Raw genomic sequence first — 72,089 nt, 5'->3', positions numbered from 1 at the left:
AACCTCTCGCGACGTCTTTGTCGGCGGAACTCCGGACTCGTCTCCGGCCATAAGTTCCGAACCACGTGTGCCCGTGGATGTCGAGCTTGATCGCTTACCGATCTTCGAATTCAGCGCCGCAGACATCTTCCATAACTCGCCTTTGCGCGATGTACTAAACTCATTAAAGAACCTGTCCTTGGCGGAGGACTCACAACCGAACTATATCCGGTTTGAACTAGGGGCCGACGGTGGAGAATTTTGCTTCCCACCTGCCACCCACTTCATAGCCACGGTCGAGGATTTGACCGACGAACTTGATTACGACTCCGAGGACATCGACGGTATGGACGATGATGCCGGAGAAGAAGAGGCCCAGAACCCGCCGTTCACCGGACGTTCGACGGCCACTTCCTCGTATGATGTATACATGCTGGATGCACCAAAGGAGAACAGCGGCAATGACAAGGAAGATCCAGCCGAGGATAAACCTTCTGAAATACAATCCAAGCACCCGCGTTAATGGAGCCGCTCTAAGTCACGCCGCAGTAAGGACAGCAACACCGGCACAGGAGAAGATAACACTCCGGAGGGTGCCGAAGACAATGAAGACCCCGTTGATACAGATGAACAAGAAGATGGGCAGGCTAGCCCTGGTAAACAGGCCACGCACGAAGATTCAGAGGACGATAATTACCTTCCGCTCTCCAAGGATGAGGTGAGCCTCGGCACTCAGGATTTCATCATTCCTGGGGAACCTCTTGAGCAGGAGCGCTTTAAGCGCCAGCTAATTGCCACTGCAAGGAGCCTGAAAAACAAGCAGCAGCAGCTTCAAGCCAACCAAGATCTGCTCAATGATAAATGGACTGATGTCCTAGCTGCCGAAGAATACGGCCTCAAGCGCCCAACCAAAATCTACCCAAAGCGCAAATTGCTACCTCAGTTCGACGAGGAGGCACCGGAATACATACCTCCATTGTACAAAGCAGCTGACCGACCACCACATGGTCGGGACAAAATGGCAACTCACGCCGAACACCAGTCAGACCCGCCTCATCGCACAGGTAGAGGTAAATTAGCACACGGTCATACATATGACGTCCGGCAAAGCCTGAACAATAAAGCAGGACATACTAGATCAATCTACGGATCACGAGGACGTGCCTCGACACGCGATGATGGCCACCTATTCGGACGTGACAAATTTAGTCATGCGCGGGATGAAAACCGCAGACGGACTCCATCAGAGCTATGTCGCGATACGACCCGATATAGAGGCGCCGCACGCCCTCATTGCTTCACCGATGAGGTCCTGGATCATGAATTCCCAGAAGGATCCAAACCCGTTAATATAGAATCATACGATGGAACCACGGACCCCACGGTGTTGGTCAAACATTTTATTCTCCACATTCATATGGCCAGCAGCGATGACCTCCACGCCATCAAATACCTCCCTTTAAAACTCAAGGGGCCAGCTCGGCACTGGCTCAATAGTCTGCCTGCAAATTCTATTGGCAGTTGGGAGGACTTGGAAGAGTCCTTCCTCGATAACTTCCAAGGTACATATGACCTCCGGACGCTGATGACTTAAGCCATATAGTTCAAGTGCCCGGAGAGTCCGCCAGGAAATTCTAGACTAGGTTCTTAACTAAAAAGAACCAAATCGTTGATTGTCCGGATGCCGAAGCCCTAGCAGCCTTCAAACACAGCATCCACGACGAATGGCTCACTCGCCACCTCGGCCAAGAAAAGCCAAAATCCATGGCAGCCCTCACGGCACTCATGACCCTCTTTTGTGCGGGCGAGGACAGTTGGTTGGACCGTAGCAAAAGCGTTGCAAGCGAGTCCGGCACACCTGAACCTAAAACTAGCAAAGACAAGTCTCGATGCAGCAGATACAAACGTTGAAACAACAGTGATAACACCAAGGACACGATAGTCAATGCCGGATTCAGGGGCTCTATGTCCGGTCAGCGGAAGAAGCCGTTCCAAAAGAACAATTCAGGCCCATCCGGCTTGGACCGCATACTTGATCGTCTGTTCCAGATTCATGGCACCCCAGACAAACCACCCAATCATACAAATAGAGATTGCTGGGTTTTTAAACAGGCTAGCAAATTAAACGCCGAGAACAGGGAAAAGGGATCACAAAGCGAGGACGATGACAAAGAGCCCCAGCAACCAAACACAGGGGGACATAAGAAGTTTCCCCCTCAGGTCAAAATGGTGAACATGATATACACTACCCACATCCCCAAGAGGGAGCGCAAGCGTGCTCTCAGGGACGTCTACGTGATAGAGCCAGTCGCCCCAAAATTTAATCCATGGTCGTCATGCCCGATCACCTTTTATCGCCGAGATCATCCGACCAGTATCCGTCACAGTGGCTCAGCCGCACTTGTCCTAGACCCAATAATTGATGGGTTCCACTTGACTCGCGTCCTTATGGATGGAGGTAACAGCCTCAATCTACTCTATCAGGATACAGTGCGAAAAATGGGCATTAACCCATCTCGAATCAAGCCCACTAGGACTACCTTCAAAGGAGTGATACGAGGTGTAGAGGCCCGCTGTACGGGCTCAATCACACTAGAGGTTGTCTTCGGATCTCCGGACAACTTCCGAAGCTAGGAGTTAATCTTCGATATCGTCCCATTCCGCAGCGGCTATCACACACTGCTAGGACGGACCGCGTTCGCTCGATTCAACGCATTACCACACTATGCTTATCTCAAGCTCAAGATGCCCTGTCCACGCGGTGTCATAATAGTCAATGGAAATATGGAACGCTCCCTCCGTACAGAAGAGCACACAGCTGCCTTAGCAGCCAAAGTACAGAGCGGCCTTCTCAAGCAGAACCTTAATTCGGCTGCCGAGCCCACAGACACCGTTAAGAGGGTCTGAACTACTCTGCTGCAGGAGAGCTCGGCTCATCAGGAGCTCGACTAGCAATCCGGCCTCCGTCGCGGTTCCGATCAAGTGGTGGCATTCGTGCCGCGCGTACATAACTACGCACTCAAAATCCCATGCGCATCGACAGAGGCATCGCTAGCTTGTGGTCCGTAGTACAGCTCAATCGACAACGGATAAACACATACTTTCACTTTTTACTTGTTTACTTTTCAGGTCTCAATCCCACAGGCACCATCTGGTGGTCCAGTCATTGGTCCTTTTGGAGGATAAACATACCAAGATGGCGAGAAACGCAGACATATGGGGAACTTTTTAGGTGACTCCGTTAACGATAACTCTACCCGTTTTTAGGACCCACATGCAGCTCTCTCTTGGTTTCAGCATGTAAAATAGCCTGCTACTTATCACACTACCTGTATCAATGCACCTTGATGTACTAATTAAATTACAGTGAGAACAGTTTGCAGCTGGAGCTGTAGGACTCCAGCTTTTTACCTTCGTATCTTTTCTGTTTTCTTTCTTTTTCCTTTCTTTTAGTTCCCCTGTGGATAATCCTACCAGGTAGCACCCGTACACTTTGGTACGTTTTCATGTTCACCAGGGGCTGCATAGCACCCCACACTATGGCAACAAAAGTCCGAACACTTTTTACAAGTATAGTTCGGCACCCTGAATTTAGCATTATATGCATTGGCTCCAAATCATGTCTTTGGTCAATAGTTGGGTTTCCTGACTCCTGTGCTTGCTACCTTACATTCCGCTATATCGTCTAAGGTAGTAAAGGGAGAACTACTACGATTGTGCCTTGGTTTATCCAAAGGAGCACCTCAGTAGAGAAAGCCGAAAACTGACTGTCATGATGCGGCGAGAGCCGGTCAGCTGTTCGGAGGTTGCAAATCGTTGGATATTTCTTCCACATTACGCGAAGGATTGGTACTTCCCGATCAGACGCCTATAGCACTCTAGTTCAGATACTGGGGGCTGCGCCATGTTTTTAGTGTCGCACTCCTATGGCTAAGTGAGGGTGTTACAGCCGCATACTCTGGTTGCCTGGTTCGTTGCGCTAAACAACTCCTTCAAGGACCATCTAATTGGATCAAGATTGTTTAGATTCCATCCTGAACACCCCCGTATTGCCTATGTGGGGGCAAAAGCCGATGACTGGTTAACCCTCAGATTTCATACAACACGGCCGCACAGGAAGTAAAAAATTAAAAACATAACAAGCATTATATTGCGTAAACAACTTGTTTTATACAAGGCAGAGGGAGCTCGAGTACATTCATTCAAAGATAATGTCTTTCGCACAGTGATCCGCAACAATGCGAGACCCCTCCAGGACACCATCAAAATACAACTCGGGCCGGTGGTGCTCCTTGCCCTCAAGTGGCCCATCGGTCATTACCTTCTTGGCATCCATCTTCGCCCAGTGTGTTTTGACGCGGGCAAAGTCCATCCGTGCACCTTCGATACAGACCGACCGCTTTATAACCTCAAGCCGGAGGCAGGCATCAACAAGCCGCTTCACAAGTCCGAAATAGCTGCTAGGTATCGGCGCAGCAGGCCATAGTCGGACTATCAGCTCCTTCACGGCTAGCTCGGCCACCTTGTGAAGCTCGACCAGTTGTTTCAGTTGGTCGCTGAAGGACACTGGATGTTTGGGTCAAAGATATTGGGACCAGAACAGCTTCTCCGTCGAACTCCCTTCCTCGGCTCGATAGAACTTGGCAGTGTCTGATACGCTGTGTGGCAAATCCGTAAACGCCCAGGGAGAGCTCCAAATTCGGGTAAGTAAAAGGAATGCTTCCTTCACAAACTTGCTTTGCATAATGAAAGCCTTACCCGCCGCGATCTTCCGGGCCGCCTGGATTTCCTGAAGGGTGCTCTGGGCTTTGGCTCGAGCCTCTTGCACGCTCGGGAGGGCCTTCGCAAGTTCGGACGCTTGCGTCTTAGAATCACGCTCCAAGGACTCTCACTTCTTGACGGTGTCCTGGAGCTCTTGCTGAACCTCGCCGACCCTGGCCTCGTGCTTCTTGCGCGTGGTGCACTACTTGGCCGATCTGTCCTCGGCGTTCTTTAATGCCTTCTTGAGGGCCACCTCCTTGATCGTGGCCCCTAATAAAGTTCACGACACTTTAGTCAGCATGAACCATTCGTCCTTCCTAAACATACACGCAGGTTACTGCATACCTTTGATGTCATCTAGCTGCTTCTTCACGAGGACGAGCTCTTTCTCGGCCCGCTCCAGGTTCTGCTTCAGTCCGGAGACTTCCGCAATGTGAGCGGTAGCAGCCAGTAGCGACGCCTTCTTATTCACAAAGACATATTATGTTAGACTCCTGCGGCAACTATTTTGATCCCCTGTTCGGCTTTTCCTTTCCAAACACCGAACAGAGCATCAGGGGCTACTGTCCATATTGTGATATTTTTTCTACAATTATTACCTCAAAGCATGTTAAAAGGCTAGTGCAGGCCTCGGTCAGTCCGCTTTTGGTGGACTGAACCTTTTCGATCACCGTACCATAAGGACACGATGCTCATCCACAATGGAGGCGCCTCACAGCACCTCCAGTAGATTATCCGGTGCCTCTAGTTGGACAGAGGTCACAGGTGGAACTGGCACACCTCCTCCTTTCGGGGAAGGCCATTCGCTAGATTCCGGAGCCGTATAGGTCTCTGGCTGAGGGCCGATGGGAACTTGGTCTCCATTGCTAGTCTCCATGGGGGCTTTCTCCCCCATGTGTCCGGCAGCCGAGGAGTCATCCTGGGGCGCCGCCTTAACAATTTCTGGAACCTCCCCCTTGTCTGGGAAGGTCCTCTAGGATGCCGCCTCATCATCACCCTTGGGTGAGGCAGAGTAAGCGGGCGGTGGAGACATGCTAGCCATCTCCTTTGAGTCTAGCGAACCGTCTGTCGAGGATCACGGGGAACTGTCGTGGGGCGGACAGTAATGGCACAGTTTAAGCATATTAATATTATAAACAGGAAAGGCCAGGTATTGGGAGGTGCATAGGGTTTTTGGTACTTACGAGGCAGCCCGAGGCTTGGTCCGGGGCATTCACTCCGTACTTCTTTCGACATCCCATGCGGAGTTATCCGCAAGGGAGCCCTTCCCCCTCTTGGGCGCCTTCGCCTCCAAATTCATGGAGGCCTCTCTTTTCTTCTTTCCCCCCTCCGGGGGGAAGCCGTCTTCTTCTTCCTCCTCATCGTCGTCTTCGGCGACCGAAGAGTCAGTCTCGTCTTCGGATGACATGTATGAAGCGCCCTTTCGGCGAAGGCCACTCCTGCTCCCTTTGGCCGTCTTCTTGGCTTTCTTCTCCGGCAGATCATAAGGCGCCGGAAATAGCATCTTTGTTAGGAGTGGGGTTTCCTCATCTTCGGGAAGTGGAGCTGGACAATTAATCCGCCCCGCTTTGTCGATCCAGGCCTGAAAATTGATAGGAAGGCTTAGACTCCTCCCCAAAATATGCCAGTAAAGGTTGTACCTTGAATACATGAAAGAACTTACCAGATTGGCCTGGCGCTTTAAGCTGAGCCCACGATCTTCGGTCATGGGCGGTGGCGTCTTGCCGGCCTTAAAGAGCACTTTCGAGATATCTTCGTGCGTTCTGCGGAAGAACTCTAGTAGCGTCTGGTGCTTGGCCGGATCGAACTCCCACAAATAGCAAGTCCGGCGTTGGCACGGAAGGATCCGGCGAATGAGCATAACCTGGATCACGTTGACAAGTTTGATCCACTTGGTTATCATGTTCTGAACGCACGTCTGGAGCCCAGTCAGCTCGCTCGAAGAGCCCCAGGCGAGGCCCTTCTCTTGCCAGGAGGTGAGCCGCAGCGGAGCTCTAGATCGAAATTCGAGGGCCGCCGCCCAGTTGCTGTCGCGCCGCTCGGTGATGTAGAACCACCCCGACAGCCATCCCTTCACTGTCTCCACAAAGGAGCCTTCGGGCCATGTAATGTTGGGCATCTTGCCCACCATGGCACCTCCGCACTCTGCATGTTGGCCTCTCACCACCTTCAGCTTTACATTAAAAGTCTTTAGCCATAGGCCGATGTGAGGCGGGATACGGAGGAAGGCCTCGCAAACGACTATAAATGCCGAGATGTTGAGGACAAAGTTGGGGGCTAGATAATGGAACTCTAGCCCGTAAGGAAACATTAATCCGCGGACAAACGGGTGGAGAGGGAATCCCAGCCCGCGGACGAAGTGTGCAAGGAATACAACCCTCTCGTTGGGCTCTGGGGTAGGGACGATCTGTCCTTCGGCCGGGAGACAGTGAGCGATCTCCTTGGCCAGGTATCCAGCCCCTCGAAGCTCCTTGATGTCTTTCTTCTTGACAGAAGAAGCCATCCACTTGCCACCAGCTCCAGATCCGGACATGATTGAGTGCTTTCTCGAGTGGGGAACTGATGAGAATTTGGGCGCTGAAGCTCAAGAGTGGAAAGGCAAGAAGAAGGCGTAGGGAAGAAGGGGGAATCTTATGTCCTTATAAGGGTAGTGAATATAAAACGCCACCCCATTTCCTCAAAATTCGCCTGCTCCCAAGGGCTGTGTAAAACGGCACGGTTGGGTTACCCACGCCCGTATTGATGAGAATCCTGTAATAAGGGGACACAATCTCTGCTTTGACAAGACATGCCAATGACAACCGCGTCTCGAAACGTGGAGCGGCAGGCAAAAAACAGTTCAAAATTATGACCGGATGGACGTGATGTCATGTTGTAAAAGTTCTCAGCAGATTAGACTCATGTGTTATTATATTCTCTCTACGGATGTGTGTGGTGTGTGTTACAGGTCCGGACACGATCAATTCATCCGAAGACTATTTTGGAGTTCAGAAGGAGGAACCCGCCTTGCAATGCCGAAGACAGCACTGTGTGTCGAACACCTCATCATTAAAGCCAGGTTCAAGGGCTACTGAGGGAGTCCTGGACTAAGGGGTCCTTGGGCGTCCGGCCTGTTAGCCATGGGCCGGACTGATGGGCTATGATGATACGAAGACCGAAGACTATACCCGTGTCCAGATGGGACTCTCCTTGGCGTGGAAGGTAAGCTTGGCGACCTAATATGTAGATTCCTTTCTTTGTAACCGACCTTGTGTAACCCTAGATCCTCCCGGTGTCTATATAAACCGGAGGACTTAGTCCGCATAGGGGAGACTCATTATCAAAGCCATACACGCTAGACCTCTAGGGTTTAGCCATTACGATCTCGAGGTAGATCAACTCTTGTAATACTCATATTCATCAATATAAATCAAGCAAGACGTAGGCTATTACCTCCATAGAGAGGGACCGAACCTGGGTAAACAGCATGTCCCTTGTCTCCTTTACCATCGACCTTAGACGCACAGTTCGAGACCCTTGCCCGAGATCCGCCGGTTTTGACACCGACAGCCGCACCCCCCATCCTCTCTACGCACACACAATCCTCTCTCTCCGCTTGCATCCTGGATGCCGCTCTCAGTCCTCAAAGCCGTTGGTGTATGAGGATGCCGCCGAAGCGCCTCATCGGAGGGAGTGGTGAAATTTGAGAAGAGAAGAGTCAAAACTCTATGTCAGGATGCCTTACCAGAGCGATGAAGGGACTGGGGAGTAAAAATAAGTCCTAACTCTCTAATATATATAATCCTAAAAGACTCAAAACATTTTTTCTAGACTCAACAACGCCAGCTATTCGATCAAGTAGGGGGGGCTCCTAAGGTCGGGGAAGGCTCTGATTACCAACTTGTAACGCCCTCGATGCGGCTATATCTCCTATGTGTCGAAGCATGACTTAGAGGCATAACCGCATTGAAAGCAATGTCGCAAGTAAGGTAATCTTCACAACAACCCATGTAAATAGATAAAAGGGGTAAAGGTACATAGTTGGCTTACACTCGCCATGTCACACAAATACATGAATAACATTACAATCATCCAATACACTCATGGTCCGACTACAGTACCAAAATAAAAGATCAACCCCAACATGTGACACGGTCCCCGATCGCCCCAACTGGGCACCACTACTGATCATCTGGGAAAGACACATAGTAATGCGAGAGTCTTCATCGAACTCCCACTTGATCTCAAGCGCATCGTCTGGAACAGTATCATCGGTCCCTACATCTGGTTTGGAAGTAAACTGTGAGTCACGAGGACTCAGCAATCTCACACCCTCGCGATCAAGACTATTTAAGCTTATAGGTAAGGCAAAGTAATATGTGGAGCTGCAGCAAGCGACTAGCATATATGGTGGCTAACCTGTTCGCAAAAGAGAGCGAGAAGAGAAGGCAAAGCACGAACGAAGAACTATGATCAAGAAGTGATCCTAGAACAACCTACGTCAAGAATTACTCCAACACCATGTTCACTTCTAGGACTCCGCCGAGAAGAGACCATCACGATTACACACGCGGTTGATTCATTTTAATTAGGTTAAGTTTCAAGTTATCTACAACCGGACATTAACAAATTCCCATCTGCCCATAACCGCGGGCACGGCTTTTGAAAGTTCAAATCCCTGCAGCGGTGTCCCAACTTAGCCCATCACAAGCTCTCACGAGGATATTCCTTCTCCCGAGACATTCCGATCAGAGTCGGAAGCCCGGTTCTACAAGACATCCTCGACAATGGTAAAACAAGTCCAGCAACACCGCCCGAATGTGCCGACAGATCCCGATAGGAGCCGCACATATCTCGTTCTCAGGGCACACTCAGATTGTCCAAACTTGCGGTAGGCCAGCCCAGAGTTGCCCCTGGTGGCCACCGGCGGCTGACGAGGTGGACCATCACTCAGAGGAGCACTGGACCGGGGGGGGTTTAAATAAAGATGACCCTTGGGCTTAGGAAACCCAAGGGAAAAAGAGGCTAGGTGGAAAATGGTAAAACCAAGGTTGGGCATTGCTGGAGGAGTTTTATTCAAGGCGAACTTTCAAGGGGTTCCCATTATCACCCAACCGCGTAAGGAACGCAAAATCCGGGAACATAACACCGATATGACGGAAACTAGGGCGGCAAGGGTGGAACAAAACACTAGGCAAAAGGCCGAGCCTTCCACCCTTTACCAAGTATATAGATGCATTAAGATAACAAGATAATATGGTGATATCCCAACAATAAAAAATGTTCCAACAAGGAACGATCTCCAATCTTCACCTGCAACTAGCAACGCTATAAGAGGGGCTGAGCAAAGCAGTAACATAGCCAATCAACGGTTTGCTAGGACATGGTGGGTTAGAGGTCTGACATGGCAATTTGGGAGGCATGAAAAGCAAGTGGTAGGCATCGTAGCATAGGCATAGCAAAAGAGCGAGCATCTAGCAAGCAAAGATAGAAAGTGATTTTGAGGGTATGATCATCTTGCCTGCAAAGTTGTCAGAGTTGACTTGATACTCGTAAGCAAACTCAACGGGAGCCTCGTTAGCGAACTCGTCTCCCGGCTCTACCCAAACAATACAAACAAGCAAAAGGAAAACAATCAACCATGTGCAATGCTCAAACAAACATGATGCAAACATGGTATGCTATGCGGGATGCGATATGTGATGCATATTCAAGATTTGACAAGGAATGATTGAACCTGTCCTCAACTTGGAAATCCAAGAGTGCCACTGGAAAGGTGAGGTGATTTCAGTTGAAATCGATATAAAGATCATCGGAATCGGATGCACGGTTTGGAAATGGAAGCAAAACAAATATGGCACCAGTCTGCGATAATCAGCAAGTAGCCATCTAAAAGCATCAAGATAATTATGCTACAACACTCAAACCTGACAACAAAATACATGGCAGGGATCCACTCATGATGCTTGACAAAAGATGAACACTGAGCTACGGCCAATTCATCCATTAACAGGTTCAAACAAGCATGGCAAAAGTGCAAATGATAACAGGTTTTAGGCTGTGAAATTAACACAAGTCTGGAATTTAACATCAGGAAGCACACTTTGGAGCATAAAAACTACATGCTACAGGAACTTAACATGGCAAAGCAAGGAATGGCATGAAGCTACTCAAAGCACTTAACAAAAGTCCCTTAGTGACCTTGAGCCAACAGGAATCAGAAAATACAATTGCAAGCATGTGAACATGGCAAAAACATAATCAGATTACAGAATTAGTGAAAAACTGGAACATGCAAATCAGTTAGCGAGTAGGCATGTTTACGAGCTCGATGCACTCACTACAGAGCATGGCATGACAAACTAAGCATACACCCATCAAGAATACATGGCATAGAATTTAGACATGGCAAGAACAACAACATAGAATGCACGGATCAATAGCAACATCCTCGGCAAAATCGCTAACAAGTCAACAATCTGCCAGGATTCACGAAATAGCAAAAGTAGAGCTTGATTGACTCAAGCTAGGTTGCTCCATAAATGCAAACAAAGACATGGATGGATAGAGCACCACAATGGTAACAAATCATCCTTACTGGTCATCCTCAAAAGAGGCATGGATCACTAGGAATCAACATGAACATATGGAATAATGACAAAATCAGGACAAGGACTTAGAGAAATTCTAAGTCCCTGAAATCAGCATTACCGATTGCCCTACTTTGCAAGCTTGTTCTAGTCACCACACATATCACAAAAATACATGGTAAGCACCTCTATAAAGATGGCATGGTATATGACAAAACTCATGTAGAGCTCAGGATCATATCATGCACACATTAAACATGGCAAAAATGACAAATATCTATTTGATGAAACAGATCTGGCAATTTTATCACATAGCCCTCTTCCAACAGCATTTCGGGCATCAAAATGAGCTCAAATGAAAATGATGCAATGAGATGAAATGATTTGCTCTATGAGACGAATATTTTGATATGCTACACGCGCAAATTGGAGCTATGGATGCGGAGATACGACATGCCAAAGTTTGCAAAAAGATTAGGGTTCGGGGAAGAAGTCAACCGCTAGGGTTTTAGATCTAAGATCCAGATCCGAGCGCACTGTAGCTGCATGGATGCTGAGGTTCACCGGGGAAGTAGAACGCGGTGGCCGGAGTTGCCAAGGTCGCCGGAGGAAGATGGCGTCGCCGGCGACGAGGTTGTGCCGGGCGGTGGAGTTGGCCGGCGTGGAGCACGGCGGACGGCGCGGGAGGAGGCGGCGGCGCGCGCGCGGAGCACGGCGTCAGCAGGGTGGCGCGGTTGGCGGGGAGGATCGCCGCAGGGAGCTCGCCGGCGATGAGGTCGAGCGGCGGCGCGGCGGTGTACTCGGGCGGCGCGGAGAGGAAGGAGGGCGGCGGCAGGCGCGGGCTCTCGGGGGCCCTCACTGGGCCGGGCGGGCCGGTGCGGTGGGAGCCCCGGCAGGACACGTGGCGCTTCAGGAGTGGACGGCGGGGTGAGCGGACATGTCCGGCCGACCGGATCTCGTCCGGCGGCGCGAGTAGAAGATTTTTTTAGGGTTTCGTGGGAAAAGATCCGGGATTGGGAATGGGGGTCTATTTATAGACGTAGAGGGAGCTAGGAAGCTCCAAATGGAGTGCGGTTTTCAGCCACGCGATCATGATCGAACGCTCTAGATGATGGAGAGGGTTTAGGTGGGTTTTGGGCCAGTTTGGAGAGGTGTTGGGCTGCAACACACACGAGGCCTTCTCGGTCCCTCGGTTAACCGTTGGAGTATCAAACGAAGTCCAAATGGCACTAAACATGACAGGCGGTCTACCGGTAGTAAGCCAAGGCCGCTTGGCAAGTCTCCGTCCAATCCGGAAATGTTTAACCCCCACACACGAAAAGAGGTAGAAAGGACCACCGGAGGAGATAGGAGCGCCGGAATGCAAAACGGACAACGGGGAAAATGCTCGGATGCATGAGACGAACACGTATGCAAATGCAATGCACAAGATGACATGATATGAGATGCATGACAAAGGAAACAACACACGGAGACAAAAAACCCGAACCCGAGGAAAATAAAATAACTTAGCGCCAGAAACGGCAAGAGTTGGGATACATCTAAGGTAAATTACATCCGGGGTGTTACAGACGGACAGCTGGTTAGTCATATATACCCATTTATGTGTCAAATAGATCATAGGGTTTCTCTGGTTACTCCTGCCTCCCCCATTTCGGAATAGAAATCCTATGGTTATGTTCTCCCAATCCATGAAATCTGAGTAAGTTTCGCTAGATCCGTGCAGTGTATTGATTGTTTGAATGGTTCAGGTGATAAGTGATTAGTTGTTTCCTATGTGCAAATGATTTCTGCTAGTAATCTGACTAGGGTTAGTGTTCGTGCTAATAATGCCTAGCCAGGGCTTGAAAATTGATTTTCAATGACCTACATATGTTTGTGCCATTATTTTCTTCAAGATTGGTCTGTAGATAGACAACTGCGCTTAAAAATCAAACCATAATCTCTGGATATGTATAAGTAAATAGCCATAAATTCCTAATCCTACTTCACGGCATGTAATCATTGACCCTGACGATGTGGACAACGAGGATGAAGATGTCCAGAGGAGCTACAACAGGCAAATCCCGAGGGAGCTTTATGCTGGAATGCATAACAGGCGTATTAGGACCTGGAACGACGGCTATGAATGCCCACTTTGCAACTAGAAGCTTCATAACGTGTATCTAAGTGTTCTGGCGCATGCAAGAGGACGGGCCGTTGGCTCCTTCAAGCAGAAGTATTCTCGCAGGGTGGCGCGCGGCGCATATGCCGAGTACCTGGAGAAGCTTCTGGATAGTGCTGACCTGTGAGATGAGATGTGGGATGGATGGAACTATATATGTACACTTGAGGAATCTTAATACTGTTGAACTATGTACTACTTATGGTTGAACTATGCTTATCTACATGTACGCTTATTATATATGTCTGAGTATGTTAAATATTTCACAAAATTTTGGTAAAAATTACAACGGGGGACCAATAAACCAGGATGGAGGTAGTACATCAATCACACACGGTTCCCAAAATTGTGACCGTGTGCAATGACTTTCATTTTGCCTGCTACATCAATCACACATGGTTCGCTCTAGCAAACCATCTCCCCCAAAATTCTTTGTGGGACATGTCGGATCACGGGTTCCGACAAACCCTTGAGGTTCAAACTCTGGGGTGCGCACGAAGTTCTTTCCCTCCTACCGATCTACACCCTAGCTCGCTAAGGTCTCGCGAACGAACTCAACGCACTCACAACACAAAGACACAAGGTTTATACTGGTTCGGGCCACCAATGTGGTGTAATACCCTACTCAAGTGCGGTGGTGGTGGATTGGCTCTTTGGCTGATGATGAACAGTAAAAGGGGAAGAATAGCCTCCTGAGGTTGAGGTGTTCTTGTGCTTGGTGTGGCTAAGGGTTGGCCTTTGATCCGATCCAGTCTCCCCCCTTTTCATCAGATCGGCCCTCTCCCCTTTGGTGGTGGCTAGTCCTACTTATATGGGCCCTGGTCCTCTCCCCAAATATTGAGCGGGAAGGGAGCCAACAATGGCATCCAATTTGAAAGGGGACAGCTAGTACAAGCTATCCTGACAAAAGGTGGTCTTCGCCTGTCAAAGGTTCTGGTGGTGACGCCGTCCTGGGCTCCATGGTGACCTCCGTCCTATCGTCCTTCTGGTCTTGGTCTTGTTGCACCGATATGGAAACCTTTGCATGATGCCTGGGTACTTCGCGCCTGCGCTTGCCTCCTTAGCACCAAAGAGGAAACAAGGACGCTGCGCGCGCTGGCGCCCGCCAGGCACCCGCCTGGTGTCGATCGTCATGGCTCACGCCACGAGAGCCTCGCGAGGTTCGTCCCACCTTGATATCTTTGCTCCTCGCGAGGCATCCTGGTGAGGCCGCTCCTGAGGAGGTCTTGTGTCGTCTGCCTCGCGAGGTTTGGCCCCTCGCGAGGGTCTTGAATGCCTTGTTGACGATGATGGGCCGTACAGACCTGCCAGCACAGCCACGCCATGGGCCGCAGGCAGGCTAGTCTAGGGACCCCCGTTCCCGGAACACCGACAGTAGCCCCTGGGCCCAAGGCGCGCTCGGGCTTGGCCTCGAGGCGAAGCCAAAGGATCAAGCGCGAAGTGCCGTGGTCCCAAAAGCATGCGGCCTCGGTTGACGCGTGGCTGTTGATTGGTCATGGGCGTCTCCGCTTCCCCATGCCACCTCGGCAACTGCCCGACTTGACAAGTCCCCGCCGGTCGTGCCTTGTCTGGCTATGGTGGCTCCTCCCTTGGCGATAGTTCCAGAAGCGGCGGCCTTGATCAGCCACCACGCCGTCGGGCCCACTTCGAAGGTGGTAGTGGGTCGTCTCGTCGCAGCGCACCGGTGAAGCGCGAGGAGGGGTCCGACTAGACCCGGGACGTCGCCAAGGCCCTGCCCCCGTCGGCTGCTGCAGGGGTGAGCGCCGCTTTTGTTATGTTCCCCTTTCCCTTCTTAGCCTGGTGCATTCGGGGCGCCCTCCTCCTCACCAGGTGTTTACTTCCTCGTGTCCATCTTGACCTTGTGGTCTGCGATTGCTCAGGAAGTGCGAAAAAATACATTAGGGAGTTTTGCCAGGATATTTGCTGTTCACCCAGCCTTGACCCGGTGCCTTGTATCGCGGTACCCATGGGGCACGGATTAGGAGAGATGCGCCAGCTTTCGGGCTCGAATGAGGGTGGCTCGCGAGGAGGCAGAGAGAAGAAAAACGCTCACGAGGGCGCCTGCCTAGCCCCCCTCGCGAGGTATGCGAGACAGAGAGAACACGAGCGAACCAGAGCTGGAAAATGTGGTAAGAGGCGAGGGAATCGAATCAGCAAGGAACACCAAAGGCAAACTTCGATTAAGGAAAAGCGAGCCAACTACGGAAAGCAAATGAAAAGCTGCGTCCCGCACCTAATCTAGTCTTCAAGTCTTCTCACCAGCGCGAAGCTAAGTGCTGCCACTAGGTGTGGGAGGGAGCCCCAGGGCTTGAGGCCGGCGCTCCTGAGACTCCGGGGCGTGTACAACCCCACTCATTATTACGTGAGAGTGTCACGGGCGGCGATTCTTCACAGGCACCGGGCCTACTTCACAGGCTCTGGGCCTTTCTTCATAGGCTCTAGGCCTTGCTTCATGGGTAGAACCTCTGGAGGTGCTGGATATTCCAGGCGTTTTGGATAGGTATCCCATCCTGCATCTCCAGGCGCGCGGCGCCAGGCCTGGAGACAAGGATGACCCTGAACGGGCCCTCCCACACGGGTGAAAGCTTATGCAGCCCTTCCCTGGAGAGGACCCGCCTCAGGACGAGGTCGCCCACCTCGAGCGTCCTGGAGCGGATGTTGCGGCAGTGGTATCGGCATACCGCCTGCTGGTACCTTGCCGCCCTTAGTGCAGCTTTGCGACGACATTCCTCCCCCAGCACGGGGTCCATCCCCCGCGTGGCGTCCTGCTGCGTTTCATCGAACGCTAGGACCCATGCGGAGCAATGCCTGACCTCGTGAGGAAGGACTACTTCAGCTCAGTAGACAAGGAAGAATGGGGTCTCGCCCTTTGGTTTGGTGGCGGTGGTGCGGATAGACCATAGCACGGACTGGAGCTCATCGTGCCAGCCCCTGCCATAGGCCTCGAGCTTCTTCTTGAAGGTCCTGGTCTTGAGGCCTCTCAGGACCTCCGCGTTGGCGCGTTCAGCCTGACCATTGCTCCTGGGGTGAGCCACCAAAGCGTAGCAGATCTGCGTTCCAAGGTTAGCACAGTAGGTTTTGAAAAGGTTACTAGTGAACTATGAGCCGTTATCTGTGATGATGTGGTTGGGGACCCCGAAGCGGCTCATGAGGCCCTTGATGAACTTGACAGTGGAGCCAGCTGGGATGGTACGGGCAGCTTCCACTTCCACCCACTTGGTGAACTTGTCGATGGCGACATAGAGGTAACGGTAGCCCCCAGGCACTCTAGGGTACGGGCCCAAGATGTCCAGCCCCCAGATCGCGAACAGCCATGTGAGCGGAATGGTCTGGAGGCCTTGAGCCAGCTGATGAATTTGCTTGGTGTGGAACTGGCAGGCTTCGCAAGACTTCACCAGCTCAGCTACGTCGTTGACCGCAGTGGGCCAGTAGAACCCACTGCGGAATACCTTGCCGACGATGGTCCGTGAGGATGAGTGGTGCCCGCAGTCCCCATTGTGTATGTTAATTAGCAGCTCCTTCCCCTGGTCCCTGGAAATGCAGCGCAGTGATACGTCTCCAACGTATCTATAATTTTTGATTGCTCCATGCTATATTATCTACTGTTTTGGACATTATTGGGCTTTATTATCCACTTTTATATTATTTTTGGGACTAACCTATTAACCGGAGGCCCAGCCTAGAATTACTGTTTTTTACCTATTTTAGGGTTTCGAAGAAAAGGAATATCAAACGGAGTCCAAATGGAATGAAACCTTCGGGAACATGATTTTCTCATCGAACATGATCCAGGACACTTGGACCCTACGACAAGAAACAAAGGAGGATGCCACGAGGTAGGGGGCGCGCCTACCCCCCCCCCACCCTAGGCACGCCCTCAACCCTCGTGGGGCCCCTGTTGCTCCACCGACGTACTCCTTCCTCCTATATATACCTATGTACCCCCAAACAATCAGATACGGAGCCAAAACCCTAATTCCACCGCCGTAACTTTCTGTATCCACGAGGTCCCATCTTGGGGCCTATTCCGGAGCTCCGCCGGAGGGGGTATCCATCACGGAGGGCTTCTACATCAACACCATAGCCTCTCCGATGAAGTGTGAGTAGTTTACCTCGGACCTTCGGGTCCATAGTTATTACCTAGATGGCTTCTTCTCTCTGTTTGGATCTCAATACAAAGTTCTCCCCCTCTCTTGTGGAGATCTATTCGATGTAATCTTCTTTTTGCGGTGTGTTTGTTGAGACCGATGAATTGTGGGTTTATGATCAAGATTATCTATGAATAATATTTGAATCTTCTCTGAATTCTTTTATGTGTGATTGGTTATCTTTGCAAGTCTCTTCGAATTATCAGTTTGGTTTGGCCTACTAGATTGATCTTTCTTGCAATGGGAGAAGTGCTTAGCTTTGGGTCCAATCTTGCGGTGTCCTTTCCCAGTGACAACAGGGGCAGCAAGGCACGTATTTGTTGTTGCCATCGAGGATAACAAGATGGGGGGTTTATCATATTGCATGAATTTATCCCTCTACATCATGTCATCTTGCTTAAGGCGTTACTCTATTTTCATGAACTTAATACTCTAGATGCATGCTGGATAGCGGTCGATGAGTGGAGTAATAGTAGTAGATGCAGGCAGGAGTCGGTCTACTTGTCTCGGACGTGATGCCTATATACATGATCATACCTAGATACTCTCATAACTATGCTCAATTCTGTCAATTGCTCAAAGTAATTCGTTCACCCATCATAAAATACTTATGCTCTTGAGAGAAGCCACTAGTGAAACCTATGGCCCCCGGGTCTATCTTCATCATATTAATCCTCCAATACTTAGTTATTTCCTTTGCTTTTATTTTACTTTGCATCTTTATCACAAAAATACCAAAAATATTATCTTATCATATCTATCAGATCTCACTCTCGTAAGTGACCATGAAGGGATTGAGAACCCCTTAACGCGTTGGTTGCGAGGAGTTATTTGTCTTGTGCAGGTATTAGGGACTTCACGCGCAGCCTCCTACTGGATTGATACCTTGGTTCTCAAAAACTGAGGGAAATACTTATGCTACTTTGCTGCATCATCCTTTCCTATTCAAGGAAATCCAACACAGTGCTCAAGAGGTAGCAAGAAGAATTTCTGGCACCGTTGCCGGGGAGGTTTGTGCAAGTCAAGATTTGACTCCCGACAACGAGCCATTTCTAGCGCTGTTGCCGGGGAGTCTACGCAAAAGTCAACATACCAAGTACCCATCACAACCCTTATCTCCCGCATTACATTATATGCCATTGCCTCTCGTTTTCCTCTCCCCCCAGTTCACCCTTGCCATTTTATTCGCGCTCTCTCTCTATCCTCCCTCTCTTTCTCTATTCACCTCTTTTCCGTTTGCTTGTCATTATGGCAAGCCCTCTATCTTCTCCGTTGACTCCTGAGAATGAAGTTCTAAATTTTAAGCTAAGGGAGGGAGAAAATCTAAAAGACGCTTGGTATAGAATTTGCAATGCTCAAAATAGATCTACCAGGAAGCAATCTACTTCCGTTCTTCTTTGCAATTTTTATGTAGGTGTTACTCCTTGGTACAAATATATCCTTGATACCATTACCGGAGGGAACTTCTTGGATAGCCATACTTTTGACTCTTATAATGCTATGTTAGATTTGTTTGGCTCACCACCTCTTTTGGTTAACGGAAATATGTTAACTTTGGAGCATGTAATGCAAAGACTTGAAATTATTGAAAATAAGGTTGCTACTCTAGAGTTAATTGAAAATTTGGATAAAAGGATCCACAAACGAATCACTCAATATGGATCTAAAGTAGGAGTCACTTTGAAAAATATTAAAGAAAAGGAACCTATAGTTAATGAGAAAATAAATCAGGATTCCACTAGAATCGATAAACTTGAGGGTATTATTACCAACTTGGGACCGCCTTTTCTTCCGTAAAGAATACTCCAAGTCCTACTAAAATTGCCAAGCTTATTTATGTTCCTGAAAATAAGGGTGAATCCTCTAGTAAGGAAACTTCGGATCTCTAATCTATAAGTATTCATCCTAATCTTTTTGCTATCATTAAGGAACCATTTGTTACAAATGAGTTTTTCTATCTTGTGCCTATAAGTTTGATAATCAATAAAAAGAAAGAAATCCCTAAGGATGGTAGATGCCTCATTGAAGAACTGCCTACCAAAGATGGCAATACCTAGATCTATCCTTGCTTTTTATGCCTAGCTAGGGGCGTTAAACGATAGCTCTTGTTGGGAGCCAACCCAATTTTATTTTTATTCCTTGCTTTTTCTTCCTGTTTAGTAATAAATAATTTACCTAGTCTCGTTTTTGGTTGTGTTTTTTGTGTTTAATTAGTGTTTGTGCCAAGTAGAACCGTTGGGAAGACTTGGGGAAAGTCTTGATATCTTGCTGTAAAAAACAGAAACTTTAGCGCTCCCGAGAACTGTTGCCATTTTTATTTGGAAAGTGCTATTGTAACGCCCACGATGTGGCTATATCTCCCACGTGTCGAAGCACGACTTAGAGGCATAACCGCATTGTAAGTAATGTTGCAAGTGGGGTAATCTTCACACAACCCATGTAATGAATAAGGAAAAGAGATACATAGTTGGCTTACACTCGCCACGCCACACAATAGCATAAATATCATTACATTCATCCAGATAGAATCATGGTCCGACTACGGAACCAAAATAAAGAACAACCCCAAATGCAACAAAGTCCTTGATCGCCCCAACTGGGCACCACTACTGATCGTCTGGAAAGGAAACGTAGTATCGTCCTGAGTCCTCATCGAACTCCCACTTGAGCTCAGTCGAATCTCCTGGAGCAGTATCATCGGTCCCTGCATCTGGTTTTGGAAGGAATCTGTGAGCCACGGGGACTCAGCAATCTCACACCCTCGTGATCAAGACTATTTAAGCTTATAGGAAGGGTAGAAGGTATGAGGTGGAGCTGCAACAAGCACTAGCATATATGGTGGCTAACATACGCAAATGAAAGCGAGAAGAGAAGGCAAAGGCACGGTCGAGCAACTATGATCAAGATGTGATCCTAGAGCAACCTACGTTCAAGCATAACACGAGACCATGTTCTCTTCCCGGACTCCACCGAAAAGAGACCATCACGGCCAGACGCTCTGTTGGTTCATTTTAATTAAGTTAAGTTTCAGGTTATCTACAACCGGACATTAACAAATTCCCATCTGTCCATAACCGCGGGCACGGCTTTCGAAAGATCAAATCCATGCAGGGGAGTCCCAACTTAGCCCATCACAAGCTCTCACGGTCAATGAAGGATATTCCTTCTCCCAAGTCAATCCGATCAGACTCAGAATCCCGGTTACAAGACATCTCAACAATGGTAAAACAAGTCTAGCCAAGCCACCCGAATGTGCCGACAAATCCCGATAGGAGCTGCACATATCTCGTTCTCAGGGCACACCTGATAAGCAATCCGTACAACTAAAACTCGCCCTCGAGTTTCCCCGAGGTGGCGCTGCAAGGGGCTCTAGTTTGGACCAACACTCAGAGGAGCACTGGCCCGGGGGGGTTAAATAAAGATGACCCTCGGGCTCCGGAAACCCAAGGGAAAAAAGGCTAGGTGGCAAATGGTAAAACCAATGTTGGGCATTGCTGGAGGAGTTTTATTCAAGGCGAACTATCAAGGGGTTCCCGTTACAACCCAACCATGAAAGGACCGCAAAATCAAGGAACATAACACCGGTATGACGGAAACTAGGGCGGCAAGAGTGGAACAAAACACCAGGCATAAGGTCGAGCCTTCCACCCTTTACCAAGTGTATAGATGCATTAAGATAGACAAGATATAATAATGATATCCCAACAATAAACATGTTCCAACAAGGAACAAACTCCAATCTTCACCTGCAACTAGCAACGCTATAAGAGGGGCTGAGCAAAGCGGTAACATAGCCAAACAACGGTTTGCTAGGACAAGGAGGGTTAGAGGTTTGGCATGGCAATATGGGAGGCATGATAAGCAAGTGGTAGGTATCGTAGCATAGGCAAGCAAATATAGAAGTGATTTCGAGGGTATGGTCATCTTCCCTACAAAGTTCTCCGAGTTGACATTAGCTTGATCCTCGTAAGCGTACTCAACGGGTTCCTCGATCACGTACTCGTCTCCTGGCTCTACCCAAAGCAAGAACACAAGCAAAGGGAGACACATTCAACCACATGCAAGAGGAGTTGATTTCGGTCGAAATTGATACAAAGATCACCGGAATCGGATGCACGGTTTGCAAATGACAAGCAAAAGAAATATGGCACCGATCTGCGATTAACAGCACGAGGCCATCTAAATGCATCAAGAACAATAAGCTGCTGCACTCTAACATAGCAACAAAATACATGGGAGGGATCCACTCAAGATGCTTGACAAAAGATGAACACTGAGCTATGGCTAATTCACTCAATAGCAGGTTCAAACAAGCATGGCAAAATTGCAAAAGATAACAGGTTACAGACTTAGTGAAAATAACATCAAGTCAGGAATTTAACATCAGGAAGCAATGTTTAGGGCAAGATAACAACATGCTATAGGAACATATCATGGCAAAGAAAGACATCTCATGAAGCTACTCAAAGCATACAACAAAAGTCCCTTGCTGACCATAAGCCAAAAGGGATCAGAAAATACAATGGCAACCATGTGAACATAGCAATTATCGTTAACAGATTCAGACTTAGTAGAAAACTGGAACATGGCAAAACAGATATTAAGTAGGCATGTTTACGAGCTCGATGCACTCACCACAAGGCATTGCATGACAAATTAAGCATACACCCAGCAAGTAGACATGGCATAGAAGCTAAAGATGGCAAGAACAACAAGATAGCATGCACGGATCAACTACAACAACATCGGCAAAAATGCTTAACACGTAAACATTCTGCCAGGAACATTTTATAGCAAAAGTAGAGCTCGATTGAGTCAAGCTAGGGTGCTCCATAAGTGCAAACAAAGACATGGATGGATAGAGCACCACAATATCTACAAAATATCCTTACTCGTCATGCTCAAAAGAGGCATGGATCACTCTGTAGCAACATGAATACATGGCCTAAAAATATAATCAGGAAAATGACTTTGAAGATTTCTATCCCTGAAATCAGCAACATTATGAGGGCTACTTTGCATGCTTGTGCTAGTCACCACAGAGATCACAAAAATACATGGAAAAACACCCCTGTAAAAATGACATGGCATACTTTAATACTCATGTAGGGCTCAAGTTCATAGGAGGCACACATCAATCATGGCAAAAATGACAAAAGTCCAATTACTGATAAGAATCTGAAACTATTATAAACTAGCACTCTTGCAGCAACATTTAGGGCATAAAGATGATCTCAAATGGACATGGTGCAATGAGATGAAATGAAGTACTCGTCGAGATGAACAATTAGATATGCTACACGCCCGAAACGGAGCCACGGTTGCAGAGTTATGATGCAATGAGAAATGCACAAAATTACTAGGGTTAGGGCAAAAGTCAACCCTCAGATCCAGATCCAGATCGGCACGCGTTTCGAGGTGCTCGCCGGAGTTTGTTGAGGTCGCCGGAGTATGGCCGGAGCTTGCCGGGGCGGTGAGGAGGCGGTGGTGCGGTGAGGTGGCGCCGGACAACGAGGGACGCGGCAATGGGCGCGGCTGCCGTCGTCTGAGCAAGGCGGCGGGGTCGGGTCGGCGGCGACCGGGCGAGGCTACGATGGCCGACGAGGTGTCCACAGCGGTACGGCGGTGCCGGACAGCGGGAAGAAGGTGCGGCGAGGAGGAAGACGGCGTCGTGGCGCGGGCGGGGCGCGGCCCGGTCGGGCGGCGGGGAGGGCGGGCCGCGGGCTTCGGTGGGCCACGGCGGCGGGCGCCGGTGGGACACATGGCGTGCTCTGGTTCGCCGGGGGAGCGGGGCGGATGTGTCCGGCCCGATCGGACACGTCCGGCGGCGAGGGGAGCGGATTTTTTTAGGGTTTGGGAGGAAGAGATCCGAGATTTCGGGGGAGAGGCTATATTTATAGGTAGAGGGAGCTAGGAGGCTCCAAATTGAGCACGGTTTGCGGCCACGCGATTGTGATCGAACAGCCTAGGTGATGGAGGGGGTTTAGGTGGGTTTTGGGCTGCTTTGGAGAGGTGTTGGGCTGCAACACACACGAGGCCTTTTTGGTTCCTCGGTTAACCGTTGGAGTATCAAACGAAGTCCAAATGGCACGAAACTTGACAGGCGGTCTACCGGTAGTAAACCAAGGCTACTTGGCAAGTCTCGGTCCAATCCGAAAATGTTTAACACCCGCACACGAAAAGAGGTAGGAAGGGACACCGGAGGACATAGGAGCGCCGGAATGCAAAACGGACAACGGGGAAAATGCTCGGATGCATGAGACGAACACGTATGCAAATGCGATGCACATGATGACATGATATGAGATGCATGACAAAGACCAAACAACACAAAGACAAAAACCCAACAACGAGGAAATATCATAACTTAGTGCCGTGAAAATCTCAAAGCCGCTTGCATTCCCAGGTGGCTTCACGGTCGGAATGATGTGACCACTTGACTTTCAGGAATTTGATAGACTTGTTGCGAGTCTTGCACTAAGTTTCTTCAAGAATAGCAACGGGGTGCTCATGATAAGAGAGGTCTTCTTGGAGATCAATCTCTTGAAAGTTGACGGTGCGGTCAGGAGTCTTCAAACACTTGCGGAGTTGAGAGACATGAAACACGTCATGCACATTTGCAAAGTTGGACGGAAGCTCAAGTTGATAAGCGAGATCACCTCTTTTGCTGATGATCTTGAAAGGACCCACGTATCTAGGGGCAAGCTTCCCTTCGATACCGAAGCGACGAGTACCTTTCATTGGAGAGACGCGGAGGTAGACATGGTCTCCGATCTCGAAAGCCAAGTCACGATGCTTGCTATCATGGTAACTCTTCTGGCGCGATTGCGCGGCTTTGAGATTTTCACGAATGACTTTGCACATTTCTTCAGCCTCTGTGATCAAGTCATTGCCAAGAAGTTGACGTTCACCAGTCTCTGACCAGTTAAGAGGAGTACGGCACTTCCTGACATAGAGAATCTCGAATGGGGCCTTGCCCGAACTCGCTTGGTCGCTGTTGTTGTAGGAGAACTCGGCATATGGAAGACAATCTTCCCAGTTCATGGCGGGAATAACCAAGAAACCTTCGGAAATCATATACCTCAACCTTCGAAAAGCATCCATTATACGAGTTATGACAATACTCCCAAACTCCCGCCCTAGTACTGGGTGGCGTCGAGGTTATCTCACCAACAACTGCATAAAAGAGATTTTCGATGTCGACGAAACTCAGGTATTCCAGAACTGTAACGATAAAATTGTGACGACAACACCTCGGAGCTCAACTCCCCGGGACACTGCCAAAACCCCTAAATGTCAGGAGGCACCAAGAACAATGTTCTCATCACAAAACCATCGAAACGATTCCAAGATACCCGCATGATCCTAAATTTTTTTAATGAAATTTGAGAAGAGAAGAGTCAAAACTCTACGTCAAGATGCCTCACCAGAGCGACGAAGGGACTGAGGAGTAAAAAGAATCCTACTCTCCGATATATATAATCCTAAATTAATCAAAACATTTTTCTAGACTCAACAACACCAGCGATTCGATCAAACAGGGGGCTCCTAAGTCGGGGAAGGCTCTGATTACCAACTTTTTACGCCCACGATGCGACTATATCTCCCACGTGTCGAAGCACGACTTAGAGGCATAACCGCATTGTAAGCAATGTCGCAAGTGGGGTAATCTTCACACAACCTATGTAATGAATAAGGAAAAGAGATACATAGTTGGCTTACACTCGCCACGTCACACAATAGCATAAATATCATTACATTCATCCAGATACAATCATGGTCCAACTACGGAACCAAAATAAAGAACAACCCCGAATGCAACAAAGTCCTCGATCGCCCCAACTGGGCACCACTACTGATCGTCTAGAAAGGAAACATAGTATCATCCTGAGTCCTCATCGAACTCCCACTTGAGCTCAGTCGAATCTCCTGGAGCGGTATCATCGGTCCCTGCATCTGGTTTTGGAAGGAATCTGTGAGCCACGGGGACTCAGAAATCTCACACCCTCGCGATCAAGACTATTTAAGCTTATAGGAAAGGGTAGAAGGTATGAGGTGGAGCTGCAGCAAGCACTAGCATATATGGTGGCTAACATACGCAAATGAGATCGAGAAGAGGAGGCAAAGGCACGGTCGAGCAACTATGATCAAGAAGTGATCCTAGAGGAACCTACGTTCAAGCATAACACGAGACCGTGTTCTCTTCCCGGACTCCGCCGAAAAGAGACCATCACGGCCACGCACTCTGTTCATTTATTTTAACTAAGTTAAGTTTCAGGTTTTCTACAACCGGACATTAAAAAATTCCCATCTGCCCATAACCGCGGGCACGGCTTTCGAAAGATTAAATCCCTGCAGGCGAGTCCCAACTTAGCCCATCACAAGCTCTCACGGTCAACAAAGGATATTCCTTCTCCCAAGGCAATCCGACCAGACTCGGAGTCCCGGTTACAAGACATCTCGACAGTGGTAAAACAAGTCCAGCAAAGCCACCCGAATGTGCCGAAAAATCCCGATAGGAGCTGCACATATCTCGTTCTCAGGGCACACCGGATAAGCAATCCGTACAACTAAAACTAGCCCTCGAGTTTCCCCAAGGTGGCGCTGCAAGGGGCTCTAGTTTGGACCAACACTCAGAGGAGCACTGGCCCGGGGGGGGGGGGTGGTTAAACAAAGATGAACCTCAGGCTCCTAAAACCCAAGGGAAAAAAGGCTAGGTGGCAAATGGTAAAACCAATGTTGGGCATTGCTGGAGGAGTTTTATTCAAGGCGAACTGTCAAGGGGTTCCCATTATAACCCAACCGTGTAAGGAACGCAAATTCAAGGAACATAACACTGGTATGACGGAAACTAGGGCGGCAAGAGTGGAACAAAACACCAGGCATAAGGCCGAGCCTTCCACCCTATACCAAGCGTATAGATGCATTAAGATAGACAAGATATAATAATGATATCCCAACTAAAAACATGTTCCAACAAGGAACAAACTCCAATCTTCACCTGCAACTAGCAACGCTATAAGAGAGGCTGAGCATAGAGATAACATAGCCAAACAACGCTTTGCTAGGACAAGGAGGGTTTTAAATGGCAATATGGGAGGCATTATAAGCAAGTGGTAGGTATCATAGCATAGGCATAGAAAAAGAGCGAGCATCTAGCAAGCAAAGATAGAAGTGATTTTGAGGGTATGGTCATCTTACCTGCAAAGTTCTCCGAGTTGACGTTAGCTTGATCCTCGTAAGCGTACTCAACGGGTTCCTCGATCACATACTCGTCTCCCAGCTCTACCCAAAGCAAGAACACAAGCAAAGGGAGACACAATCAACCACGTGCAATGCGCAAGCAATAATGATGCAAAAACAGGGCATGATATGCGGGATGTGATATGCGATGCATATGCATGCTTCGGAAAGGAATGATTGAACCTGGCCTCAACATGTAAAACCAAGAGTGCCACTGGAAAGAGGAGTTGATTTTGGTCGAAATCGATATAAAGATCACCGGAATCGGATGCACGGTTTGCAAATGACAGGCAAAACAAATATGGCACCGATCTGCGATTAACAGCACGAGGCCATCTAAATGCATCAAGAACAACAAGCTACTGCACTCTAACATAGCAACAAAATACATCAAAGGGATCCACTCAAGATGCTTGACAAAAGATGAACATCGAGCTACGGCTAACTCACTCAATAGCAGGTTCAAACAAGCATGGCAAAATTGCAAAAGATAACAGGTTACAGACTTAGTGAAAACAACATCAAGTCAAGAATTTAACATCAGGAAGCAATGTTTAGAGCAAGATAACAATATGCTACAGGAACATATCATGGCAAAGAAAGATATGGAATGAAGCTACTCAAAGCATACAACAAAAGTCCCTTACTGACCATAAGCCAAAAGGGATCAGAAAATACAATGGCAACCATGTGAACATAGCAATTATCGTTAAAAGATTCAGACTTACTAGAAAACTGGAACATGGCAAAACAGATATTAAGTAGGCATGTTTACGAGCTCGATGCACTCACCACAAGGCATTGCATGACAAATTAAGCATACACCCTGCAAGTAGACATGACATAGAAGCTAAACATGGCAAGAACAACAACATAGCATGCACGGATCAACTACAACAACATCGGCAAAAATGCTTAACACGTAAACATTCTGCCAGGAACATTTTATAGAAAAAGTAGAGCTCGATTGAGTTAAGTTAGGGTGCTCCATAAGTGCAAACAAAGACATGGATGGATAGAGCACCACAATATCTACAAAATATCCTTACTCGTCATGCTCAAAAGAGGCATGGATCACCCTGTAGCAACATGAATACATGGCCTAAAAATATAATCAGGAAAATGACTTAGAAGATTTCTGTCTCTGAAATCAGCAACATTATGAGGGCTACTTTGCATGCTTGTGCTAGTCACCACAGAGATCACAAAAATACATGGCAAACACCCCTGTAAATATGGCATGGCATACTTCAATACTCATGTAGGGCTCAAGTTCATAGGAGGCACACATCAATCATGGCAAAAATGACAAAAGTCCAATTAATGATAAGAATCTGAAACTATTATAAACTAACACTCTTGCAACAACATTTAGGGCATCAAGATGAGCTCAAATGGACATGGTGCAATGAGATGAAATGGAAGTACTCGTCAAGACGAACAATTTGATATGCTACACGCCCGAAACGGAGCCATAGTTCTAGAGTTATGATGCGATGAGAAATGCACAAAATTACTAGGGTTAGGGCAAAAGTCAACCCTTAGATCCAGATCTAGATCGGCACGCGTTTCGAGGTGCTCGCCGGAGTTATTCGAGGTCGCAGGAGTCCGGTCGGAGCTTGCCGGGGCGGTGAGGAGGCGGTGGTGCGGCGAGGTGGCGCCGGACAACGAGGGACGCGTCGATGGGCACGGCTGCCGTCGTTGGAGCGAGGCGGTGGGGTCAGGTCGGCGGCGACTGGGCAAGGCAGCGGTGGCCAGCGAGGTGTCCGCGGCGGCGCCGGACGGTGGGAAGAAGGCGTGGCGAGGAGGAAGACGGCGTCGTGGCGAGGGCGGGGCGCGGCCCGGTCGGGCGGCGGGGAGGGCGGGCCGCGGGCTTCGGTGGGCCACGGCGGCGGGCGCCGGTGGGACACGTGGCATGCTCTGGTTCGCCGGGGGGAGCGGGGCGGACGTGTCCGGCCTGGTCGGACACGTCCGGCAGCGAGGGGAGAGGATTTTTTTAGGGTTTGGGAGGAAGAGATCCGAGATTTCGGGGGAGAGGGTATACTTATAGGTAGAGGGAGCTAGGAGGCTCCAAATTGAGCATGGTTTGCGGCCACGCGATCGTGATCAAACGGCCTTGATGATGGAGGGGGTTTAGGTGGGTTTTGGGCCACTTTGGAGAGGTGTTGGGCTGCAACACACACGGCCTTTTCGGTTCCTCGGTTAACCGTTGGAGTACCAAACGAAGTCCAAATGGCATGAAACTTGACAGGCGCTCTACCGGTAGTAAACCAAGGCCGCTTGGCAAGTCTCGGTCCAATCCGAAAACGTTTAACACCCGCACACAAAAAGAGGTAGAAAGGACACCGGACGACATAGGAGCACCGGTATGCAAAACGGACAACAGGGAAAATGCTCGGATGCATGAGACGAACACGTATGCAAATGTGATGCACATGATGACATGATAAGAGATGCATGACAAAGACCAAACAACACAAAGACAAAAACCGACAACAAGGAAATATCATAACTTACTGCCGGAAAAGGCAAGAGTTGGAATACAAATATGCAGGTTACATACGGGGTGTTACAACACTACACCACTACGAAAGGATCTCGTCCCGAGATCTAGGACTGGAAAAAACTCCGGGTACTCAGAACGGAGGTGGTCCTCGCATTCCCAGGTGGCTTCACGGTCGGAATGATGTGACCACTTGACTTTCAGGAATTTGATAGACTTGTTGCGAGTCTTGCGCTGAGTTTCTTCAAGAATAGCAACGGGGTGCTCATGATAAGATAGGTCTTCTTGGAGATCAATCTCTTGAAAGTTGACGGTGCGGTCAGGAGTCTTCAAACACTTGCGGAGTTGAGAGACATGAAACACGTCATGCACATTTGCAAAGTTGGACGGAAGCTCAAGTTGATAAGCGAGATCGCCTTTTTTGCTGATGATCTTGAAAGGACCCATGTATCTAGGGGCAAGCTTCCCCTTGATACCAAAGCGACAAGTACCTTTCATTGGAGAGACGCGGAGGTAGACATGGTCTCCGATCTCAAAAGACAAGTCACGATGCTTGCTATCATAGTAACTCTTCTGGCGCGATTGCGTGGCTTTGAGATTTTCATGAATGACTTTGCACATTTCTTCAGCCTCTGTGATCAAGTCATTGCCAAGAAGTTGACGTTCACCAGTCTCTGACCAGTTAAGAGGAGTACGGCACTTCCTGCCATAGAGAATCTCGAATGGGGCCTTGCCCGAACTCGCTTGGAAGCTGTTGTTGTAGGAGAACTCGGCATATGGAAGACAATCTTCCCACTTCATACCGAAAGAAATGACACATGCCCTGAGCATATCTTCAAGAATCTGATTGACTCGCTCAACTTGGCCACTGGTTTGAGGATGAAAAGCTGTGCTGAAGTGAATGTTGGTGCCCATGGCCTTTTGAAAAGAATCCCAAAACATAGAAGTGAAGATGTTGCCATGATCTGAAGATATCAACTGCGGAATGCTGTGCAGAGAGACAATCCTGGAGGTATATAGCTATGCCAACTGAGCTACTGTGATAGATTCTTTGATAGGAATAAAATGAGCCACTTTAGTGAGCTTGTCGATGACAACAAAGATAGCATCATTGCCACGCTTGGACTTTGGAAATCCAGTCACGTAGTCCATCTCAATATGGTCAAACTTCCATTCTGGGATGGCAAGAGGTTGGAGGAGACCAGCTGATCGTTGGCATTCTGCTCTCACTCTTCTGCAGACATCACATTCATTTACGAATTGAGCAATTTCGCGCTTTATTCGAGTCCACCAATACGACTGCTTGAGGTCCTGGTACATCTTTGTACTTCTAGGGTGAATAGAGAGGAGTGAATTGTGAGCCTCGTTCATAATGACTTTATGAAGGTCACCCTTAGGCACAACAATGCGATCCTCGAAGAATAGAGTATCCTTGTCATCAAGACGATAGCACTTGTACTTGGGTTGACTCTTTGCAATCCCAATCTTCACCTTCTTCACCATAGCATCAAGAAGTTGAGCCTCGCAAATCTGATCTTCCAAAGTAGGAGAGACTTGGAGGTTAGTAAGAAATCCTTGAGGAACAACTTGAAGATTAAGTTTGCGGAAAGCTTCACAAAGCTCTGGTTGGTAAGGCTTGAGAATCAAACTGTTGCAGTAAGCCTTCCTTCTCAATGCGTCAGCAATTACATTGGCCTTTCCTAGAGTATATTCGATACTTGGATTATACTTTTGAATCATTTCGACCCAACTAGTCTGCCTGAGGTTGAGGTTGGGCTGAGTGAAGATGTACTTGAGACTCTTGTGATCAGTGAATATGTCCACTTTCCTTCCCAACAAGAGATGTCTCTATTTTAAAAGAGCATGGACAACTGCCGCCAACTCGAGGTCATGAGTGGGGTAGTTCTTTTCATTGGGCTTCAACTGGCAAGAGGTATAGGCCACAACTTTCTTCTCTTGCATCAATACTGCGCCAAGACCTTGAAGGGAAGCATCACAGAAGACCTCGAATGGTTTGGATTCATCAGGAGGAGTCAGAACTGGAGCAGTGACTAACTTCTCTTTCAGGGTGTTGAAAGTGATGTCACATTCAGGCAACCAGACATACTTCACATGCTTCTGCAGGAGGTTGGAAAGAGGCTTCGTGATCTTAGAGAAATTCTGAACGAACCTTCTACAATAACTTGCAAGCCCAAGGAAGCTGCGGAGTTGCTTGACATTCTGAGGCAGTTCCCAATTCACAATTGTAGACACCTTCTCAGGATTCATAGCTATGCCCTTGGCAGAGATGATATGTCCAAGGTAGAGAACCTCATCAAGCCAAAACTCGCACTTTGAAAACTTCGCATAGAACTGATGTTCTCTGAGTTTGTCCAGCACCAATCTCAAGTGCTTGTCATGATCCTCCTTGTTCTTGGAAAAGACCAAAATGTCATTGAGGTAGACCAAGACAAAGTCATTTGTGTAGGCGTTGAAGATGAAGTTCATCATGCAAGAGAATGTTGGAGGGGCGTTGACGAGGCCGAAAGACATGACAGTGTATTCATATGAACCATAGCTTGTTCTGAATGCTGTCTTGGGGATATCTTCTTCACGAATGTGAATCTGATGATAGCCCATACGGAGATCAAGCTTGGAGAATACTGTAGCACCTTTGAGTTGTTCGAAAAGCTCGTTGATGTTGGGAAGTGGGTACTTGTTCTTTATGGTCTTCTTGTTCAATGGACGGTAGTCGACACAAAGTCGGTCCGTTCCATCCTTCTTCTTGACGAAAAGAACACTACAACCCCATGGAGAAGAACTTGGTCGGATGAGACCCATATGCTCTTGAATATCGAGTTACTTCTTTAGCTCCTTCAACTCTTCAGGTCCAAGCTTGTAAGGACGTTTGCAAACAGGTTCCATGCCAGGCTCAAGATCGATGACGAATTCAACTGGCCGGTGAGGATGCATTCCTGGAAGCTCTTCTGGAAAGACGTCTTGATATTCGCAAACGATTGGATTCTGAGAGATGGCATCCAGCTGCCCTTCTCATTGAGAGAAGACAGTCAGATGGTATCATCATGAGCGGCAAAGACGATTACATCCTCAGACGAATGTGTCAATTGAATCTGCCTGGCAGCACAATCAAGCTGAGCCTTGTGCTTAGAAAGCCAGTCCATTCCGAGAATAAGATCAATATCCGAGTCGCCTAGACCGTTAGGAGAAGACAGGAACTTATAGTCGCCCAACGTGATAGATACATCCGGAACGAAAACTCGAGAAGTCATTTGTCGTGCCGGAGAAACAATAGCCAAAGGTATCGGCAAAACTTGAGTAACCAAATCATGCTTAGATGCAAAAGGTCTCGAGATGAAACAATGTGATGCACCAGTGTCAAAAAGAAGTTTTTCAGGAATATCGTTAACAGGAAGGTTACCCATGATAACTTCTGACGAGTCCTCTGCCTGAGCTGTGTTCACCATGTTGACCTTTGCAAACTTGGGGTTATGCTTGACCACATCAGTACTAGCAGACCTCACAGAAGGAGGAGGAGGAAGACACCTCTGATTGAAGCATTTGTTGGCATAGTGACCCTTCTGCTGACACTTGTTGCACATGACCTCTGAATGCGGACGGTGATACGGAGCACTTGATCTTGGAGCTTGAGACGAAGTCTTGTTCTGAAAGCCTAGGTTGGGTGGGTGGGAATATCCATTGCCACATTTGCTCTTCTGCTGATAAGGCTGACGAAACGGAGGAGGAGGAGGCAACCAATACTTTTGTTGCTTAGTTGCCACTTGAGTTGAGGAAGAAGGAGTTGCATCCCTAACTCGTTTCTTGGAAGCATCGCACTTGAGTTGAGCAGTCTCTTGTTTCAGTGCCATGTTGTAAAACTCATCGTACTTCTGCAGCTCGAAAAGCATGAGAGCTAGTTGGAGATCTTCCCTGAGGCCACCTCTGAACTGATAAATCATGCTCTTCTTGTCAGGGACGTCTTGCTTAGCGAAACGAGCGAGCTTCTGGAACATGATGTTATACTGGTAAACAGACAAGCTGCCTTGCTTCAGGTTGCGGAACTCCTCACGCTTGCTCTCAACAACACTCTGAGGAATGTGGTGAGCTTTGAAGTCTTGACGGAATTCATCCCAGGTAATCACACGACCTCCTCTGGAATCTTTGTATTGCTGAAACCATTCTGCAGCTTGGTCTTTGAGTTGGAATGAGGCAAACTTGACAAAGTCCTCAGGCCTGACGTTGCTGCACTCGAAATGCTTGCAGATATCCACGAGCCAATCATCAGCATCTGTTGCCTCGACACAGTTGCTGAAGGTATTTGGCTGGTTAGCGAGGAACTGGTTGACTGTAGCAAACTGATTCTGATTGTTGCCATGGCCTTGATTCCCTTGGCTACACTCTTGCAAGAGTTGCATGATCAGCTGTGTGTTGGCATTGGTAGCGGCCATCACAGCTTGCCATGCCTCCGGAGGTGGAGGTGGTGGCGGCGGTTCAGGATTCTGACGCGTTGGAGGAGCCATACTAAAGAGGGTGACATCCGTTAGCATCTTGACAGACATATATTCAAGCTAAATCAAATGGATCGAAATTGCAACATATAGTCTTAACATCCGAACAAAATGAACGAATGCATTCCAATTGAAATGGTCACACTTCCATAAATTGAGAAACCACTTAGATAGAGGTAGATGAGTAAAACAACAAGGAACGGACATGAACAAATACTTGGTGAGGATTACCCAATCACAAACCAAATATTTGCGGAAGAAATTCTAGAGCTACATGAATTCCCACATATGAAACTCCCGAAATTTTCCCGGTTATGCAATTAGGTGTTGGGGATATAGGGGAAGCATAATATTTCACCCAAAGCTAGCAAATCCTACATCCAGCTGTATCCATCCTTCAACACATAACCAAGAAACCTTCGGAAATGATCTACCTCAACCTTCGAAAAGCATCCGTTATACGAGTTATGGCAATACTCCCGAACTCCCGCCCTAGTACTAGGTGGTGTCGAGGTTATCTCACCAACAATTGCATAAAAGAGATTTTTGATGTCGGCAAAAATCAGTGTTGGATTTCGGGTTCCGGCAGACCCTTGAGGTTCGAACTCTGGGGTGCGCGCGGAGATTTCGCCTCCTACCTTCCTGCACCCCTCCGCCACGCTAGGATCAAAGCTATGAAAAGAACAACACAAGGGACACAGGGTTTATGCTGGTTTGGGCCACCGTTGTGGTGTAATACCCTACTCCAGTGTGTGGTGTGGTGGATTGCCTCTTGGGCTGATGATGATGAACAGTATAGGGAAGAACAGCCTCGCGAGGGTCTGTTCTTGGCTGGGGTGATGAACTGCTGGGAGGAGTTCAGCCACCTTTCTCTATCTCTCTCTCTCTCTCTGCTTACCACCTCTCTACTTGTCGAGCCCTTGGAGGAGATTGAGCCGAACCCTTTGCTACGTGGGTGGCCGGTCCTATTTATAGTGGCCCTAGTCCTCTCCCCAAATATTGAGCGGGAAGGGAGCCAACAATGGCAGGCTAATTTGAAGGGGGACAGCAAGTATCAACTATCCTAACAAAAATAGTCTTCGCCTGCGCAAAGCTCTGGTGATGACGCCGTCTTGGGCTCCACGGTGACCTCCGTCTTGTAGTCCTCCTGGTCTTGGTCTCGTTGCATCGAAATGGCAACCTTTGCCTGACGCCTCGGTACTCCGCGGCTGCGCTTGCCCCCTTTGCACCAAAGAGGAAAGGAGGATGCTGCGCGGGCTGGCACCCGGTTGGCGCCCTGAGCCATCATGGCTTGCGTCACGGGCACCTCACGAGGTACCCCGCCTTGATCTCTCCGCCTCCTTGTGAGCCAGCCTGACGAGGCCGTGCCTGAGGAAGCTCCGTGTCGTCCGCCCCGTGAGGCTTGGCCCCTCGCGAGGGTCTTGAGTTTGTGTTGGTGAAGATGGGCCGCGCTGGCCCCCCCTTTGAGCCACGCCACAGGCCGCATGCAGGCAAGTCTGGGGACCCCCATTCCCAGAACGCCGACAGTAGCCCCCGGGCCCAAGGCGCGCCTGGACTTGGCGGCGCAGGGAGGCGGAAGGGCAAGAGAGAAGCGCCGCGGGCCCTAACAGCCTACGGCCTTGGGCGCCGCGTGGCGGTTGATTGGATGTGGGCGTCTCCACTTCCCCACGGCGCCTCGGCAACTGCACGGATTGGACAAGTCCCTGCATGCAAAGCGGGTCATAATTACCTGCGATCGTGGGGGCCGTTGGTTGGCCATCGCCAGCCATAAGTATGGACCGGCGCGCATCCTTCCAGTTCACCCCCCATTGCTTCTCCTTTTTCTTCATGGCCCCGTCGAGGAGGTTCTCAGCCGCCGAGAAGGGGAAGGCTTGCTGAGTTGAGCCCGCCTCTCCCCCACCCAAGCGCGGCCGAGGGTGCCCTCGCAAGCATCCTGTGGCCACCACGGTGGCTCCCCGCGGCTGTGGAGGCGATCTTTAGCACAGCGACGGGCGGATTGCTGCAGCCGGGGGGCGTGCTCCGGCTGCGCGTCCCCCAGGCCGCGCGTTCGTGCTGCTGAAGTGCTGCCGGAGTTCATCGTGTGGTCGGCGGAGCCGGCTAGCACCCGGCTTCCGCTTCCTCGCTTCCTCCTCGGCGAGCTCCCGGCCGGCGCCCCGGGCGGCCTCTGGCTCCAGGCCGACGGCTGCTGCAGCCGGGCCTCATGGGTCTCTCTGGAGGTCTCCGCGGCCGGGAGCTTGTCCCTGGCCCGCGGTTGGCAGACGTTTGCCCGCGCGCGTGGCCTGAGCTGTCGGTGCACCCTACACTTCAAGTTCGACGGCGACGCCACCCTCTTTGTGAGGGTGTTTGGGGAAGATGGTTGCCGCGCAGGGTGTTGCCCCGAGGGTGACGACCGCGGCTGGGAACCCAGCTCCGGTGATGATGGAGGGAGCGGCGCTCGCATGGCTGGCGGCGTTCGGGGTTCCCCAAGCTTCTCCGGTTCTTTTTCAGGCGGCGACTCCTCTAGCGGTGGCCGCGATCAGCCTCCACGTCGTCGTATCTGCTTGGGGGGTGGCAGCGTGTCCGCCCGCCGCCGCGCCCTGGTGAAGCACGAGAGGGAGTCCGCTGAGCTCTGGAGGCAGCTTGGGCCTTCCCTGCGGGCCGGTGTGAGGCGAGCCGCGCCGGATTTGTTCTTCCTTTTCACTTTTTCCTGTGTAAAAAAGACAATAGTGCGGAGCCCCACGGGGGCGTGTTTGGGTTATTGCTTGTTAATCATCGTTTTGCTTTCGTTACCGTACCTTCCGGCTATGTGCCCGAGCGTGGATAGTTCCTGGCCCCGGCCGTGGGGGGCGACGGACCCAGGCCCTTTGTTTGTGTCGCGGTGCCCGTGGGGCACGGACTGGAGGGGTGCTCCTGTAAGGGGCCCAGGCCGCGAACTCTTTGAGTGACTAGGATAGGAACACTCGCGAGGGCGCTCGGCTCTCCACCTCGCGAGGACTTGCACAAGAGAAACCGAGGCAAGAGAGCGAAAAGCCGAAGAACCGCAAGCCAAAGACGGCAACAACTTCAATAAAACTCCAAACGAAGAGGAACAAGCCAACTGCGGAAAGCAAATGAAAAGCCGCGTCCCGCACCTAGTATAGTCTTCGACGTCTTCTCACCAGCGCGGAGCTAAGTGCTGCCACTGGGCGTGGGAGGGAGCCCCAGGGCCTGAGGCTGGCGCTCCTGAGACTCCGGGGCGTGTACAGCCCCAACTCATTATTACGTGAGGGTGTCACGGGCGGTGAGCTTCACAGGCGTTGGCCTTCTTCACAGGCTCCGGGCCTTTTCCAAAACGCGATAGCTTCACAGGCACTCGCCTTGCTTCACAGGCTCCTGGCCTTTTCCAAAACGCGATAGCTTCACAGGCACTCGCCTTGCTTCACAGGCTCCGGGCCTTTTCCAAAACGCGATAGCTTCACAGGCACTCGCCTTGCTTCACAGGCTCCGGGCCTTTTCGAAAACGCGATAGCTTCACAGGCACTCGCCTTGCTTCACAGGCTCTGGGCCTTTTCCAAAACGTGATAGCTTCACAGGCACTCGCCTTGCTTCACAGGCTCCGGGCCTTTTCCAAAACACGATAGCTTCACAGGCTCCGGGCCTTTTCCAAAACGCGATAGCTTCACAGGCACTCGCCTTGCTTCACAAGCTCCGGGCCTTTTCCAAAATGCGATAGCTTCACAGGCACTCGCCTTGCTTCACAGGCTCCGGGCCTTTTTAGGGGTAGAACCTCCGGAGGTGCTGGATGTTCCATGCATTCTGGACCGACACTCCCTCTTGAGTCTCCAAGCGCGCAGAGCCGGGCCTGGAAACATGAACAACCTTGAACGGCCCTCCCACATGGGAGAGAGCTTGTGCAATCCCTCCCTGGAGAGAACCTGCCTGAGCACGAGGTCTCCTACCTCAAGAGTCCTATGGCGGATGTTGCGGCAGTGATATCACCGCAGTGCTTGTTGGTACCTCGCCGCTTGCAGCGCGGCTTCCCGGTGACGCTCCTCCCCTAGCACGAGGTCCGTCCCCCGCATGGCGTCCTGCTGTGCCTCGTCGAACGCCAGGACCCGCGCGGAGCAACGTCTGACCTTGTGAGGGAGGACTGCTTCTGCTCCGTAGACCAGGAAGAACGGGGTCTCTCCAGTCGGCTTGGTCGCGGTGGTGCGGATGGACCACACGGACTGCAGTTCGTCGTACCAACCTCTGCCGCAAGCCTCCAGCTTCTTCTTGAACGTCCTAGTCTTGAGGCCCCTCAGGACCTCCGCGTTGGCTCGCTCGGCCTGGCCGTTGCTTCGGGGGTGCGCCACTGAAGCGTAGCATATCTGCGTTCCAAGGTTAGCACAGTATGTTTTGAAGAGGTTACTGGTGAACTGCGAACCGTTGTCCGTGATGATGCGATTCGGCACCCCGAACCGGCTCACGATGCCCTTGATGAACTTGACTGCGGAACCCGCAGGAATGGTGCGGACAGCCTCCACTTCAGCCCACTTGGTGAACTTGTCCATGGCAACATAAAGGTAGCGGTAGCCCCCTGGCGCCCGAGGAAACGGACCCAAGATGTCGAGCCCCCAGACTGCGAATGGCCACGAAAGGGGGATAGTCTGCAAGCCCCCTGCCGGCTGATGGATCTGCTTGGCATGGAACTGGCAGGCCTCACAAGCCTTCACTAGTTCAACGGCATCATTGAGCGCGGTGGACCAGTAAAACCCACTTCGGAACGCCTTGCCAACGAGGGTCCGTGATGATGAATGATGTCCGCAATCTCCACTGTGTATATCTTCCAGTAGTTCCTTCCCTTGCTCCCTGGAGATGCAGCGCAGGCATACATTGTTTGGTCGCTCTGGTAGAGCTTGCCATCTTTGATGCAGTATGCCGTGGCCTGGCGCGCCACTCGCTCTGCTTCCTCCTCCTTCTCCGGCAGGGTCCCTTGCGTTAGGTAGCTCTAGAGCTCCATGATCCAACATCCCTCCTGAGGTTCCATCGTCAGGAGCAGGCGTGCTCCCGAGGCCGGGCCACAAGCCGGAGCTCCTGAGGCAGGTGGCTGAGGGAGCTCCTCCCTGGGCTGAGCCGTGTTTGATAATGACGGTAAGGCTGAAGGCTTGAAGAGCTGCTCCTCGAAAACGCCAGGCTCCTGAGGTAACCGCCTGGACGCGCGTTTGGCGATGTCATCGGCTTCCTGATTGGTGCCACGGGGCACATGCTGCAACTCCAACCCCCAGAACTGCTTCTCCATCCTGCGGACCTCTGCAAGGTAGGCCTCCATGTGCTCATCCTTCGGCTCGTACACCTTGTTGGAGAAATTGACAAGGAGCTGCGAATCGCCCTTGATGGTGAGGCGTTTCACCCCCAGGGCAGCTGCGGCCTTCATGCCCGCTATTACACCTTCATACTCCGCTATGTTGTTGGAGACCTTTTCGCCTTGCTGGAAACAAACCTGCACGGCGTAATAGGGCTTGTCCTGGGTGGGCGATATAAGCACCGCCCCAGCCCCTGCGCCGTGTCTGGAGAACGCCCCATCGAAGTACATGACCCAGCCTTCTGGCGCCTCGCTTCCCGGGGACAGGGACCGATCCTCGTCGGCCTTGAGGCCTGGTGCCTCCGTCCATTCTGCCACAAAATCTGCCAACGCTGCTCCCTTGATGACTCTAGTCGTGCTGAATTCGAGCTGAAACGCTTGCAGCTCTATGTTCCACTTAGCAACCCTCCCAGCTGAATTGGGGATCCTGAGCACCCTCTCTAGGGGGTATGATGAGACGACCTTGATGGGGTGACCCTGAAAATAGTGCCGCAGTTTGCGTGAAGCCACCAGTAGCGCGAGGAGGAGTTTTTGAGGCATGGGGTACCGTGCTCTTGCATCCCGCAGCACTGTGCTGACGAAGTACACTGGGTGCTCAACGAGGTGGAGTGCGTCAGTGCTGGTGGCTCCCTTCGGAGACCGTGGCGCCTCTTGAGGCAATGGGGCCTCCTGAGACTGGCCATCTGGAAGAGGGGCCTCTTCCGCCTCTGGTGCGCCCCTCTGCGGCGGCTGATCCTCCTCAGCCGTGATGGCGGTTTCTGTGGGCCTTCCTTGTCCCTGTTCTGCCTTATCCCGGGCTGCTGCCGTGGTTTTGATCCGGCGCTCCTCTCTGACTGCTACCAAGGCTGCGCTGGCGGAGTAGGGAGTGGCGGCGAGGTAGAGCACCAGGGGCTCCTGAGGGCGCGGGGCCACCATGACCGGTGGGCTGGTCAGGTATCTCTTGAGATCCTGGAACGCCTTGTCGGCCTCTTCAGTCCACTCGAAGGGCCCCTTTTTCTTCATTAGCTGGAAGAAGGGCAGGGCTCGTTCCCCCAACTTGGAGATGAAGCGCCCTAGCGCGGTCACGCGCCCCGTGAGCTTCTGCATTTCTCTGAGGGTCTTTGGCGGGCTCATGTCTTCCACCGCCTTGACCTTCTCCGGGTTAGCCTCGATGCCTCGGTGGGACACGAGGAGACCCAAGAGCTTCCCGAGGGGACTCCGAACACACACTTCTCTGGGTTGAGCCGTAGGTTCACTATGTTGAGGCTCACAAGGGATTCCTCCAGGTCTTGTATCAATGTCCTGGCCTCCCGAGATTTTACCACGATGTCATCGACGTAAGCTTCAACATTCTTCCCGAGCTGCGGGCCCAAGGTGATATGCATCAGCTGCTAAAAGGTCGCCCCTGCGTTACGCAGCCTGAATGGCATGCAGGTGTAGCAGTACACCCCGCACGGGGTTAGGAAGGCCGTCTTCTCGACGTCTTCCACCGCCATCTTGATCTGGTGATACCCAGAGAAGGCATCCAGGAAGCACAACAGGTCGCATTCCGCAGTGGAATCAACGATCTGGTCGATGCGGGGGAGCGGGAACGGATCTTGCGGGCACGCTTTGTTGAGGTTGGTGAAGTCGACACACATGCGTTCCTTCCCTCCCTTCTTCGGCACAACGACAGGGTTGGCCAACCAATCTGGGTATCGGACCTCATGAATGACCCCAGCGGCCTCTAATTTGCGGGTCTCTTGGACGATGAAGGCCTGCTTTTCTGTGGACTGCCGCCTGGCCTTCTGCTTCACAGGGCGCACGTTGGGGCACACGTTGAGGTGATGCTCGATTACGCTCCTGGGGATCCCTGCCAACTGGTCTGGCTCCCAAGCGAATACCTTCTTGTTTGCGCGCAGGAACACGACCAGGGCCTCCTCCTGCTCGGGTTTGAGGTGGGCGCCTATGGTGAAAGTGGCGTTGGTGGACCCGTCCTCATCGACGGGTACCTGCTTGGTTTCTGCCTTGTCTTGGGTGAACAACTGCTTCTTCTTGGCGGGCGCAGCCCCCTTGGGCTCGGGGGCCCCCAAGTCGGTAGGTTGTGCCAACGCTGCTGTCCTGAAGACGAGCTTGAGCACTCGCAGAGCGTCACCGGTATCCCCGTGCATGGTGAGGACACCGCTGCTCCCGGGCATCTTCATGAGGTTGTACACCGGGTGCGTTGCGGCCATGAACTGGGCCGGCGCTGGGTAGCCGAGGATGGCGTTGTAGGGGAGGCCGATGGGGGCGATGTCGAAGTCGACCAGCTCCATGCGGATGTTGTCGTAGGTGCCGAAGGTCACTGGGATCCGGATCTGCCCCAAGGAGCTGGACGACCTGCCCCCAACGCCTGAGAAGGGCCGGCTGGGCTGCAACCGTTCCAGGGGTATGTAGAGGAGGTTGAAGGCCTCGACTGAGAGCACGCTGAGGCCCGCCCCGCCATCGATGAGAGTTCTGGTGACGGCCACCTGGCAGATGGTGGGGGTGCATAGCATGGGGAGCGCGCCCGAGCAGGCCGAGTTGGAGGGGTGGTCCTCCGGGCTGAAGCTTAGGCCGGTCTCGGGCGCCGCCCGATCCAGGGGAGCCCCCTATCGTGTGGAAGCGACGCTGACCCGGCGGATGAACAGCTTGACGTGGTAACTTGTAGGCGGCGCCTGCGAGCCGCCCAAGAGGGCCGCGACGACTGGGGGTGTTGGTGCAGCGCGATAGGCGGGGAAGAGGTTGCGGGGCTCCATGGGTGCGCGAAGCACGCGGGACGAAGAATCAGCTGGGGTAAGCGAGTGAGTTGTGGTGCGGCCGTCTTGCCGCACGGACAAATGCCGGGACGATGCTTGCCGCTCGTCCCCTGCCGGGCTGGTGGCGGCGTTGACGGCATGTGACGGGGAACGGCGAGGGCGCCCGCCGACAGGGGCTGTCTGGGCGACGCGGGAAGCGAGGGCGGCCCGACACTCCGCGCGGGCCCGACGTGCGTCAGACATGGGCGCGATGGTCGGAGGAGAACGGAGCGGTGGAAGACGAATTCCGGCGCCCACCGTACCTGGCGCGCCAATTGTCGGATTTCGGGTTCCGGCGCACCCCTACCTGGCGCGCCAAATGTCGGATTTTGGGTTCTGGTAGACCCTTGAGGTTCGAACTCTGGGGTGCGCGCGGAGATTTCGCCTCCTACCTTCCTGCACCCCTCCGTCACGCTAGGATCAAAGCTATGAAAAGAACAACACAAGGGACACAGGGTTTATACTGGTTCGGGCCACCGTTGTGGTGTAATACCGTACTCTAGTGTGTGGTGTGGTGGATTGCCTCTTGGGCTGATGATGATGAACAGTACAAGGAAGAACAGCCTCGCGAGGGTCTGTTCTTGGCTGGGGCGATGAACTGCTGGGAGGAGTTCAGCCACCTTTCTCTATCTCTCTCTCTCTCTGCTTACCACCTCTCTACTTGTCGAGCCCTTGGAGGAGACTGAGCCGAACCCTTTGCTACGTGGGTGGCCGGTCCTATTTATAGTGGCCCTGGTCCTCTCCCCAAATATTGAGCGGGAAGGGAGCCAACAATGGCGGGCTAATTTGAAGGGGGACAACAAGTATCAACTATCCTGACAAAAGTAGTCTTCGCCTGCGCAAAGCTCTGGTGATAACGCCGTCTTGGGCTCCACGGTGACCTCCATCTCGTAGTCCTCCTGGTCTTGGTCTCCTTGCACCGAAATGGCAACCTTTGCCTGACGCCTCGGTACTCCACGGCTGCGCTTGCCCCCTTTGCACCAAAGAGGAAAGGAGGACGCTGCGCGGGCTGGCACCCGCCTGGCGCCCTGAGTCGTCATGGCTTGCGTCACGGGCACCTCACGAGGTACCCCGCCTTGATCTCTCCGCCTCCTCGTGAGCCAGCCTGATGAGGTCCTGCCTGAGGAAGCTCCGTGTCGTCCACCCCGCGAGGCTTGGCCCCTCGCAAGGGTCTTGAGTTTGTGTTGGTGAAGATGGGCCGCGCTGGCCCCCCCCCCCTTTGAGCCACGCCGCAGGCCGCAGGCAGACAAGTCTAGGAACAAAAATAAAGAACAACCCCAAATGCAACAAAGTCCCCGATCGCCCCAAATGGGCACCACTACTGATCGTCTGGAAAGGAAATGTAGTATCGTCTTGGGTCCTCATCGAACTCCCACTTGACCTCAGTCGAATCTCCTAGACCGGTATCATCGGTCCCTATATCTGGTTTTGGAAGGAATCTGTGAGCCACAGGGACTCAGCAATCTCACACCCTCGCGATCAAGACTATTTAAGCTTATAGGAAGGGTAGAAGGTATGAGGTGGAGCTGCAACAAGCACTAGCATATATGGTGGCTAACATACGCAAATGAGAGCGAGAAGAGAAGGCAAAGGCACGGTCGAGCAACTATGATCAAGAAGTGATCCTAGAGCAACCTACGTTCAAGCATAACATGAGACCATGTTCTCTTCCCAGACTCTGACGAAAAGAGACCATGACGGCCACACACTCTGTTGATTCATTTTAATTAAGTTAAGTTTCAGGTTATCTACAACCAGACATCAACAAATTCCCATCTGCCCATAACCGCGGGCACGACTTTCGAAAGATCAAATCTCTGCAGGGGAGTCCCAACTTAGCCCATCACAAGTTCTCACGATCATCAAAGGATATTCCTTCTCCCAAGACAATCTGATCAGACTCAGAATCCCGGTTACAAGACATCTCGACAATGGTAAAAAGTCCAGCAATGCCACCCGAATGTGCTGACAAATCCCGATAGGACCTGCACATATCTCGTTCTCAGGGTACACCGGATAAGCAATCCATACAACTAAAACCAGCCCTCGAGATTCCCCGAGGTGGCGCTGCAAGGGGCTCTAGTTTGGACCAATACTCAGAGGGGCACTAGCCCCCCAGGGGGGGGGGTTAAATAAAGATGACCCTCGGGCTCCGGAAACCCAAGGGAAAAAAGGCTAGGTGGCAAATGGTAAAACCAATGTTGGGCATTGCTGGAGGAGTTTTATTCAAGGCGAACTGTCAAGGGGTTCCCATTATAACCCAACCGTGTAAGGACCGCAAAATCAAGGAACATAACACCGGCATGACGGAAACTAGGGCGGCAAGAGTGGAACAAAACACCAGGCATAAGGTCGATCCTTCCACCCTTTACCAAGTGTATAGATGCATTAAGATAGACAAGATATAATAATGATATCCCACCAATAAACATGTTCCAACAAGGAACAAACTCCAATCTTCACCTGCAAGTAGCAACGCTATAAGAGGGGCTGAGCAAAGTGGTAACATAGCCAAACAACGGTTTGCTAGGACAAGGAGGGTTAGAGGTTTGACATGGCAATATGGGAGGCATGATAAGCAAGTGGTAGGTATCGTAGCGTAGGCATAGCAAAAGAGCGAGCATCTAGCAAGCAAACATATAAGTGATTTCGAGGGTATGGTCATCTTGCTTGCAAAGTTATCCGAGTTGACGTTAGCTTGATCCTCGTAAGCATACTCAACGGGTTCCTCGATCACGTACTCGTCTCCCGGCTCTACCCAAAGAAAGAACACAAGAAAAGGGAGACACAATCAACCACGTGCAAGAGGAGTTGATTTCGATCGAAATCGATATAAAGATCACCGGAATCGGATGCACGGTTTGCAAATGACAAGCAAAAGAAATATGGCATCGATCTGCGATTAACAACACGAGGCCATCTAAATGCATCAAGAACAACAAGCTACTGCACTCTAACATAGCAAAAAAATACATAGCAGGGATCCACTCAACATGCTTGACAAAAGATGAACACTGAGGTACGGCTAATTCACTCAATAGCAGGTTCAAACAAGCATGGCAAAAGTGCAAAAGATAACAGGTTACAGACTTAGTGAAAATAATATCAAGTCAGGAATTTAACATTAGTAAGCAATGTTTAGAGCAAGAAAACAACAATCTACAGGAACATATCATGGCAAAGCAAGGCATGGTATGAAGCTACTCAAAGCTTACAACAAAAGTTCCTTACTGACCATAAGCCAAAAGGGATCAGAAAATACAATGGCAACCATGTGAACATAGCAATTATCGTTAACAAATTCAGACTTAGTAGAAAACTGGAACATGGCAAAACATATATTAAGTAGGCATGTTTATGAGCTTGATGCACTCACCACAAGGCATTGCATGACAAATTAAGCATACACCCAACAAGTAGACATGGCATAGAAGCTAAGCATGGCAAGAACAACAACATAGCATGCATGGATCAACTACAACAACATCGGCAAAAATGCTTAACACGTAAACATTCTGCCAGGAACATTTTATAGCAAAAGTAGAGCTCGATTGAGTCAAGCTAGGGTGCTCCATAAATGCAAACAAAGACATGAATGGATAGAGCACCACAATATCTACAAAACATCCTTACTGATCATGCTCAAAAGAGGCATCGATCACTCTGTAGCAACATGAATACAGCAACATTATGAGGGCTACTTTGCATGCTTGTGCTAGTCACCACAGAGATCACAGAAATACATGGCAAACACCACTGTAAAAATGGCATGGCATACTTAAAAACTCATGTAGGGCTCAAGTTCATAGGAGGCACACATCAATCATGGCAAAAATGACAAAAGTCCAATTACTGCTAAGAATCTAAAAGTATTATAAACTAGCACTCTTGCAACAACATTTAGGGCATCAAGATGAGCCCAAATGGACATGGTGCAATGAGATGAAATGAAGTACTCGTCGAGACGAACAATTAGATATGCTACACGCCTGAAACGGAGCCACGGTTGCAGAGTTATGATGCAATGAGAAATGCACAAAATTACTAGGGTTAGGGCAAAAGTCAACCCTCAGATCCAGATCCAGATCGGCATGCGTTTCGAGGTGCTCGCCGGAGTTTGTCGAGGTCGCCGGAGTCCGACCGGAGCTTGCCGGGGCGGTGAGGAGGCGGTGGTGCGGTGAGGTGGTGCCGGACGATGAGGGACGCGGCGCTGGGCACGGCTGCCGGCGTCGGAGCGAGGCGGCGGGGTCGGGTCGGCGGCGACAGGGTGAGGCGGCGGTGGCCGGCGAGGTGTCCGCGGTGGCGCAGCAGTGCCGGACGGTGGGAAGAAGGCGCGGCGAGGAGGAAGACGGCGTCGGGGCGCGGGCGGGGCGCGGCCCGGTCGGGCGGCGGGGAGGGCCGGCCGCGGGCTTCGGCGGGTCGCGGTGGCGGCGAGCGCCGGTGGGACACGTGGCATGCTCTGGTTTGCCGGGGGGAGCGGGGCGGACGTGTCCGGCCCGATCGGACACGTCCGGCGGCTAGGGGAGCGGATTTTTTTAGGGTTTGGGAGGAAGAGATCCGAGATTTCAGGGGAGAGGCTATATTTATAGGTAGAGTGAGCTAGGAGGCTCCATATTGAGCATGGTTTGCGGCCACGCGATCGTGATCGAACGACCTAGATGATGGAGGGGGTTTAGGTGGGTTTTGGGCCACTTTGGAGAGGTGTTGGGATGCAACACACACGAGGCCTTTTTGGTTCCTCGGTTAACCATTGGAGTATCAAACAAAGTGCAAATGGCACAAAACTTGACAGGCGGTCTACCGGTAGTAAACCAAGGCCGCTTGGCAAGTCTCGGTCCAATCCGAAAACGTTTAACACCCGCGCACGAAAAGAGGTAGAAAGGGACACCAGAGGACATAGGAGTGCCGGAATGCAAAACGGACATCGGGGAAAATGCTCGGATGCATGAAACGAATACATATGAAAATGCGATGCACATGATGACATGATATGAGATGCATGACCAAGACCAAACAACACAAAGACAAAAACCCAACAACGAGGAAATATCATAACTTAGTGCCGGAAAAGGCAAGAGTTGGAATACAAATATGGAAGGTTACATACGTGGTGTTACAACTATTTAGTTACTTCTTTTTGCAGATGATTAATAGATCAATTCCTCATGTCCAACAATTTATTTTAGAATTTTTGGGGTTCCAGATCTTGCGCTAGCTACATATTACTACAGACTGTTCTGTTTTTGACAGATTCTGTTTTTCGTGTGTTGTTTGCTTATTTTGATGAATCTATGGCTAGTAAAATAGTTTATAAACCATAGAGGAGTTGGAATACAATAGGTTTAACACCAATATCCATAAATAATGAGTTCATTACAGTACCTTGAAGTGGTCTTTTGTTTTCTTTCGCTAACAGAGCTCACGAGATTTTCTACTTTAAGTTTTGTGTTGTGAAGTTTTCAAGTTTTGGGTGAATTTGTTGGATTATGGAACAAGGAGTTGCAAGAGCCTAAGCTTGGGGATGCCCATGGCACCCCCAAGATAATCTAAGGACACCTAAAAGCCAAAGCTTGGGGATGCCCTGGAAGGCATCCCCTCTTTCGTCTACTTCTATCGGTAACTTTACTTGGAGCTATATTTTTATTCACCACATGATATGTGTTTTGCTTGGAGCGTCTTGTATGATTTGAGTCTTTGCTTTTTAGTTTACCACAATCATCCTTGCTGTACACAACTTTTAAGAGAGCCATACATGATTTGGAATTTGTTAGAATACTCTATGTGCTTCACTTATATCTTTTGAGTTATATAGTTTTGCTCTAGTACTTCACTTATATCTTTTAGAGCACGGTGGTGGATTTGTTTTATAGAAAATATTGGTCTCTCATTCTTCACTTACATTATTTTGAGAATCTTAAATAGCATGGTAATTTTCTTAAATAATCCTAATATGCTTGGTATCCAAGAATAGTAAAAACTTTCTTATGAGTGTGTTGAATGCTATGAGAAGTTTGATGCTTGATAATTGTTTTGAGATATGGAGATGGTGATATTAGAGTCATGCTAGTTGAGTAGTTGTGAACTTGAGAAACACTTGTGTTAAAATTTGTGATTCCTGTAGCATGCACGTATGGTGAACCGTTATGTGATGAAGTCGGAGCATGATTTATTTTTTGATAGTCTTCCTTAGGAGTGGCAGTCGGGGATGAGTGATGGTCTTTTCCTACCAATCTATCCCCCCAGGAGCATGCGTGTAATACTTTGTTTTGATAACTTGTAGATTTTTGCAATAAGTATATGAGTTCTTTATGACTAATGTTGAGTCCATGGATCATACGCACTCTCACCCTTCAACCATTGCTAGCCTCTCTAATACCGCGCACCTTTCGTTGATATCATACACCCACCATATACCTTCCTCAAAACAGCCACCATACCTACCTATTATAGCATTTCCATAGCCATTCCGAGATATATTGCCATGCAACTTTCCATCGTTCCATTTATTATGGCGCACTCCATCATTGCCATATTGCTTAGCATGATCTTGTAGTTGACATCGTATTTGTGGCAAAGCCACCATTCATAATTATTTCATACATGTCACTCTTGATTCATTGCGTATCCTGGTACACCACCGGAGGCATTCATATAGAGTCATATCTTGTTCTAAGTATCGAGTTGTAATTCTTGAGTTGTAAGAAAATAAAAGTGTGATGATCATCATTATTAGAGCATTGTCCCAGTGAGGAAAGGATGATGGAGACTATGATTCCCCCACAAGTCGGGATGAGACTCCAGACAAAAAATAAAAAAAGAGAAATAAAAGTGGCCATAAAAAAAGAGAAAAGGCCCAAATAAAAAAATGAGAGAAAAAGAGAAAAGGGACAATGTTACTATCCTTTACCACACTTGTGCTTCAATGTAGCACCATGATATTCATGATAGAGAGTCTCTCATTTTGTCACTTTCATATACTAGTGGGATTTTTTCATTATAGAACTTGGCTTGTATATTCCAATGACGGGCTTCCTCAAAATGTCCTAGGTCTTCATGAGCAAGCAAGTTGGATGCACACCCACTTAGTTTCTTTTGTTGATCTTTCATATACTTATAGCTCTAGTGCATCCGTTGCATGGCAATCCCTACTCACTCACATTGATATTTATTGATGGGCATCTCCATAGCCCGTTGATACGCCTAGTTGATGTGAGACTATCTTCTCCCTTTTTGTCTTCTTCACAACCACCATTCTATTCCACATATAGTGCTATATCCATGGCTCACGCTCATGTATTGCATGAAGATTGAAAAAAATTGAGAATGTCAAAAGTATGGAACAATTGCTTGGTTGTCATCGGGGTTGTGCATGATTTAAATATTTTGTGTGGTGAAGATAGAGCATAGCCAGACTATATGATTTTTTAGGGATAACTATCTTTTGTCATGTTATTTTGAGAAGACATGATTGCTTTGCTAGTATGTTCGAAGTATTATTATTTTTATGTCAATATTAAAATTTTATCTTGAATCTTTTGGATCTGAATATTCATACCACAATTAAGAAGAATTACATTAAAATTATGCCAAGTAGCACTCCGCATCAAAAATTCTGTTTTTATCATTTACCTACTCGAGGACGAGCAGGAATTAAGCTTGGGGATGCTTGATACGTCTCCAACGTATCTATAATTTTTGATTGCTTCATGCTATAATATCTACTGTTTTAGACATTATTGGGCTTTATTATCCACTTTTATATTATTTTTGGGACTAACCTATTAACCAGAGGCCCAGCCCAGAATTGGTGTTTTTTGCCTATTTTAGGGTTTCGAAGAAAAGGAATATCAAACAGAGTCCAAACGGAATGAAACCTTCGGGAACGTGATTTTCTCACCGAACATGATTCAGGAGACTTGGACCCTACGTCAAGAAGCAAAGGAGGTGGCCACGAGGTAGGCGGCGCGCCTACCCCCCCAGGTGCGCACTCCACCCTCATGGGCCCCCTGTTGCTCCACCGTTGTACTCCTTCCTCCTATATATACCTACGTACCCCCAAACGATCAGATACGGAGCCAAAACCCTAATTCCACCGCCGTAACTTTCTGTATCCACGAGATCCCATCTTGGGGCCTGTTCCGAAGCTCCACCGGAGGGGGTATCCATCACGGAGGGCTTCTACATCAACACCATAGCCTCCCCGATGAAGTGTGAGTAGTTTACCTCAGACCTTCGGGTCCATAGTTATTAGCTAGATGGCTTCTTCTGTCTTTTTGGATCTCAATACAAAGTTCTCCCCCTCTCTTGTGGAGATCTATTCAATGTAATCTTCTTTTTGCGGTGTGTTTGTTGAGATCGATGAATTATGGGTTTATGGTCAAGATTATCTATGAATAATATATGAATCTTCTCTGAATTCTTTTATGTATGATTGGTTATCTTTGCAAGTCTCTTCAAATTATCAGTTTGGTTTGGCCTACTAGATTGATCTTTCTTGTAATGGGAGAAGTGCTTAGCTTTGGGTTCAATCTTGCGGTGTCCTTTCCCAGTGACAGCAGGGGCAGCAAGGCACGTATTGTATTTTTGCCATCAAGGATAACAAGATGGGGTTTTTATCATATTGCATGAATTTATCCCTCTACATCATGTCATCTGGCTTAAGGCGTTACTCTATTTTCATGAACTTAATACTCTAGATGCAGGCAGGAGTCGGCCTACTTGTCTCGGACGTGATGCCTATATACATGATCATAGCTAGATACTCTCAAAACTATGATCAATTCTGTCAATTGCTCAACAGTAATTCGTTCACCCACCGTAAATTACTTATGCTCTTGAGAGAAGCCACTAGTGAAACCTATGGCCCCCGGGTCTATCTTCATCATATTAATCTTCCAATACTTAGTTATTTCCTTTGCTTTTATTTTACTTTGCATCTTTATCACAAAAATACCAAAAAATGTTATCTTATCATATCTATCAGATCTCACTCTCGTAAGTGACCGTGAAGGGATAGGCAACCCCTTATCGTGTTGGTTGCGAGGAGTTATTTGTCTTGTGTAGGTACTAGGGACTTCGTGCGCAGCCTCCTACTGGATTGATACCTTGGTTCTCAAAAACTGAGGGAAATACTTATGGTACTTTGCTGCATCATCCTTTCCTCTTCAAGGAAATCCAACATAGTGCTCAAGAGGTAGCACGCAGGGAAACGTCGTTTGGCCGCTTCCTGTACAACTCACCATCTTGGATGCAGTACGCCGTGGCTTGCCGAACCACATGCTCTACATCTCACTCCTTCTCTGACAGCGCCCCTTGCATCAGATATTCTTTGAATTCCTTGGTCCAGCATCCCTCCTGAGGTTCTAGCACCAAGAGCAGGCGAGATCTTGAGGTCGGACCGCAGGCCGGGGCTCCTGAGGCAGGAGGCTGTGGGAGCTCCTCCCGAGGCTGAGCAGTGCTTGAAGGTGGCGGTGTTGCCGATGGCTTGAAGAGCCGTTCCTCAAAGACACCGGGCTCTTGTGGCTGCCGCTTGGATGCTCTCTTGGCGATGTCGTTAGCTTCCTTGTTGATGCTCCGGGGCACGTGTTGCAGCTCCAGACCCAAGAACTTCTTCTCCATCTTGCGCACCTCCGCAAGGTATGCCTCCATATGCTCGTCCTTCGGCTCGTATACTTTGTTGGAGAAGTTGATGAGGAGCTGCGAGTCGCATCTAACGGTAAGGCGCTTCACCCCCAGAGCTGCCGCGGCCTTCAGGCCAGCTATGATGCCTTCGTATTCCGTGATGTTGTTGGAGACCTTCTCGCCCTACTGAAAGCAGAGCTGCATGACGTAGTAGAGCTTATCCTGAGTGGGCGAGATGAGTAGAGATCCAGCTCCGCGCCCTAGTGCGTGAAGGCACCATCGAAGTACAGGACCCAACCATCTGGTGCCTCACTTCCTGGCGAGGTGGACATGTCTTCGCCTACTTCAAGTGTCGGGACGTCCATCCATTCCGCCACAAAATCAGCGAGCGCGGCTTCCTTGATGACCCTGGTAGTGCTGAACTCTAACTGGAATTCTTCCATCTTGATGTTCCACTTGGTGACCCTTCCAGCAAAATTGGGGCTCCTGAGCACCATCTCTAATGGGTAGGCTGAGACAACCTTGATGGGGTGCCCCTGGAAGTAGTGTCGTAGCTTGTGCGAGTCCACCAAGAGTGCGAGAAGAAGCTTTTGAGGCATGGGATATCACGCCCTCGCATCTCGCAACACAGTGCTGATGAAATACACCGGGTGTTCGATGAGGGCTGGTGTGGTGTTTCGGCTCGCGTCTTGTGGAAGTTGAGACGCCTCGTGAGGTGACGGGGCTCCTAACGCCTGATTGTTTGTGGGAATCTTGGCGGCGGCGTCCTGTTGAGCTTGGTCTTCTGCCGACGCTGCCACGGCTCTTGCGGTGCCTTCATGATCTTGTATTGCCTCAGTTGTAGCCCGACACAGCGCGCCCTTGGTTTGGTGCTCCCCCTGAACCGCCACTAGTGCTGTGCTACCGGAGTACGGGGTAGCAGTGAGGTAGAGTACTAGGGGCTCGAGGGTCCGTGGCACCACCATCACCGGAGGGCTGGTCAGGTATCTCTTGAGGTCTTGAAAAGCTCGGTCGGCCTCCAGGGTCCACTCGAATGGGCCCTTCTTCGTCATTAGCTTGAAGAAGGGTAGGGTGCATTCACCTAGCTTGGAGATGAAGCGTCCCAACGCAGTTACCCGGACAGCCAGCTTCTGCATCTTCCTAAGGGTCTGCGGTGGGCTCATGTCCTCGATGGCCTTGATCTTCTCTAGATTCGCCTCGATCCCTCTGTGGGACACGAGGAAGCCCAGCATCTTGTCGGAAGGGACACCGAACACGCACTTCTCCAGGTTAAGCTACAAGTTCACGTGGTGCGGCCTCGCGAAGGTCTCCTCCAGGTCTTGAATCAAGGTGCTCGCCTCCTGAGACTTCAGCAAAATGTCATCGACGTAGGCCTCTATGTTTCTCCCGAGCTGCCACCCTAAGGCGATGTGATTCAGTCGCTGAAAGGTTGCGCCCGCGTTGCACAATCCAAAAGGCATGCAGGTATAGCAGTACACCCCACACGGGGTCAGGAAGGCTCTCTTCTCCACATCTTCTACCGCCATCTTGATCTGGCGGTATCCTAAGAACGCATCCAGGAAGCACAACAGGTTGCACCCGGCGGTGGAGTCGACGATCTGATCGATGCGCGGGAGCGGGAACGGATCTTGGGGGAAGGCCTTGTTAAGGTTGGTGAAGTCAATGCACATCCGCTCCTTCCCGTCTTTCTTCAGCACTACGACGGGGTTCGCCAGGTATTCGGGATACCGAACCTCGTGAATGGCGCCCGCCGCCTCCATCTTGTGGGTCTCTTGGATGATGAAGGCCTGCTTCTCAGTGGACTGCCATCTCGCCCGCTGCTTCATGGGGCGTACATTGGGGCATACCCTTAAGTGATGCTGAATCACTTCCCTCGGACCTCCTACTAGCTGATTGGGCTCCCACGCAAATATATCCTTGTTTACGCGCAAGAACTTCACCAATGCTCCCTCTTGACCTTGATCGAGGCCGGCACCTATGGTAAAGGTGGCCCCTGAGGGACCGTCCTCATTGACCGACACCTGCTTCGTTTCTGCTTTGTCTTGTGTGAACAACTGCTTCTTCTTGGTCGGTACGGCTCCCTTGGGTTCGGAGGTGCCCGCGTTGGCAGGCTGCGCCACTGCGGCGGTTTTGAGGGTGAGCCTGAGCGCCGCCAGAGCCTCCTTGGTGTCCCCTTTGACAGTGAGGACGCCCTTGATCCTAGGCATCTTGATGAGGTTGTAGGCCGGATGAGTCGCTGCCATGAACTGGGCCAGAGCCGGGTACCCGAGAATGGTGTTGTATGGGAGGCCGATGCGGGCGATGTCGAAGTCGACCAGCTCAGTGCGGTAGTTGTCGCGTGTGCCGAAGGTGACGGGAAGGCGGATCTGTCCTAGAGAGCAGACAGTGCCACCACGAACTCCTGAGAAAGGCTTGCTGTGGCTGAGCCACTCGAGTGGCACATGAAGAAGGCTGAAGGCTTCCATGTAGAGCAAATTGAGGCTGGCACTACCGTCGATGAGGGACTTGGTAACAACCACGTTGGAGATGGTGGGCGTGCAGAGCATTGGGAGCATGCCCGAGCTGGCAGTGGAGTCGGGCTGGTCCTCTGAGCGGAAGGTGAGGCCGGCCTCCGGCGCAGCCCAGCCTGGCGGAGCCCCCGGGTGCTTGGAAGCGGCACCAATCTGGCAGAGGAATGGCTTGACGTGGTGATCTGAAGGCGGTGCTTGAGAGCCACCTAGCAGGGCCGCGACTGCGTGGTGCGCCGGTACCGCGTAGCGAGCAGTGAAGAGGTCGCGGAGTTCCCCCCAGGATGCCACCGTGGATCCAGGGAGGTTGAGCAGCCAGGCGCGTGTCTCGCCGGCGAGGGCCATGGGGAGCCAGTTGGCCATGACCTTGTCGTTGCCCCCGGCCTCAAGGACGGCCTCCTCGTATGCCAACAAGAAGGCAAACGGGTCTGCCGTGCCGTCGTAGCATGGCGGCATCTCCAGACTGAACTTGGGTGGCCATCACACCTACCGCAGGGCGGGGGTCAGGGCTCGGAGCCCCCTGGCCTCGTCGTCAGCACCGGCTGCTGGAGTCGGTGGCGGGGCACCTGCGATGAGGGCGAAGAGCGGTGGCGCGGAGCGCAGGCCGGTGGAGAGGAGCTACGGTGCACCCCTACCTAGCGCGCCAAATGTTGGATCACGGGTTCCGGCAAACCCTTGAGGTTCGAACTCTGGGGTGCGCGTGAAGTTCTTTCCCTCCTACCGATCTATGCCCTAGCACGCTAAGGTCTCGCGGACGAACTCAACGCACTCGCAACACAAAGACACAAGGTTTATACTAGTTGGGGCCATCAATGTGGTGTAATACCCTACTCCAGTGCGGTGGTGGTGGATTGCATCTTGGGCTGATGATGAACAATACAAGGGGAAGAACAGCCTCCTGAGGTTGAGGTGTTCTTGTGCTTGGTGTGGCTAAGGGTTGGCCTTTGATCCGATCCAGTCACCCCCCTTTTTATCAGATCGGCCCTCTCCCCTTTGGTGGTGGCTAGTCCTACTTATATAGGCCCTGGTCCTCCCCCCATATATTGAGCGGAAAGGGAGCCAACAACGGCGGCCAATTTGAAAGGGGACAGCTAGTACAAGCTATCCTGACAAAAGGTCGTCTTCGCTTGTCAAAGGTTCTGGTGGTGACGCCGTCCTGGGCTCCATGGTGACCACCGTCCTGTCGTCCTTCCGGTCTTTGTCTTGTTGCACCGATATGCAAACCTTTGCCTGATGCCTCGGTACTTCGCGCCTACGCTTGCCTCCTTAGCACCAAAGAGGAAACAAGGACGCTGTGCACGCTGGCGCCCGCCTGGTGTTGGTCGTCATGGCTCACGTCACGAGAGCCTCACGAGGTTCGTCCCACCTTGATATCTCCGCTCCTCGCGAGGCAGCCTGGTGAGGCCGCTCCTAAGGAGGTCTTGCGTCATCCGCCTCGTGAGGCTTGGCCCCTCGCAAGGGTCTTGAATGCCTTGTTGACAATGATGAGCCGTACATACCTACTAGCACAGCCACCCCATGGGCCACAGGCAGGCAAGTCTAGGGACCCCCGTTCCCAGAACGCCGACAGGACAGAAAACCCTCACCACCCAATTCAAAAAAGAAAAAAGTAAACCCTCACCATCCCCACATCACGAAAACCCTCACCCCGCCCGCCACCCCCTCGGCCCCTCTGGTATGTTCCCCATTCACACCTGCACAAGCTCCTCCGCGTCTAAGCCATGGCGCTGCCTATCATGGCGGTAAACACTTAGCTCGACGCCTGCCGCCGCCAGGCTCCCGGCAAAGCCCGCCGCATTTCGCCACTTCCGCTTGCCGCCGCCTATCGCCATCGACTTTCTCGACGCTGCTCGTGGTCGACCCAGCTCCGCTCGGTTGGGGAATCTACCGTATTGAGGGTTCTTTCTCATGGACGACAAGGTAACTAGTTTAACAAGATATTATCTCATCTCTTATCCCAGTTCATCTGCCACCTTTAATCACCCAGCGGAAATCGCCGTGAATACATTTTTATTCGAGCTGATTTGAGGGTTTTCTTTCATTCATAGAATGTACAATGCGCCTACACTTGTGCACGTGTGCGGTATGTTCAATCTCACCCTAAATCGTTTGGCATGGCCTACTTTCCTGAACATATTCTAAATATTGCTACATTTGGATAAAAGGTTGCACATGCACCATATACGTAAAAGGGGATTTTTTTCCTCTTCTTTCTATATTAGGCAAATTAATGATGTATTGTTCTTTCGATTACTCTCATTTTCCATGACATCATGTTTACCCTATCTGTTTAATTATAGATTTTTGCCCTTCGATTTCAACTGTTGTATAGTTCTTTTAATTTGGGCCCATATTTGCATGTTACCATATTTTCTTTAACAATCCTACCATTTTCTGCAGAACATCCCTCGCTATGCAATAGATTATGTAGTGCACAATTATTCCCTTTACATAGATCAAGGCCCCACAGATGTCATACTACACACAAACCATGGGTTTTCAATCGTTGCTACTGTAAGACTTGATGAACGTGGTGACTCCTATTTTGGCACTGCCTTTTGGAATGAAATTGCAAAGTTTTATGTACTGAAAGCTGGCACTAAAATTGCACTGCACATAAAAGGGCCTGGTCATGAGATATATGCTAACTTCCCCGACAAAATCATCAGTCCAGACTTTGTTTGAAGTAAGTTTCCTTTTCAACTATGTCAGATTTCGGGTTCCGGCAGACCCTTGAGGTTCGAACACTGGGGTGCGTGCGGAGATCTCTCCCCTACCGATCTATGTCCAATCTCCTCGCGTGATTTGGGCTGGAAACAACGAACAACACACGGGACACAAGGTTTATACTGGTTCGGGCCACCGTTGTGGTGTAATACCCTACTCCAACGTGTGGTGTGGTGGATTGCCTCAGGGGCTGATGAGGATCAATACAAAGGAAGAACAACCTCGCGAGAGGTGTTCTTGAGCTGGTGCGATGAACTGCTAGGGTGAGTTCAGTCGCCTCTCCCTCTCTCTCTACTAGGGTTCTACCAGATTTCTAGATGTTTTCTCCCTTCTCGGTAGATCGATGTCTCTACTCTGTGGTGGCTAGCTCTATTTATAGAGGCCCTGGGCCTCTCCCCAAATAATGCGTGGGAAGGGCGCCAACAATTGGCCATTTTGAAGGGGAACATGTAGTACAAGTTAATCTGACCAAAGGTGGTCTTCGGCTGCCAAAAGTACTGGTGATGACGCCGTCTTGGGCTCCACGGTGACCTCCGTCCTGCCGCACCGCTGGTCATGGTCTCGTTGCACCGGAATGGCAACCTTTGCCTGATGCCTTGGCCTGTGCTTGCCCCCTTTGCACCAAAGGGGAAACAAGGACACTGCGCAGGCCGGCGCCCGCCTGGTCTCGATCGTCATGGCTTGCGTCACGGGTTCCTCACGAGGTACCCCTGCCTTGATCTCTCTGCCTCCTCGCGAGCCTGCCTGATGAGGCTGCCTCTGAGGAAGCTTCATGTCGTCCGCCCCGTGAGGCTTGGCCCCTCGCGAGGGTCTTGAGCTTGAGCTGATGAAGATGGGCCGCGCTCGGCCCCCACTTGAGCCACGACGCAGGCCGCAGGTAGGCAAGTCTGGGGACCCCCGTTCCCAGAACGCCGACAGTAGCCCCCAGGCCCAAGGCGCGCCCGGGCTTGGCCTAGCAGGAAAACAAAGGGGCAAGCAAAGCGCCATGGGCCCCAACAGCCTGCGGCCTTGGGCGCCGCGTGGCGATTGATTGGACGTGGGTGTCTGCGCTTCCCCATGATGCCTTGGCAACTGTCCATCTAACAAAAGAGGTGCCCGGGCCAGACTTACTTGCTTCGTTCTCCTTCACCTCGCTCCAGATCCCCTTTCTCCCTCTCCTCCTTCTTGCTTCTGAAATCCTCCAGATCTGTTTCAATCCTTCTCATCCGGCACGCCATGGCGCCTCGCAAGTCCCCGACCAAGGCCTGGTACTCGTCGGCCCTGGATTCCGCGAACCTTTCAGAGAAGAACCTCGCCCTTACACGCCTGATGGCGGTGGCGCAGGGAAGCAAGGGGGCGACTATGCTCTAAGGCCGGCTCCGACTAGCCTGAAGCCAAGGGGAGCACCTTCTATCCGCTCTTTATGAGCGCCATTGTCGCCGGTCTGGTGCCTCCTTTCTCTGAGTTCTTCTTTGCTGTTCTCTGCCAGTACAACTTGCAGGCTCTTCATCTCCACCCCAACTCTGTTCTTCTCCTGGCGATCTTTGCCTACTACTGTGAGGCTCATGTCGGGGTGAAGCCCTCGGTGGCCTTGTTGCGCCACTACTTTTCCCTCCGGGTTTCTGGTGTCCATGTCTCCGCATGTCCGAGCTTCATCGCGTACTCCAATTCCAATGCCATCTCGAAGCCTAGGAAGAGGATCGAAGGCTTCCGGAGCAAGTGGGTCATGGTGGACGCCGGGCGTCTCCACCCCCGTCTGGTGCTGCCTACGGGGCAACCCAAGGCCGTCGACGCATGGTCCCGCGCGGAGCTTGTCAACCCCCGTGCGAGGGCGGTGCTAAAGAGGATGGATGCAGACCTGAGGCCAAGCAACTTGGGGGCGGCGAACCTGACTGGAGCCACGCTCCTGAGGGAGTTCCTGGAGCACCGGGTGGCTCCACTCTAGGAGCACTCCCGTTGTGGAGGCTTGGGGAAGCGGGCACTGCCTTGCTCCTGAGCTCGGAGGCCCTGACCGACGAGAATCTGGTCGCGGCCCTCCATTCCTTGGTTGGGGGAGATGTGGCGAAGCCGGTGGGCGCCCCCGTCCCCCTGTTCCTTCTCAACGACTGGGAGCAGGTGGTGAACACCATGCCCACCTTCAACGGTGAGGGGCTGATGCCCGCGGTAGCTCCCAAGGATCTTGCGGCGCTGGCGATGGTGGACGTGTCCTCCGGCAGCTCCAGCGAGAGTGTGGAGGAAGAAGAGGCTAAGGAGGAAGAGTCCGTCTTCGAGGCGACTGGCGTGGAGTCGGGGGAGTCCTTCCCTCGGCTCAGGTCTCGGGCCCTCCGCTCCATGCCGTATGACGATGATGCCGCCGCCGGGCGAGGAGGGGAGGACTCTCCCTTGGTCATGATACGTCTCCAATGTATCTATAATTTTTGATTACTCCATGCTATATTATCTACTGTTTTGGGCAATATTGGGCTTTATTATCCACTTTTATATTACTTTTGGGACTAACCTATTAACAGGAGGCCCAGCCCAGATTTGCTGTTTTATGCCTATTTTAGTGTTTTGAAGAAAGGGAATATCAAACGGAGTCGAAATGGAACGAAATCAACTAGAGAAGTTATTTTTGGAAGGAAACACACCTGATGGACTTGGACTCTACGTCAGAAGATACGGGAGCTACCCACAAGGGTGGGGGCGCGCCCACCCCCCTAGGGCGTGCCCCCTGCCTTGTGGGGCCCCCGTGGCTCTCCTGGCGTGCTTCTTCTGCCTATATAACTCCGTATACCCTAAGACTTCCAGAACGGGAGATTAGATCGGGAGTTCCGCCGCCGCAAGCCTCTGTAGCCACCAAAAGTCAATCGAGACCCTGTTCCGGCACCCTACCGGAGGGGGGATCCCTCGCCGGTGGCCATCCTCATCATCCCGGCGCTATCCATGACGAGGAGGGAGTAGTTCTCCCTTGGGGCTGAGGGTATGTACCAGTAGCTATGTGTTTGATCTCTCTCTCTCTCGTGTTCTTGAGGTGATACGATCTTGATGTATCATGAGCTTTGCTATTATAGTTGGATCTTATGTTTCTTCTCCCCCTCTTCTCTCTTGTAATGAATTGAGTTTCCCCTTTGAAGTAATATAATCGGATTGAGTCTTTAAATACTTGAGAACACTTGATGTATGTCTTGCCGTGGATATCTGTGGTGACAATGGGATATCACGTGATTCACTTGATGTATGTTTTGGTGATCAACTTGCGGGTTCCACCCATGAACCTATGCATAGGGGTTGGCACACGTTTTCGTCGTGATTCTCCGGTAGAAACTTTTGGGCACTCTTTGAGGTCCTTTGTGTTGGTTGAATAGATGAATCTGATATTGTGTGATGCATATCGTATAATCATACCCACGGATACTTGAGGTGACATTGGAGTATCTAGGTGACATTAGGGTTTTGGTTGATTTGTATCTTAAGGTGTTATTCTTGTACGAACTCTAGGGCTATTTGTGACACTTATAGGAATAGCCCAACGGATTGATTGGAAAGAATAACTTTGAGGTGGTTTCGTACCCTACCATAATCTCTTCGTTCGTTCTCTGCTATTAGTGACTTTGGAGTGACTCTTTGTTGCATGTTGAGGGATAGTTATGTGATCCAATTATGTTAGTATTGTTGAGGGAACTTACACTAGCAAAAGTATGAACCCTAGGCCTTATTTCCTATCATTGCAATACCGTTTACGCTCACTTTTATCACTTGCTACCTTGCTGTTTTTATTATTTCAGATTACAAATACCTTTATCTACTATCCATATACCACTTGTATCACCATCTCTTCGCCGAACTAGTGCACCTATACAACTTACCATTGTATTGGGTGTGTTGGGGACACAAGAGACTCTTTGTTATTTGGTTGCAGGGTTGCTTGAGAGAGACCATCTTCATCCTACGCCTCCTACGGACTGATAAACCTTAAGTCATCCACTTGAGGGAAATTTGCTACTGTCCTACAAACATGTACACTTGCAGGCCCAACAACGTCTACAAGAAGAAGGTTGTGTAGTAGACATCAAGCTCTTTTCTGGCGCCGTTGCCGGGGAGGCAAGGAAAGCGGCACTAACACACCCCGTCAACTAAGCTCTTTTCTGGCGCCGTTGCCGGGGAGGTGAGTGCTTGAAGGTATATCTTTAGATCTTGCAATCGAGTCTTTTAGTTTCTTGTTTTATTACTAGTTTAGTTTATAAAAGAAAACTATAAAAATGGAATTGAGTTTGTCTCATACGCTTCACCTTTTTAATATCTTTCGTGAGTATGATGGAAAGGATAATTGTGCTCAAGTGCTAGAAGGAGAAATCTATAAAATGTTTGGCACTAAATATTTGAATGATGAGCATGATTGCAATGTTGTTAGTATTAATTCCTTGAATATCCATGATGCTAATGATATTCAAAGCCACAAGCTTGGGGAAGCTATGTTTAATGAAGATGATATTTTTTGTCCCCCAAGTTTTGATGAGCAAATTTATTATGATGAGAGCATGCCTGCTATCTATGATGATTATTGTGATGACATGTATGCTTTAAAGAATAATGATAACAATGAAACTTGTCATCTTGATTTCAATTTTCAATCCCATGATAGTTATTTTGTTGAGTTTGCTCCCACTATTATTCATGAGAAGAAACATGCTTATGTGGAGAGTAGTAAATTTTCTATGCTTGTAAATCATGAAAAGAATGATTTTGGTGCTGGTTATATTGTTGAATTAATTCATGATGCTACTGAAAATTATTACGAGGGAGGAATATATGCTTGTAGGAATTGCAATAATATCACGTTTCCTCTCTATGTGCTTAAAGTTTTGAAGTTATGCTTGTTTTACCTTCCTATGCAAGTTGATTATTGCTCCCATAAGTTGTTTGTTCACAAAATCCCTATGCATAGGAAGTGGGTTAGACTTAAATGTGCTAGTCATATTCTTCATGATGCTCTCTTTGTGTTTCAATTCTTATCCTTTATGTGAGCATCGTTGAAATCATCATGCCTAGCTAGGGGCGTTAAATGATAGCGCTTATTGGGAGGCAACGCAACTTTATTTTTATTCCTTACTTTTTGTTCCTGTTTAGTAATAAATAATCCATCTATCCTCTGTTTATATGTGGTTTTATGCTTTTAATTAGTGTTTGTGCCAAGTAGAACCTTTGGGAAGACTTTGGGAAAGTCTTGTTGATCATGCTGAAAAAACAGAAACTTTAGCGCTCACGAGAATTGCTGCCATTTTTATTTGGAGAGTGATATTTAGTTAAATATTTTTGCATATGATTAATAGATAAATTCCTCAGGTCCAACAATTTATTTTAGAATTTTTGGGGTTCCAGAAGTTTGCGTTAGTTATAGATTACTACAGATTGTTCTGTTTTTGACACATTCTGTTTTTCGTGTGTTGATTGCTTATTTTGATGAATCTATGGCTAGTAAAATAGTTTATAAACCATAGAGAAGTTGGAATACAGTAGGTTTAACACCAATATAAATAAAGAATGATTTTATTACAGTACCTTGAAGTGGTGATTTATTTTCTTATACTAACGGAGCTTACGAGTTTTCTGTTAAGTTTTGTGTTGTAAAGTTTTCAAGTTTTGGGTAAGGATTCGATGGACTATGGAATAAGGAGTGGCAAGAGCCTAAGATTGGCGATGCCCAAGGCACCCCAAGGTAATATTCAAGGATAGCCAAGAGCCTAAGCTTGGGGATGCCCTGGACGGCATCCCCTCTTTCGTCTTCGTTCATCGGTAACTTTACTTGGAGCTATATTTTTATTCGCCACATGATATGTGTTTTGCTTGGAGCGTCAATTTATTTTGTTAGGATTTGCTTTATGTTATTTAGAACAATGTTTTGCATATTTTATTTCAATAAAAGTGGCATTGATAGCCTTTACTATGCCTATGTTACAAGTATACATGTTGCTGTTTGAAAACAGAAAGTTTACCGCTGTTGCAATAATTCCCTAGAAAATTCATAATGTGATAAAATGTTGAAACCTTTTGCATATTAAGCTCTGATAAATTTAATACAGTGGGAATTTTATTTCATAATTTTTGGAGTTAGGGAAGTATGGATGTTGCAGCATTCTTTACAGACTATCCTGTTTAGGCAGATTGCTGTTATGTTTGCATTGTTTGCATATGATTGCTTCTTTAATGATTCTATTTGACGATAGGACTATTAAATATGCAGAGACATTTAGTATGCAATGTTGAATAATAATTTTAGTGATTTTCTACAGTAGAGTACGATAAGGTTTTGGCAATGGTTTATACTAACTTATCTCACGAGTCCTTGTTGAGTTTTGTGTGGATGAAGCTTTTGAGATTTAGGGAGACCATGATATGAGAGGAATTAAGGAGATACAAAAGCTCAAGCTTGGTGATTCCCAAGGCACCCCAAGATAATATTTCAAGAAGTCTCAAGCATCTAAGCTTGGGGATGCCCCGGTTGGCATCCCACCTTTCTTCTTCAACAATTATCGGTTACTTTCGGTTGATCCTAAGTTTTTGCTTCTTCACATGATGTTTGTCATTCTTAGAATGTCATTATTTTGCTTTGCTTGATGTTTGAATAAAATACCAAGATCTGAAATTCTTAAATGTTAGAGAGTCTTCACATAGTTTCATAACTATTCAACTACTCATTGATCTTCACTTATATCTTTCGGAGTAGTTTGTCATTTGCTCTAGTACTTCACTTATATCTTTTAGAGCATGGTGGTAGTTTTATTTTGAATAAATAGATGAAATCTCATGCTTCACTTAGATTATTTTGAGAGTCTTAATAGCATGGTAATTTGCTTAAAATCCTAATATGCTAGGTATTCAAGAATAATAAAATTCTCTTATGAGTGTGTTGAATACTAAGAGAAGTTTGATACTTGATGATTGTTTTGAGATATGAGGATGGTAATATTAGAGTCATGCTAGTTGAGTAGTTGTGAATTTGAGAAATACTTGTGTTGAAGTTTGTGATTCCCGTAGCATGCACGTATGGTGAACCATTATGTGACGAAGTCGGAGCATGATTTATTTGTTGATTGTCTTCCTTATGAGTGGCGGTCGGGGACGAGCGATGGTCTTTTACTACCAATCTATCCCCCTAGGAGCATGCGCGTACTACTTTGCTTTGATAACTTCTAGATTTTTGCAATAAGTATGTGAGTTCTTTATGACTAATTTGAGTCCATGGATTATACACACTCTCACCCTTCCACCTTTGCTAGCCTCTCTAGTACCGCACAACTTTCGCCGGTACCATAAACCCACCACATACCTTTCTCAAAACAGCCACCATACCTACCTATTATGGCATTTCCATAGCCATTCCGAGATATATTGCCATGCAACTTTCCACCATCCAGTTTATCATGACACATTCATCATTGTCATATTGTGAGCATGATCATGTAGTTGACATAGTATTTGTGGCAAAGCCACCGTTCATAATTCTTTCATACATGTCACTCATGCATCATTGCATATCCTGGTACACCGCTGGAGGCATTCATATAGAGTCATACTTTGTTCTAGTATCGAGTTGTATCATTGAGTTGTAAATAAATAGAAGTGTGATGATCATCATTCAATAGAGCATTGTCCCAAAAAAGAAAAAAAAAGAGAGAAAGGCCATAAAAAAGGAAGGCCAAATAAAAAAAATAAAGGCCAAAAAAAGAAAGGCCAAATAAAAACTAAAAAAGGGGCAATGCTACTATCCTTTTACCACACTTGTGCTTCAAAGTAGCACCATGTTCTTCATATAGCGAGTCTCATATATTGTGCTTCAAAGTAGCACCATGTTCTTCATATAGAGAGTCTCATATGTTGTCACTTTCATATACTAGTGGGAATTTTACATTATAGAACTTGGCTTGTATATTCCAATGATGGGCTTCCTCAAAATGCCCTAGGTCTTCATGAGCAAGCGAGTTGGGTGCACACCCACTAGTTTCTTTGTTGAGCTTTCATATACTCATAGCTCTAGTGCATCCGTTGCATGGCAATCCCTAATCACTCACATTGATATCTATTGATGGGCATCTCCATAGCCCGTTGATACGCCTAGTTGATGTGAGACTATCTTCTCCTTTTTGTCTTCTCCACAACCACCATTCCATTCCACCTATAGTGCTATGTCCATGGCTCACGCTCATATATTGCGTGAAGATTGAAAAAGTTTGAGAACATCAGAAGTATGAAACAATTGCTTGGATTGTCATCAGGGCAGTGCATGATTCAAATATGTTGTGTGGTGAAGATGGAGCATAGCCAGACTATATGATTTTGTAGGGATAGCTCTCTTTGGCCATGTTATTTTGAGAAGACATAATTGCTTTATTAGTATGCTTGAAGTATTATTATTTTTATGTCAATATGAACTTTTGTCTTGAATCTTTTGGATCTGAATATTCATATCACAAGTAAGAAGAATTACATTGGAATTATGCCAACTAGCATTCCACATCAAAAATTAACTTTTTTATCATTTACCTACTCGAGGATGAGCAAGAATTAAGCTTGGGGATGCTTGATACATCTCCAACGTATCTATAATTTTTGATTGCTCCATGCTATATTATCTACTGTTTTGGGCAATATTGGGCTTTATTATCCACTTTTATATTACTTTCGTGACTAACCTATTAATCGGAGGCCCAGCCCAGATTTGCTGTTTTATGGCTATTTCAGTGTTTTGAAGAAAAGGAATATCAGACGGAGTCAAAATGGAATGAAATCAACTGGAGAAGTTATTTTTGGAAGGAAACACACCTGATGGACTTGGACTCTACGTCAGAAGATACGGGAGCTGCCCACGAGGGTGGGGGCGCGCCCACCCCCCTAGGGCGCGCCCCCCTGCCTCGTGGGGCCCCCATGGCTCCCCTGACGTGCTTCTTCTGCCTATATAAGTCCGTATACCCTAAAACTTCTAGAACAGGGATATTAGATCGGGAGTTCCGCCGCCGCAAGCCTCTGTAGCCACAAAAAGTCAATCGAGACCCTGTTCCGGCACCCTACCGGAGGGGGGGATCCCTCACCGGTGGCCATCTTCATCATCCCGACGTTCTCCATGACGAGGAGGGAGTAGTTCTCCCTCGGGGCTGAGGGTATGTACCAGTAGCTATGTGTTTGATCTCTCTCTCTCTCGTGTTCTTGAGGTGATACGATCTTGATGTATCGCGAGCTTTGCTATTATAGTTGGATCTTATGTTTCTTCTCCCCCTCTTCTCTCTTGTAATGAATTGAGTTTCCCCTTTGAAGTAATCTTATCGGATTGAGTCTTTAGAGACTTGAGAACACTTGATGTATGTCTTGCCATGGATATCTGTGGTGACCATGGGATATCACGTGATTCACTTGATGTATGTTTTGGTGATCAACTTGCGGGTTCCGCCCATGAACCTATGCATAGGGGTTGGCACACGTTTTCGTCATGATTCTCCGGTAGAAACTTTTGGGCACTCTTTGAGGTCCTTTGTGTTGGTTGAATAGATGAATCTGAGATTGTGTGATGCATATCATATAATCATACCCACGGATACTTGAGGTGACATTGGAGTATCTAGATGACATTAGGGTTTTGGTTGATTTGTATCTTAAGGTGTTATTCTAGTACAAACTCTAGGGCTGTTTGTGACACTTATAGGAATAGCCCAACGGATTGATTGGAAAGAATAACTTTGAGGTGGATTCATACCCTACCATAATCTCTTCGTTCGTTCTCCGCTATTAGTGACTTTGGAGTGACTCTTTGTTGCATGTTGAGGGATAGTTATGTGATCCAATTATGTTAGTATTGTTGAGGGAACTTACACTAGCAAAAGTATGAACCCTAGGCCTTATTTCCTATCATTGCAATACCGTTTACGCTCACTTTTATCACTTGCTACCTTGCTGTTTTTATTATTTCAGATTACAAATACCTTTATCTACTATCCATATACCACTTGTATCACCATCTCTTTGCCGAACTAGTGCACCTATGCAATTTACCATTGTATTGGGTGTGTTGGGGACACAAGAGGCTCTTTGTTATTTGGTTGCAGGGTTGCTTGAGAGAGACCATCTTCATCCTACACCTCCTATGGATTGATAAACCTTAGGTCATCCACTTGAGGGAAATTTGCTACTGTCCTACAAACCTGTGCACTTGCAGGCCCAACAACGTCTACAAGAAGAAGGTTGTGCAGTAGACATCAGGCCACGAGGAAGGGCACGTCGGGGCTGGTTCCCTCAGGGTCCGCTCCGATCCCTGGGCGGTCTGAAGCTAGCCCCAGCCCTCCCGACGTGGCTTCTGCTTTCGGCCCTCCCGAGGCTGACCCAAGCTGCAGGCTCTCGGGTTTCAAGTTCGGTCGGAAGTTGATTGGGTCCGCGAGCGACGACCAGTAAGTGCTTGATTCCTGCTTTGCTTGGTTTCTGCCGCCAAGGTTGATGTCCATATTCTCTTGTCAGGCCGGCACCTGCGGCGAAGAGGTTGAGAGGGGCTTCCTCGGCTCCGCTTGGGGCGAGTCCATCTGTCGTGGCGGTGCATTCGTCCGCTGGGGAGGAAGATGGCGCGGCTCGCGCCTCCCTGGTCCTATCGTCCTAGTGAGGCCGTCTGGGATGCCCTGGCGCGGAGTTAGCCCCCGTGGCCCCGTTGACCCTGGAGTCGACTGCGCTCGATGCTACAGCTGGGGCGACCAAGGCCCAGGGCGTTCCTTCCTGCCAAGCCGTGATCGCGCCGCCGTCTTCTTCGCCTGCTCTGCCGGTTCCCGCTTCTTCTGCTTCCTCTGCCGCCGTCCTGGACCAGGTCGCCAGCGAACTGAGACAGCTGCGGGAGGATCTTCTGAGTGCGAACCCTCGCCTAGTGGCCAGGCGCCTGGAGCTAGCTTCTGGCTGGGCCCGTTCTGCTGCCTCTGTCCGAGCAGCGCTGAGCCAGGCCATGGCGGCCTCCGATGGGAGAAGTAGGCCGCCAACCAAGCCAAGGACGCCCGCGACGCTGCCCTGGGAGACGCTGCGGCTGCCAAGGCTCGCTGCAAGGAGCTGGAGGTCGAGCTGCAAGGCCTACGCGACAAGCTCGCCAAGGAGGTCCACGGCTGCCAGGAGAAAGAGAAGGAGATGAAGGTTCGGGAGGCTGCCGTCAAGGACCTGGACGCCAAGCTCGATGACCGCCACGGCGAGCTGGAGACGCTGGAGCGGTCACTGCAGGCGGAGAGGGTCGAGCTGGACACCAAGGCGAAGTTCCTGGCGGAGGATCGGGTGGCCTTCGCAAAGATGGAGAAGAGGGCTCGCGCCGCGCTAAAAACGCTTTACGAGAGCGGCTTGGAGGAGCCGCTGGCCGGCGCGAAGGACGGCCCCGCCGAGCTACTTCCCTTCCTGGTCCGCGCGCTTGAAGATGTCATAGACGTCCTTGGCCCCACGGTCGAGGCCGAGGCGCGCGCCCTGTCATCGGCGGTGCTGACGCGTGTCCTCAGCCACGTCTAACTGCATGACCCCGACGTCGACCTCGACGGCCTGCTGGAGCCCATGAGCGGCGACCTTGCCGCCGCTGCCGCTGAGGCCGTGGAAGGCCGAGCCAAAGCTTTGCTGGGAAGGTTCCACGCCTTTAGCATCTTGCCCGGGCGCGGTGCCGCCCCCCTCTTTGTTGTCTGCTAGCAGACGGCAAAGATAAAAAAAGCGGACGACAAAGGCTTGGCGGACGGCAAAGGCTAACTAACCTAACCTAACTAACGGCCGATCGAGCCCCCACCCCCCGCCCGTTACTCTCCCTGTTTCTCTCCCTCTCTCCTCCCCGACGCCCCGCCACCAGATCCACCCACCGCCGCCGCGCCACCCGGCGCCGCCCCCGCCACCCGCCGCCGCCCCCGCCACCGCCCCGCTTGCCCCGTCGCCCCCCCCCCCGTCGCCCGCACCCCACTCGCCGTCGCCCCGTCGCCCCGTCGCCCCCACCCCGCTTGCCCTGTCGCCCCACCACCTCACCGCCCCCACCCCACCCGCCGACGCCCCGTCGCTCCACCATCCCGCCGCCCTGGCGTGCCACCACGTCGCCCCGGCGCGCCACCACATCGTTGGCCCACCTGCCCCACTGCCCCGACCGCCCCATTGGCCCGACGCGCCGCCACGTCGCCGGCCCACCCACCCCACTGCCCGACCGTCCCATTGCTCCGGTGAGTTATTTTTTTCTTCAGTTTTTTCATTTTTTGCTGTTTAATTGTTAGTGTTAGATTTAGTCCTAGATATGTGTTAGTGTTAGTGTTAGATTTAGTGCTACATATGTGTTAGTGTTAGATTTAGTGCATGTGTTTTAGATGAAAAAAGATGAAAAAAGAAGAAGAAAAGAAGTAGAAGAAAAAGAATATGCAGAAGAAAAGAAGAAGAAGAAGAAGAAGAAGAAGAAGAAGAAGAAAAGTAGAAGAAGTAGAAATAGAAGAAGAAGAAGAAAAGAAAAGAAGTAGAAAAAAGATGAAAAAAGAAGAAGAAGAAGAAGAAGAAGAAGAAGAAGAAAAGAAGTAGAAGAAGAAGAAAGGAAGAAAAGAAAAGGAGTAGAAAAAGATGAAAAAAGAAGAAGAAGAAGAAGAAGAAAAGAAGTAGAAGAAGTTGAAGAAGAAGACAAGAAGAAACGAAAAGAAGTAAAAGAAGTAGAAAAAAGATGAAAGAAGAAGAAGAAGAAAGCAAAGAAGAAGAAGAAGAAGAATAAGAAGAAGAAGAGAAAGAAAGAAGAAGAAGAAGGATAGAAGGAAACACCCCGACCCCGACACCCCGACCCCCTGACCCCGACACCCTGACCCCAACACCACACCCCGACACCCCGACCCCGACACCAGACCCCGACACCCCGACCCCCTGACCCCGACACCCCGACCCCGACACGACACCCCGACACCCCGACCCCAACACGACACCCCGACCCCTTGACCCCGACTCCGACACCACACCCCGACCCCGACACGACACCCCGACACCCCGACCCCGTGACCCCGATACTCCGACCCTGACACCACACCCCGACCCCCTGACCCCCTAACCCCGACACCCCGACCCCGATACCACAACCCGACCCTCCGACCCCGAAACAGCACCCCGACCCCGACATGGCACCCCGACACTGACACGACACCCCGACCCCCTACACCTCCCAAAAAGGTGCTCTTTGGCCTTCCTGTCAGGACCCCGATTCCAAGTCACATCGATCTAGCCGGTAACACCTCATATCACTTTGCGGACTCATGCACGGTATCCCCACGGGTGTCGCCTTACCATGGCCCAGGACCGTTTGCGCCTTTTGTCCCACGTATATGATAGTGTCGCTAGCATCCATATGACAGAGAACCTGTCCCAACATGACTAGTCGTGAACCCAAAGTGGCACTAACATACGGGGACATGCATACATGAATCAACGTCGAGCATGTCGGTCAGCAGCGTGTGAATCCGAGCTGTAGCACTGAGCTAACAGGACTCCGATGAATCGGGCTGTAGCAGGCTAGGCAGGACTCCGGATGTCACCGCGTGACATTTCCCCTAAGGGACAGACACAGGAACAAAGTGAATCACACACCGGCCAGTCAAGTGTTCTGGAGCAGTAGTGCGGGGCTAGCAGGACTCTGGTGAACTGGGCTGTAGCGAACTACTATGGCTCATGGAAGCACAAGACTACATTTCCCCATAAGAGAGGCTACCAAGGATAAACAACTAGGTTGTCGGATCCCACACATACCAAGCATTTCAATTATACACACAATATGCTCGATATGTGAAAATACAACATGGCATCACAACATAACTCTACGACTCAAGTATTTATTCATTAGGCTCCGAGGAGCCAAGTATTACAATCATGGTCTCATGACCCAACATACAGAGCATACAAGCATCAAGGGAATCTGTAACACCCCGAGACCGATGTGCCAGTTGTCGTCCAGTTATTCGCCGTCGTTGCCTTGTCATTTGCTTGCGTGTTGCATTGCATCATGTCATATTGCCATCATCTCATAAATCTTTTGCAACTCAACTAAATAAATGGCATGGATCTTTGATCCATTTAAATCGAGGGAACTCACATGGTGATGTCTCTTTATAACATATATCATCCCACTATTATTAGGGAGCTATAAGTAATATTCCATTAACTATGGAATCACCATAACACACTTGCAATTTAATTCCATGCCTCTTATGCTTCAAGTTGCACCTCCAAACTTTGCCAACAATTCTTTTCCCATTTTTCGAGGCTCCTCCTAAATTCTCAATATTTTTGGACCTACCGAATGCCCACTTCTTATTCAAACTCTTTTGGATTTAAATTCAAACGAGTTCGAATCCAATCTTCACGCACACGCTCACTTCTATTTTCTTGGCCCAAGCTCATTTTTGTGAGTCCGGAAAAATTATCCCAGTGCCCAAATTCCTTCTCCAACCTTTTCTTTCTCTTATTTGTGCCTTTGCTATTTGCTATTTTGGCAAATAAAAGGAAATGAGGAAAAGAGTAGGAGAGAGAGCAGCCCAGCAGGCCCCTGGTTGTTTTCCTCTCCATTAGGCCGGCCTCCCAAGGCCCACTCCCCAGCTAACCCTAGCGCAGGGAGAGAGCCCATCGTCTCTCCCTCTCGATCCCTTCTCTCCCTCGGTCCCTCCTCCAGGGCCGCCACCCCGTTCTCGATCCCCACTCGCTCGCCACATCTCTCTCGACCCCCCTCGTCCTCCTCCCGATCACGCCGCCAAGGGAAGCCTCGGCTCCATCCCAATCCTCCGCCACCCCGCGCCCGATCCCGCTCTTCCTTGCGCCCTCCGGCGAGCTCGCCCGCCCGCGCCTTCTTCTCTTGCCGCAGCCGCCGTGACCCCGCCGTCGTCGCGCCCTTCTGCCGCTGCTCTACTGCCGCCCCTCCATGTCGCCCGCTCCTCTGCTCGAGGGCCTCCCCGTTCGATGTGTCATCGCGAGCTCCTTCTGCTCCCACTGTTCCCTGTCTCCATCGTCTGCATCGCCTCCACGGCTCCTCCGCACCACCAGGAACCGCCGCGCCGCTCCGGCGATCCAGCCCGCTGGCGACCTCGACCCTTCCAGGGTCTCCCTAGCCTCTCGACCCACCGCTACAGTGGTCCGGCGCCCCAGGCTCGTCAGCGCCCGTGCCTCCTCCTCCCTCCGTTCGGCCTGCACCACCGGCCATCTTCTCCTGCTGCCTCAGCAGCCCCTTCACGGCCAACTCCTGAGACCTCCACCTCCTTGCTGCCCGATGGGGTTTGTTTTTCCCCTCTTGTGGACGCCAATAGCCGGCAACCAGGGATGTCAAGGACGCCTTCATGGT

This window comes from Triticum aestivum, chromosome 5A, assembly GCF_018294505.1.
Source record: "Triticum aestivum cultivar Chinese Spring chromosome 5A, IWGSC CS RefSeq v2.1, whole genome shotgun sequence".
Lineage (NCBI taxonomy): Eukaryota > Viridiplantae > Streptophyta > Magnoliopsida > Poales > Poaceae > Triticum > Triticum aestivum.
The sequence above is the reverse complement of the archived record's forward strand: the minus strand, read 5'-3'. Positions refer to the sequence as shown.